The sequence below is a fragment of the Chenopodium quinoa genome, unplaced genomic scaffold (genome assembly GCF_001683475.1).
Source record: "Chenopodium quinoa cultivar QQ74 unplaced genomic scaffold, ASM168347v1, whole genome shotgun sequence".
Taxonomy (NCBI): Eukaryota; Viridiplantae; Streptophyta; class Magnoliopsida; order Caryophyllales; family Amaranthaceae; genus Chenopodium; species Chenopodium quinoa.
The window spans coordinates 4252852-4324940 of record NW_018742345.1 but is presented as its reverse complement, the minus strand read 5'-3'; positions in this window follow the sequence as shown (position 1 = coordinate 4324940).

The following is a 72089-nucleotide window of genomic DNA, read 5'->3' as shown; positions in this document are numbered from 1 at the left end:
GATTCATCAATTCAATATTGCTAAACATTCACAACCAAATTACATCTGCTCGATTCATAATCTAATTGCAAAGAATTAAAACAATTCAATAAGAAATTATCATGCAATACCAATAGTCAATAATAACAAATTATCCCTTCATATTAAATATGGATCCCCATAAACCCTAGAATGAAACTACTCACACATAATCATAACTAAACTAATAAAATAAATAAAACAAAACATAATCAAAGAAGTAAATGAAATAGCTGAAATTAAAGGAGAAGAAATTGTTACCAAAGGAAATCTGAATTAATGGAAGTAATTAAGAAAAAGAGTTTAGAGAGAAATTAAGAGAGAGAAAAATCCTAAGTAGAGAGAGAAAATCTAAAAAAATGGTGATCCCACAATTACGTATATAAATCGAACTTAAACCATAACTAAACAATTCCTAATTAGAATCTAAGTGCTCGTCTAAAAAAGCCTTCCAGAAACACGCGCCCGATCGGGCTAGAGGCCGCCCGATCGGGCACGCCTTTATGCCTTGCCCGCTGCTGGTGTGCCGCGCCCGATCGAGCTTATGCTCTCCCGATCGGGCGCGCCTTTACTTTGAGGGTCTTTATGTGCGCAGCCGCCCGATCGGGCGTATGCTTGCCCGATCGGGCCTGGTCTTCTTCTTCGAGGCTTGGATTTCGATTGGGCCAAATTCCTCGGCCCAATCTAAGTTTCCTCATCGGGTCTTGATTAAACAATCCAACAGCCTCGGTATCTCATACCGAGCCCTTAATCATCGGCTCTCACCGATCCTGGGCTTCAAAAGTGGTCGTGTCCATCTAGCTTCCGTAGTTTATCCATAAAACCGGGAAAATGCTCCAAAAGTGCAATTCCCTACAAAACTCAACAAAGACTACGAAAACACTAGAAAACACCAATTACTAATAAAAGTGGCTCGAAAGAGCCAAAAACACTACTAATTATGACCAAGGGACGGGGGTAAATTACTATATAAAATGGACATATAACTTACACCTCACTGTAGTGTGTAGACAGATGAATGTTCCTATGAGCTTGGTTGATAATGGCTCTACAATCAATGTATGCCCACTTCGCACTGCAAAGAAGTTGGGCATAAAAAATGAAGAACTGACTCCCTCTACTCAAGGGATTCGCGCTTTTGATAATACTCGTCGTCAAGCCGAGGGTACTATCACACTAAACATAACTACTGGAGTCGTTGAACGTCGCACCAAGTTTCAGGTGGTGGACATTAAGGCTTCTTTTAATCTGTTGTTAGGACGTCCTTGGCTTCATGAGCTAAAGGCGATCCCATCGTCGTTACACCAGAAAGTGAAAGCCATAGTTGGAGGGGTTCTAATTACCATTGATGCCTCCCCCATGCGCATTCAAGTTATCGATACTCCCATCATTTATGTCAAACATGACAAAGAAGATGAAGATCTCTGGGGGATTTCGCTCAATGATGTTCTCATGATTGAAGAAGAGGAGAAGTGTCATCTCGACTTCAATCCTTATTCAAATACCAACGTTAATGCCATTATGAAGAAGCAAGGGCATTTCCCTAGAATTACCGTTGGACTCAAAAAGAAAAAGGCTGAACTTTGGGGGCATCCTAGTACACTCAAGAAAGATACCTTTGGCTTGGGATTCAAGCCAACAAAAGAAGATGTGAAACAAGCCCTCTTGAAAATGAAGGCTCGCAATTACGCTCGAATCATGAAGACAAAAATGGCCATGGATCCATATCCATTCACCCTCAATGGCCAATATATCAAAGAAGGGAAAGACTTCCCATGCTATGAATTCCTTGAGCCTTTCGTCCACGATGGGAAGCGTGAACCTGGATTCGAGATGTTCCTTGATTGTGACTTCGTCGAAGAAGGCGAAGAACTCTTCACAATTGAGAAACCAGCTAGTCCAAGCTCTGATGATCTAAACATTAACCTTATTTTTGGACTAGAAAAGAATGAATCCAAGCTTGTCTGCAATGATGATTCCGAGCTCATTCAAGTTGTTATATCAAGCAAGGATTTTGACCCCTCCGAGTTAATCGTCCAGGCTGATGATATTTCAAAGGGATGGCGCAAGACAGTGAAGATCACTACGCCAAGAGGAGAAAAGTTGGAAATAACCGCTGGCGAAGGTCCTGTGTTTGATGAGTCTAAGTCGTCTAGGTCCGAGTCCGAGTTTGAGTCTAAGTCTGTAGACGAGTCTTTAGGATCTGAGGCCGACCCTCTTTCTTCTATAGAGTCCAATCCTGAGTCTCTTGTTAGGGATCTCAGTGGGGCGGGTCAAGTAGGAGACGCCCCCCATCCCTGCCCCAATGGGGCGGGGATGGGTCTCGGTTTGGCGGGTGGTGGGGCGGGGATGGGGATAAAAAAAATACCCGCCATGGGTGATGGGGCGGGGTGGATTTTAAGTTGTACCCGCCCCACCCGCCCCGCTTCGTACCTGCCCCATCCCCACCTCATACCCACATTTATATATCTTTTAAAGCAAAATAACATACTTTTATTCTATTTATAAAATAATTACATGAAATACAATATTAATTATAATACTTTGCACGACCCTTATATTATAACACAAAAATGTGTATAGAATGTTTTATTTTATAATTCGTATTAATTATGTAAGATTGTGTATTTGAGATACGGATATTAGGTGGATCTTGGGTGGAGATTAGGCGGGTCTTTGGTGGGGATTAGGTGGGGATGGATATCCAAGTTGGGGTGGGGCGAGGATGGTTTTGGAGTTGTACTCGGTGGGGCGGGGATGGGGATGAAAATTGGACCCGCCGCGGGGATGGGGATGGGGATGGGGATGGGGATGAAAATATTAGGTGGGGATGGGGATGGAAAGGCCAACATCCGCCCCGCCCCTCCCCGCCCCATTGATATCCCTATCACTTGTTGAGTCTTCTCTTCTTATCCCAAATAATTCCGGCGAGGTTGCAGCTGACCTTGCCCCGCTTGATGTATTGACCGATTGATCGTGGATAGAAAGGTCGTTAAGCTACTACCCTAACCAAATTAATCATTTATAATACCTAAACTTACACTAAACTAGTTAGTGGCAAGTAAAGGGTCGAACCCAAAATGACTAATTGTATTAATTTGTGCCAACTAGACTACTAGGAAAGGTCGTGAGATAGAGAGAGTTTGAACTAAACACGACTAAGAACAAACAAATAAAACTAGGGAAAGTGGAATCCAATCACATCAATGTATTAAACAACATCATTCAAATAGATGAAAATGACCTCGATTAGGAACATCAACACATTTAACTCACTCTCGCACAATTAAGCATGTTAATAATCCTACTAAACTAATTCACTCTCGTGCAACTAGCCTAGCAAAGGTATGGAAGAATTTAGGGCTCTCAACCAACTCACCCTCGCACAATTGATTAAAAGCACAATTAAGAGCATAAAATCGATTAGCTAGAAAGATTCTAGTCCATAAAAGCATCACCAATACACAATAATCAAGAAACAATTTCATACTAATCACAATCAATCATTCAATTCATTAGTATAACCTTCATCCGATTCCCTAAAACAAGACCTAAGCTAACATAATGAAGAAAGACATGGAAAACAAGGTAAAATAAGAATTAAAACAAGATTAAACAAAAAAACTAATTAATCTACTCAAATCAACAAACAAAAAGCAAAAACTAAGAATTGAGCAAATAAATAAAGATGAGAGAAAGTTAGAAAATGCTCATTGAATAGATGAGAAGAAGTTCCACAAAGTTTCTTCTTAAACCTCTCAAAAACTCCATGGAAATCCAAGCTTTCTCTCTCTACACTACTCCTAAACTAGAGAGAGAAAATCCTAATCTAACCCTAAGAGAGAGAAAAAATATGCTAATTTAATCTAATCTATCTAAAAATAAAATGTTGATTGAAATTTATGAGAAAATAACCCCAAAGGGGTATTTATAATACAAGTTAAATAAAAATAAAATAAAATAAATAAAACTAATTAAAACTAAATTCAAAAAACAAACTGAAATCAAATAAAATAAAAGAAAAAGAAATGGAAAAAGAAACCCCCCAAAACCCCCTAAACCCGTCAGACCCCTCCTCTTCTTCTTCGAAAATTGCTGCTTTCATTTCACTATTATCCATCAGCAAACAATCATCATCATCACCGTTCATCAACATTATCATCATCTAGCATCACTAAATCTCGGCCTTTGGATTAATTGAAGGAATCGTGGCCGTCCGATTTCATTAAAATCACGTGAAAAGCTCGTGATTGACCCACATTTGCGCGCCCGCACAAAAAACGCGCACAGGTCGCGCAAAGCTACTGCCTCAACTCGATTTTGGACTCAAATTTGTGCGCTTTTTGACAAGGTTGCGCGGTCGCAAATTGGCTGCTCTGTGAGTTTGGGTGTTTGGAGAATTGCGGCTGCAATTGTTGTTGTTGTTTTGGTGGCTGATGGTGGTCTTAATTGGTGGCTGCCGGAGGTAGATGGGAGGTGAGTTCGGGTGGTTGTTGATGGTGGTTTGCTGCTGTGAGTTGAGGGGTTTAATTGGTGAGTGGTTTGGTGGTGATTTGGGTGGTTGTTGTTGTTGCGTGAAGTGAGGGAACAAGGGAATTGGTTGTTGCGGTGGTGTTGGTGGTTCAGGTGGTTTGGGTGGTTGTTGTTGTTGCGTGAAGTGAGGGAGCAGGGGAATTGGTTGTTGCGGTGGTGTTGGTGGTTCAGGTGGTTTGGGTAGTTGTTGTTGTTGCGTGAAGTGAGGGAGTAGGGGAATTGGTTGTTGCGGTGGTGTTGGTGGTTCAGGTGGTTTGGGTGGCTGCGTGGTGGTTGATTTGAGTTGCGAGTCAGTGAGAAGAGGAGAGGGAAATCAGGGGAGTGTGGTGGTTATTGCTGCGGTTTTGTGTGTGGAAGTGGTGGAGCAAGGGAGAATTGATGTGAAGAGGTTCAGTTGATGGTTGCTGTTTTGTGTGGTGAAGGGGGCAACAGTGGTGGAGCTCGTGGTTGTTGTTTTGTGCGGTGAAGGGGGCAGTAGGGGAGCTTAGATGTGGCTGTGATAGGTGGGTGCTGGTGGTGGTGCGGCTGTTGATGTTGGTGTTGGTGTTGTTGGGGGAAAGAAGGGAGCAGGGGATTGGTGTGTGATATTGGTGGGTGGTATCTTGGAGCATGTTGTTTGAGTTAATTCTCGGACCTTGAACCCGATCGACCAAGGACCTGAAAGCACCTACAACCAAAAACAACACGAGGGGATTTTTAAAAGATAAAATAAAATAAAATAAAATAAAATAAGATAAATAAAGTAAAATAAAATAGGATAAATAAAGTAAAATAAAATGCTAAAACTAAATAAATAATAAAATTAAATGAAATAACATAAAATAAGGAAAACAAACTAGAAACTAAAAGAAAAATAAATAAAAAGAGAGAAACTAGGAATTAATAAAACTAAGTTAATCTAAATTAAACTAAAAACTACAAAATACTCAAATAAAAAGATAAAAGACGAGAATAAGCAAATAATAGAAAAAAAGGATAAAATGAGCTTAATTATTGAAATATAAGCCGGAAAATGACTCAATAAACACCCTAAAAGTGACATAAAAGTCCCTTATAACACTCCCCCAAGCTAACCTTTTGCTCGTCCTCGAGCAAATTAACATGAAACACGAGAGAAGGAGAGTGAATTATTCATGCAAAGCTAAGACACTAAAGGAGACAAGAATGTACACTAACTCACTTTCGTAGGAATCACGGTCAATTTTAGCAATTAATGACAAGCCCTTTAAACCCCTAGATCGCCCTAGAGGACAAGTGTGCTCTCGTGAGGGTGTCCTAAGAGTTTAACCCACAACTCTAAACAAAAACCAAGGCAAGGAAATAAAAAGAAAAGAAAAAGAAACATAAAAAGAGAAAGAAAACACAAAGTTCATATTTGGATGAGAGATAGGAACAAGCACCAAAGAATGCAAACCTTTCTAAATAGACAAATGTATGCACGTTCCAAGATGTCAATGGTTGATTGAAACATAACATATGCTAAGCATAGAGAACTAATGGGGACACAATCCACCCTAGCCCCAACCAATCGGGCCGCGTTTTCTCCACTAGCTTCAAATCAACCCTTAAGCTAGTTTCTCATGATTCCACGAAGTAATCGGAAAAAAGATAAAGAAATGAAAAACTTTGAGAAGGTAATCCCGACATCTAAACTATGCATACTCTTTCCATAGGTTTGAAGTCTATCTCCCTCCACCGTTATTTGACCTAACCCCACTAAAGTCTAAGGGTCTTTTATTGGGTTGTAACATAAGGCTAAGGGTTAAGGCGGGGTAAAAATTTGAAAATTTTGGTGATATTTCTTAAGTGAAGCAAAAGAGTGGTCTACTCTCAAAAACAAACTCAAGAAGTCACAAAATATCAAACAAAAATATTAATAATGCCATCTCCCCCAAGCTTATTCAACACTAACAATATATACCAAAAACGAAGTAACGCTCCCCTCCCCCCCCAAGCTTGAACGAAGCATTGTCCTCAATGCTTAAACTAGGGAAGAAAACGAAACCAAACTAATATATTTTTGTGTTTTTTTTTGTTTCTTTTCAAATTTTTTATTTTTTTTTTAATTTTTTTTAGCTCTTATTTTTTATTTTTATTTTTATTTATTTATTTTTTTTTTAACTATGGACGACTTTTTCTTGAAACTTCATTTGATATTCTTGAATTGCATCTTTCTTCTCAAACCTTTTTTTTTTTTTGCATTTTCTTTTCAAGCTCAACTTTCAATATCGTACTTAAACCAATTCACAAAATGTCTTGTTCAATTTCAACACTCTCAAAACTCAAACCTCACATGCCAATTCTTCACTAACTAAAAGGGTTGGTAAACATAGGCCATTAGGTTTGTAACGCGGTTTAAACAAGAGCGGGAAACATTAGGCTCAAATTGGTTAATAAGTAGGTCGATGCAAAATAGAAAACCAAATTTGTAACTGTAGACACCCATTTGTGTCTCCCCAAAACCAAACCCGGTGATGAGTACCTTTCACGTCCAATCATAATCGAATGAAACGAAAGTGTGGAAAGGTCTGGTGTTGCGGAAAGTTTTTATTCTTTTCTCTTCTCTCTGTTTTTGAAAACTTTATTTTAATAAAACAGCCAATCCAGTTTGGTTGGTCCATGATATGGGTCCAATAGTGGTGTAGTTGGATGGGGCTTGCAAAGACCTTTCCAACGATATAAGCCCAATTCCGATGAATATTGAGGAATTTATGGCCAATTTACTAAACTGGGCCCGGTTTGAGCTTTAAGTACGGCCCAATGATCAAGGGGAGGGCCTAATATGATTTATCATTCCTAATGTAAATAGGAATGGTTTTAGTCTTCTAGAAAATTCTTTTCATTCATCTCTATTCATTCAACTTTCATCAACATTCATTCATGCATTCTTAATATTTTACTTTTTATATACAAAATTCCGCATTCACAAGATCTAGAAACACCTAGCCATATTCGAAGTTGCCTTCGCCCTAGACGTGAAAGGTTTTAATTTCTGAGGGTTTGGTCCCAAATCTCTATTTTAATTATTTAATTTAATTGTTTTGATTATTATTTTCCTTGAAGTTACTAACGTGTGTATTTTGTTATTAGAAATAGGTACGAGGCATCCAAGTAAGTACTTTAATTGATTAATTGATATGTAGAAATCATGTTTATATTGTTATTATGTTATTCCTAGTATCATGTCTAGGGTATTTTTAATATTAAATATGATTGTTATGATGCTTCCTATGTTCTTCCTAATATTAATTCATGTTAGTATCATGTTAGGGATAAAGATTTGATTTTTATTGCTTAGTGACATGCTAGGGTTTGTTATTAATCTTGCTAGTATCATGCCTAGGATCTTGCTATGTTTATTATGCTTTAACATGATTATGATTATGATTATGATTATTATTGATATTATTATTATTAATGATGTTGCTTGATTATTATTTTATTGCTTGATCACGCCTTTTATGCATGCTTAAAGGGAAATTGGTACTTGTAACCACGCTTAATAAGATAATTAATAATCTTGTTAGGTTAATTGTGATTATAATTCAAGTGATCGCCAATAATAGATTTATTTGTGCATTAATATTCAACCAACATAGATTAAACAGGTTTAGGTTAATCCTATTGATTGTATGTTAATCAGAAAGCGCACATGAATACGAGCAGAATAAAGTAGAGGCCTATTATTAGGGCAGGTTCAATCTCTTTTAGGTTGGATTTGTACCATCATCCCCGGACCCTTATTTGGTTCATGACCTTATGGAGTTGACGATCTCTTGGATCGTTAAGGTGTGTAACCTTCATCCTCGTGAACGGTTTACAAGTTCCTTAAAAACTTGTTGGCAACTCTTTTGCTCTATCTTCTTCCCTTTTGGACGCCACCGTACTTTAGTGTATGATCACAGTGGGGTTCAAGCTAGTGGGATTTTTAAAGGCTTGAAACTATTCCCTATAGTTTCTGGCGACTCCACTGGGGAGGATTTCTATTTTAATTCGTGAATTTGTTTCGGCAATGATTTAGAATGAGTGGATGAGACTCGAAAAGTTCTAAGTATTTCATGTGCGTAATTTTGATTAACATTATTGTCATATGCACAAAAAGGTTCTCATTGGAAAGACCATCCGTAATGAGTCAAAAACATAGGATTTTTACACGTAGGAAATTTGAGAAACGACTTTCACAACTAGGACTGAAATAACACCGCGCGAAACTGGATGATTTTATTGAGCATAGAAAGCTGATGAGGCATGTGGGAAGTAGCGTCAGGGGCCAGAGCTTGGCGCCAAACAATTTAACCGTAGCGCCAGACGCCAATATTGGCGCCAGGCGCTACAGTTAAAAGTTGGCGCCAGTCTCTGTTTGCTGGCGCCAATTTCCCCCAATACCGAGCCAGAAATTTGCGTTCTAATTTCGACCGGTTTTTCGTATTGTTTGCTCGATCCTACTTCCTGATTGAATTTTTCTCATTTTTCTGAAACCCATATGTGTTCTACATATGGACATAACCCTCTAGGAATTCATGCTCTATCTAGCCGATTGAACGCTCCTGGCAACAAAGGGTACATCTGAGAGGTTGAATTCACCAAACCATGGAAGCAAGTTTTTTTCTAAAAAACTCACGGTGTTCTATCCACACGCGTTAACCCTTCACGGTTAGGCTTCTACGCGGTGCATCTAGACAATAAACCATGGACCCTATTTGACTAAACCATATCCCGAACTTTAGAGAACTAGAGCCATGGTTAGGTTGCGAACTCATTGCATCATATTCTGCCTACTTGACTAATTGTGCACTATTTGTTGTGCATATATATTCCATGTTTCTCTTAACCGTTTGTTGATTTGTGTTGAGATTATAATTAATGACTTAAAGAACTTTGCCTAATTAATTAATTAATTAATTTGAGTCAATAAATTTTCTTTTTAATCGGAATTGACCTAGTACGACTTTAGGCATACCCCAGTTGACTAATAATACCGAAAACAGTCCCGGACTGAAGCTCCAATATTGGTGCCAAAATCTGAGCTGTAGCGCCACTGTATGGTGTGTAGCGCCAGATATTTACTAAAAAGTCTGGCGCCAATCACCATATTGTGACGCCAGTCCTGTCGCTTGGCCGACAGTTCGAATTATTTGTCGAGTCGTCACCTAATGTCTAATTAACCAGTTTTCTAATTAATTCGGTTATTCCCGCTGTCAATAACACCTTGTCAGTCATTAATCGAGTCTTAGTCACATAGTCTAGCCACACGGTCATGACAAGAGTCTTAACATGTCACCTACACTCACTAGTCTTAGCACACACTTTGAGTACACATCACCATGGCCATGTCTTAGGTTCATGCATAAGTCGTTCTTTTCCGTCATTTGAGTTGGGGTACATTCTACTCCTAATCCTTCATATCCCTCCATCTAAATCTTTCTTCACATTCTTCCATCTTTCTTCACCTCCTCCATCCATTGCATGTTGAATAAAGTTTGAGTCAAATAATTAACAATAAGTATCCCCAAATTCCTTTTCCACAGTACTTGGTCGAGGAGAGAAGGGCGATTAATCAAGGACAACCGCTTTATTCAAGTCTCGCTTTTTGATAAACTGAATCGTCAAAAGAGGAAGGCTAAAAAGATAATGGCAACTCAAGACGAAGTCAATGAGCTTAGGAACCAATTGGTTACCATGACTGAAACACTGAAGCTCCTCACACTTAAGGTCGATGATCCCGTGAAGCAACAACGGATGGATCTCATGCAAGAGAGTCTAAGCAAGCTATCTAGTGACTATAAATTTCAAGGCATGAGTTCGCAAGGGGTCTCGCTGGACAAAGAACTTCTTCCGCATAAGTTCAACGCCACTGACATCCCTAAATTTAAGGCAACAGATAACCCTTACTTCCATCTAAGAGCTTTTGAAACTATAATGACCATTAAGGGTATCGATAAGAAGGTTTTCCCCTCTATGTTCCCACTATCTCTTTAAACCGTTTTCCAACAATGGTTCTTCTCCCTTGACAAGGAGAAAACCTCTACCTGGGAATCAATAGCAAACGCTTTCGTTGATAGGTACAAGTGCAATATCCAAGTTGAAACCGATCATAGACAACTTGAGATGCTAAGACAAAATGAACATGAAGGCTTTACTTCTTTCTTTAATAAATGGAGGGAAACTTCCGCCAAGATGATTGAGGTCCCCACCGAAAAGGAATCTGTGAGGATGTTTATCAAGAATCTCCAAGAAAAGTATTCGAAGCACCTAAAATATCAACACAATTTGAATACTTTCAAGGCCGTTTATGACATCGGAATCGAGATCAAAGATGACCTCGCAAAGCAAAAAGCTACTAACAATAGTAACCACGGTGGCTGGAAAGGAAAGAAGAGCGACAATCCTTCTTCTTCCGAAAACGCCCACTCTAGCAATAATGTTAGTACTTTTGACCATAATGACGTCTTAGCCATGGACAATCAAGGATTTAAAAGGAAACCCAGGCGAGAGTTCACACCCATTGGAATGACCTACGATGCTGCTTTCGATCGTCTTTATGATCGAGGATTAATCAAACCTATTGGCCCTACCGAGGATCCAACACCAGAAAATCGATCTTCGAGATGGAATCCAAATTCCTATTGCAAGTACCATCGAGGAAACGGTCATACCACTGATGAATGCTACAGGTTTCAAAATCTCATTCAAGACCTCATAGAAGCAAACAAGGTCCCATTGCCTCTAGCTAGCGAGAAGACAGGGTGATGATGAAGCGAATGACACAAGACTAGAGGCGAGCTGCAACGACAAGATTTCATGGCCTCTTTTTCTATTTCTTTTTCATATTTTCTTTCCCCAATAAGTCTAGCATAGGCACCTTTTCTTTTCCTTTAGATTACTTTTTGTAGTTTTTCTTTTCTTTTCCCTTTTTAATAAAATAAGCATTTATTTCCTTATATATGATCATTTCATTATATTGCATCAAATATAAAAAAAAAAAACCATGTCAAATTAAGCACAAGGTATACTAAGGATTTGAGGCACCCCTTGTAGCCACATCATATCTCCTTTCGCCCTTAAATTATACAATCCTTTCTTCATAAACCACTTTGAGCCTCGTCTAACGATAGACCCTTCTTTTTTCAACCTACATCTACCTAACCTTGGGATGGGATGGTGTGCAACTTATGCAATTCTAAAGAAAGCTTGAGCAAATTCAAAAGAAAGCAATAGCAAAAAAATAAGCAATAATAAAAAAAAACAAAACAAGTGTACAAAAGGGTAAGTGTTCCAATGTCTTTGATATGAAAATATCTTCGATAAGAACACGTCTCTGATTGCGTCTCTTATCGAGTGCTCAGTACCGTTCCTGAGAAACATGAATTCCAAGTGAGTGATAGACCGCATGATCGGGATATAAAAATAAAATAAATGCTAAAGCAAAAAGAGCTAAAAAGAGTAGAAACTCAAGCATAAATACAAAGATTCAAAAGCGAGGTTGCACACCTTGGGGGCTTATCTAGGGTCTTGAGCCTTTATCCCCTTCTTCTTCAGCCTTTAGCCTAACCATGTTACAACCCTTAAAAGACCTTTTTGAGGTATACACACACTTGTGCGAGGTTCGGCTAGAGCTACGTTCGGCCTGATTCCTAACGGATACGTAGGCAACTTCACATCGAGGTGCGGCCGTAATAAACATGCATTCATAATCACATTCACACACTTGCACCATGATCATATCAAGGAATCTCCAATGCTCATCCCTATTCATTTAGAGCTAGACTTGGGGGCTTGATCCCTACATCATTAGCTTACCTAGCCTAAGAGTCACCATTATTTGGCTCTTTTAACAATATATTTTTCCACACACTTAGCTCTTGCGGCCTTACTTTAGTGTCACTATCACACACTGCACACATACATGACCAAATATATTTCCCTTAGGAACCCTTTGTCATGATATCTTAACGCTGAAGCATGCTTCGTCAAAACTACTCATCACTCATAATTCATCATTGCATCACAAAGTATGAAGTGCTTAGCCTCCGTGCCTAAGTCACGCAAATACTTTCATCATTGAGTCAACCATTGAAATAGCCTAGGATGGATTAATCCTTGAACCTTGAGAGATAGTATCGAATGAAATTTGACTAAGCTCATTCAACATGCATCTTCAAACTTTTGATTTTCTTTTTCACGTCTTTCTTTTTCAGGAGAAAGTCGGTACCCTCCACAAAAATGACGGGAATTTTTTGTTTTTTTGCATTTTTCGAGTCGCATGATCACATTACAACCCACACACGGGTCATGAGTCACACGTGTCTTTTCACTTTGAGTCGAGTCAACCTCGAGTCAGTCAATCACAGCGAGTCAAGCTTATATCTTGAGTCGTGTCAAGTCAATGAGTCAAGCAACGTTAAGCCTTAGGTCAACCCTAAGATGATTAAAGGGATTGGCAAAGTTCTATAGTCAAAATAAATACAGGTGCAGCAGAACAGGGAAGACCCTATCGCAGCGTTCGCGACGAACAGAGCAAGAAATAAAACGGAAAATTGAATTTAAAGAAGAATCTGTGCTGGCGCCAGTCCTTAGGAATTGGCGTCATTTTCTGTGCTTGGCGCCAGACGCCAATGCCAGCGCATGGTGCTAATGCCAAGAGGCTGGCGCTGATTGATTTTCAGCGACGCCAAAGTAGCCAGCCACCTGTTGGGGTTGTGCTAGCCTTCTACAATATATTTTTTGGGTTCCTTGGTACGCCAGTTAGCCCCTCTAAGCAATTTGACATGATTAAGTAATCGGCTTGATTACGTAAAGTGATCGACCTGATGAAAGATCGTCTCACTTAGCTTAAAGCGCCTAGGTGTTGGCTCAAAAGCAGAAAAGGCACCGACGTATAGGTTCAAAGCAATGAAAGCGCCGACGTACAGGCATAGTGGAAGCAAAGTTCGAGCATGCTTTAAAGATCGACAAGTGTTTGTCTTCGGTAATTTTCTTTGGAATATTATTGCAACAATTGAGGATGATTTCAAGTAAAGTTATTTTCGACGGCATTTGCTAAGATTGTGGAGGTTGTCACCAAAGATTTGAGAAGATAGCACGAGATGGGCGATCTTCGACGGCATTCGCTAAGATTGTGAAGGTTGTCACCCAAGATTTGAGAAGATAGCACGAGATGGGCGGTCTTCGACGGCATTCGCTAAGATTGTGGAGGTTGTCACCCAAGATTTGAGAAGATAGCACGAGATGGGCAGTCTTCGACGACTTTTGCTATGATTGGAAAGGTTGTCACTATGATTCAAGAAAAGGCTCAAGATGTAGCAACATTGATCGACGACGTTCCCTAGATTGCGGAAGATCGTCAAAACAAACAACAAGGTGGCGTTCCCTAGATTGCGGAAGATCGTCAAAACAAACAACAAGTCTTCATCAACTATCTTCATCATTCACCAATTAGCATTCATCTACAATCAAATAATCCTTTTCATTCATCTCTATTCATTCAACTTTCATCAACATTCATTCATGCATTCTTAATATTTTACTTTTTATATACAAAATTCCGCATTCACAAGATCTAGAAACACCTAGCCATATTCGAAGTTGCCTTCGCCCTAGACGTGAAAGGTTTTAATTTCTGAGGGTTTGGTCCCAAATCTCTATTTTAATTATTTAATTTAATTGTTTTGATTATTATTTTCCTTGAAGTTACTAACGTGTGTATTTTGTTATTAGAAATAGGTACGAGGCATCCAAGTAAGTACTTTAATTGATTAATTGATATGTAGAAATCATGTTTATATTGTTATTATGTTATTCCTAGTATCATGTCTAGGGTATTTTTAATATTAAATATGATTGTTATGATGCTTCATATGTTCTTCCTAATATTAATTCATGTTAGTATCATGTTAGGGATAAAGATTTGATTTTTATTGCTTAGTGAAATGCTAGGGTTTGTTATTAATCTTGCTAGTATCATGCCTAGGATCTTGCTATGTTTATTATGCTTTAACATGATTATGATTATGATTATGATTATTATTGATATTATTATTATTAATGATGTTGCTTGATTATTATTTTATTGCTTGATCACGCCTTTTATGCATGCTTAAAGGGAAATTGGTACTTGTAACCACGCTTAATAAGATAATTAATAATCTTGTTAGGTTAATTGTGATTATAATTCAAGTGATCGCCAATAATAGATTTATTTGTGCATTAATATTCAACCAACATAGATTAAACAGGTTTAGGTTAATCCTATTGATTGTATGTTAATCAGAAAGCGCACATGAATACGAGCAGAATAAAGTAGAGGCCTATTATTAGGGCAGGTTCAATCTCTTTTAGGTTGGATTTGTACCATCATCCCCGGACCCTTATTTGGTTCATGACCTTATGGAGTTGACGATCTCTTGGATCGTTAAGGGGTGTAACCTTCATCCTCGTGAACGGTTTACAAGTTCTTTAAAAACTTGTTGGCGACTCTTTTGCTCTATCTTCTTCCCTTTTGGACGCCACCGTACTTTAGTGTATGATCACAGTGGGGTTCAAGCTAGTGGGATTTTTAAAGGCTTCATACTATTCCCTACAGTAACAAAATAAAAAGAAGATAAAGAAAAATGAGAAAATGTGCCCTTTTCCTCCCCTAGAGTGGCTCGGTCACGATCTTGGGAGCTAGAGGTCAAAACAAGGATTAAAGACATGCATAGTCAAGGATCTTAAATAGCCGCTCAACAAGGTGATGAAGGCTAGAACAAATGAAGCTCACAAGGGATTATAACCAAACAAATATTAACCAAGGATTTCAAATCCACTATAGAGAGCAACTCCATCTTACCACATTCCAGTGAACTAAGGCTTCAAGGACCCCTAAAAGTTCTTTACCCGACTACCTTAGCATATAGTATCCTAGAGTCAACCAATGACACTCTCAAACCGTGCATACATTTACCACTTAGGGAGAAAAACATTCAAGGATTCTAGTCCCAAAACAAAATGTCCAAAATAAGAACAAACAAAACACATTTTGCCAAAATTACCTTGAAAGTACAAAAAAATCTTTTTGGATTTTTCAAAATAAAAGAAAAGACATGGAAATGCATATACTCAAGTGCATGGCATAAATGAATCAACATCCCACCAAACATGATAGAATACCCTCCCCCAAGCTTGAGTGAGCCAATATACTCAAATATAAACAAACTAATCCATGGGAGGGGAAAAGAAAGAAATCAATCCAACAAACCAACACAATTCCAACGAGTCACCAACCATTAGAGAAAGAGCTAGGAAAGACATTACCGGATATTGGTGGGTGTAAACACTCGCAAATGAACCAATTTAACCTTTCAAAGCCGATTTTCTCTTAAATTGAGTCTCGATTTCCATATGCTAGCAAAAATAGGCGTCAAACTTCCTTGATTCTTGATCCAAACCAATGCATAAGTGTATATCAAGTTATGTACCTAGCAAGGGGCACACAAACATTTCCATGAGAGAAAATCTAATCTAAAAAGAAAAGAAAATGAAAGCTTTAAAAACCTCGGGTTACTTCCCGAGAAAGGCTTGCTTAACGTCCAAGTGAGACTGCTCTAGTAAATAATATTGCAACAAACGCAAGAGCTTATCAAATGCACTACTACACATTTCATATGATAACAAGTAGGCAAATGACGGGAGGAGGACGTGCAACAAGATTATTGCACGTAAGTGAGGAGGAAGATGCCAAAAGAAAGAAGAAAAATCAAAAGAAAAATCAAGAAAATAAGAAGATAAAGAAGAAGAAAAATAAGGAAAAGAATAAAAAGGCAAAACCTCCTCAAAATATTTTTGGGTGGCACAATCACCCATTTCCTCAATAATAGGAGGTTGAAAAGGAAGAGTCTCATCAAACAAGAGAAGGTCCTCAATAGGCTCTTTGACAAAAGAAGGGATGAACATGGGGTAGTAGGAGATGTGGTCAAATTTCCTTGAGAAAGGGACATGAGGAAGGGGAGGAGAAACAATGGTCTCACAAAGCCTCATATCATCAATGAGGGCATGAAAATCAATCATAGAATCCTCAAAAGAAACTCGTGACTCACATCTCCCTCAATCAAAAACTCTCCAATAGAAACAACCTCATCTTCCTCTTTATCACAACGATGAAAAACAACTCCCTCAAGATCCTCAAAGCCTAGAGTCTCTAAACCATGCATGAAAGGATAAGGTTTCTCTCAAACTCATCCCCTTCCCATGAAGCATTGCCAATGAACTCTCTCAAAAGGCTATTATATTTTGTTACACCTTCAATGAACATACTAGCCATAACCTCAAATGAGTCCAAAGACTCATGGATAGAAGGGTCACAAACATGCAAGGTAGACTCATCAAGATGGGGAAGGGGGTTGGAATCCTAAAAATCGACATTTTCTTCATTCACAACTCTTCCACCATCACTCAAGGGACTCTCAATCTCTCTTGATTTCTCAAACTCACCATTATCATCCTCATGAACTCCCTCATTCAAACATGAAGATAGCTCACTCACATCCTCACCAAGGGAAGCTCCCAAAGGGGGTGAATAAGGGGAAGGATGTCATTCAAGCTCAAATGGGGAAGGAAAAGGATCAAAATCCTCAAAAATCCTCTCATCACAAGAAAATCTCCCCTCACCTTCACACCCTTTCCCTACATCATCCTCAACAACACTCTCACACTCCAAGTGAGGTGCCTCAAGTCCATCTAAATCAAACATAGCACTCATCACTTGGGCAAGCCTCACTTCTCTCAATTTTTGTTCCTCTTGAAGCTCTTGGAGTTGTTGGGTGACATATTGCATTTGAGAGAGAATTTGGGCATCAATGTTATTGGGTTGAGGTTCATGATCAAAGTCAAATTGCACGTCATCAAAATTAGCACAAACCTCATCAAAAGGAGCATAAGGGAGAAAGGTGTCAATTTGCATACTTGGATCATCACAAGGCACATAAGAAGCATCAGAGAATTCATGCAAAAATTAAAAGAATCTTGGCATTGAGAATCAAAACAAGAAACATGAGATTCTCTCTCTAAAGAATCCCTAGCAAGCCATGTGAAGAAATCCCAAGCATCATGCATAGACAAATGACAAAATCTACCATTATTCATGTCCTCAACCATTCCCCTAGTATACTCATTCATGCCCCAATAAGCTATACCACAAGCATCACTAAGAGAACACCCATGGTAACTAAGGAAACCATCTAGTCTTTCAAAGTAAGAATAGAAGGGTTCACCATCAAATTGAGGAAAAGATAAGCATGACATTTTTATACAAAGAACAAAGAAAAGCAAACAAAAATCAACTAATGTAAAAGAACCTAGCTAATCTAATCAACACAAATTAATGAAGCCTTAGTCCCCGGCAACGGCGCCAAAATTTGATAGCGGATAGATAGGTCGTTAAGCTACTACCCTAACCAAATTAATCATTTATAATAGGCCAAATTGGCCTCAACACTCTAAACTTTGGCTTGGACGCACTTAGCACCCTAAACTAAGAAAAATAGCCAAAACACCCTGAAGTATTAGCATGGGTGCACTTAGCACCATACAAGAAAATTTCCGGCCAAAAGTGGCAGGATTCCAGCGACTTTTTTTTTAATAAAAAAATGTTTTTTTCTTCTTCTTCTTCTTCTTCTTCTTCTTCTTCTTCTTCTTATTATTATTATTATTATTATTATTATTATTATTATTATTATTATTATTATTATTCGGGTAATTGTTATTATTGTTATTTTTTGTGACGGAAATTGTTCGGGTAAGGTTTCGGGGGTCATTTTTACCCTTAATGGATCCAAATTAAGCTCGGAATTCGCAAAAAATAATGGAAATACCTCGTTTTGCGTGTCGAGGAATATCTCGATTTGTGTATTGTTATTTTTTGTGACGGAAATTGTTCGGGTAAGGTTTCGGGGGTCATTTTCAGCCTTAATGGAACCAAATTAAGCTCGGAATTCGCAAAAAAGTAATGGAAATATCTCATTTTTGCGTGTCGAGGAATGTCTCGATTTGCATATTGTTATTTCTTGTGACGAAAATTGTTTTGGTAAGGTTTCTGGGTCATTTTTACCCTTAATGGGTCCAAATTAAGCTCGAAATTCGCAAAAAAGTAATGAAATATCTCGTTTTGCGTGTCGAGGAATATCTCGATTTGCGTATTGTTATTTCTTGTGACGAAAATTGTTTTGGTAAGGTTTCAGGGTCATTTTTACTCTTAATGGGTCCAAATTAAGCTCGGAATTCGCAAAAAAATAATGGAAATACCTCGTTTTGTGTGTCGAGGAATATCTCGATTTGCGGATTGGTTTCGGGGTCATTTTTACTCTTATTGGGTCCGAATTCAGCTCGTGAGTTGCAAAGAAAATACCCCGTTTTACGTGTCAAGAAATATCTCGATTTGTGTGACTTAGCTACTTAGATATTTCTCGACACGTAAAACGAGGTATTTCCGTTTTTTTTGCAAAACCTGAGCTAAATTTGGATCCATTAAGGGTAAAAATGACCCCCAAAACCTTACCTGAACAATTTTCGTCAAAAAATAACAACACGCAAATCGAGGTATTTTCGTAATAATAATAATAATAATAATAATAATAATAATAATAATAATAATAATAATAATAATAATAATAATAATAATAATAATAATAATAATAATAATAATAATAATAATAATAATAATAATAAAAAATAAAAAAAAAAAAAGTCGCCGGAATCCGACCACTTTTGGCCGGAAATTTTCTTGTATGGTGCTAAGTGCACCCATGCTAATACTTCAGGGTGTTTTGGCTATTTTTCTTAGTTCAGGGTGCTGAGTGCACCCAAGCCAAAGTTCAGAGTGTTGAGGCCAATTTTTCTTTTATAATACTTAAACTTACATTAAACTAGTTAGTGGCAAGTAAAGGGTCGAACCCAAAAGGACTAAGTGTATTAATTTGTGCCAACTAGACTACTAGGAAAGGTCGTGAGATAGAGAGAGTTTGAACTAAACACGACTAAGAACAAACAACTAAAACTAGGGAAACTGGAATCTAATCACATCAATGTATTAAACAACATCATACAAATAGATGAAAATGACCTCGATTAGGAACATCAACACATTTAACTCACTCTCGCACAATTAAGCATGTTAATAATCCTACTAAGCTAATTCACTCTCGTGCAACTAGCCTAGCAAAGGTATGGAAGAATTAAGGGCTCTCAACCAACTCTCTCTCTCTCAATTGATTGAAAGCACAATTAAGAGCATAAAATCGATTAGCTAGAAAGATTCTAGTCCATTAAAGCATCACCCATACACAATAATCAAGAAACAATTTCATACTAATCACAATCAATCATTCAATTCATTAATATAACCTTCATCCAATTCCCTAGAACAAGACCTAAGCTAACATAATGAAGAAAGACATGGAAAACAAGGTAAAATAAGAATTAAAACAAGATTAAACAAACAAACTAATTAATCTACTCAAATCAACAAACAAAAAGCCAAAACTAACAATTAAGCAAAGAAATAAAGATGAGATAAAGTTATAAAATGCTCATTGAATAGATGAGAAGAAGTTCCACAAAGTTGCTTCTTCAACCTCTCAAAAACTCCACGGAAATCCAAGCTTTCTCTCTCTACACTACACCTAAACTAGAGAGAGAAAATCCTAATCTAACCCTAAGAGAGAGAAAAAATATGCTAAAACTAATCTAATCTATCTAAAAATAAAATGTTGATTGAAAGTTATGAGAAAATAACCTCAAAGGGGTATTTATAATACAAGTTAAATAAAAATAAAATAAAATAAATAAAACTAATTAAAACTAAATTCGAAAAACAAAACTAAAATCAAATAAAATAAAAGAAAAAGAAATGGAAAAAGAAACCCCCCAAAACCCCTAAACCCGTCAGACCCCTCCTCTTCTTCTTCGAAAATTGCTGCTTTTATTTCACCATTATCCATCAGCAAACAATCATCATAATCACCGTTCATCAACATTATCATCATCTAGCATCACCAAATCTCGGCCTTTGGATTAATTGAAGGAATCGTGGCCGTCCGATTTCATTAAAATCACGTGAAAAGCTCGTGATTGACCCACATTTGCGCGCCCGCACAAAAAACGCGCACAGGTCGCGCAAAGCTACTGCCTCAACTCGATTTTGGACTCCAATTTGTGCGCTTTTTGACAGGGCTGCGAGGTCGCAAATTGGCTGCTCTGTGAGTTTGGGTATTGGGCGAATTGCGGCTGCAATTGTTGTTGTTGTTTTGGTGGCTTACGGTGGTCTTAATTGGTGGCTGACGGAGGTAGATGGGAGGTGAGTTCGGGTGGTTATTGATGGTGGTTTGTTGCTGTGAGTTGAGGTTTAATTGGTGAGTGGTTTGGTGGTGATTTGGGTGGTTGTTGTTGCGTGAAGTGAGGGAACAAGGGACTCGGTTGTTGCGGTGGTGTTGGTGGTTCAGGTGGTTTGGGTGGTTGTTGTTGTTGTGTGAAGTGAGGGAGCAGGGGAATTGGTTGTTGCAGTGGTGTTGGTGGTTCAGGTGGTTTGGGTGGCTGCGTGGTGGTTGATTGGAGTCGCGGGTCAGTGAGAAGAGGAGAGGGAAATCAGGGGAGTGTGGTGGTTATTGCTGCGGTTTTGTGTGTGGAAGTGGTGGAGTAGGGGAGAATTGATGTGAAGAGGTGGAGTTGGTGGTTGCTGTTTTGTGTGGTGAAGGGGGCAGCAGTGGTGGAGCTCGTGGTTGTTGTTTTGTGCGGTGAAGGGGGCAGCAGGGGAGCTTAGTTGTGGTTGTGATAGGTGGGTGCTGGTGGTGGTGCGGCTGTTGTTGGTGTTGGTGTTGTTGGGGGAAAGCAGGGAGCAGGGGATTGGTGTGTGATATTGGTGGGTGGTAGCTTGGACCACGTTGTTTGACTCAATTCTCGGACCTTGAACCCGATCGACCAAGGACCCGAAAAACACCTACAACCAAAAACAACACGAGGGGATTTTTAAAAGATAAAATAAAATAAAATAAAGTAAAATAAAATAAGATAAATAAAGTAAAATAAAATAAGTAAAATAAAATAAGATAAATAAAGTAAAATAAAATGATAAAACTAAATAAATAATAAAATTAAATTAAATAACATAAAATAAAGAAAACAAACTAGAAACTAAAAGAAAAATAAATAAAAAGAGAGAACTAGGAATTAATAAAACTAAGTTAATCTAAATTAAACTAAAAACTACAAAATACTCAAATAAAAAAATAAAAGACGAGAATAAGCAAATAATAGAAATAAAGGATAAAATGAGCTTAATTATTGAAATATAAGCCGGTAAATGACTCAATAAACACCCTAGAAGTGACATAAAAGTCACTTATCACCGATGAATTCAATAAAATGAATACCTTTGCTTATGATGTGTGTCATTCCCCTAACCCTGATCAATATTGCTTTGCTAATGATAAAAATGACAAAGAAATAATAAAAGCAATGGAAGAACACGAAAATAAAATAGCAGTTATTGAAGATACAAAACCAATTAATATTTCTAATGATACGACTATCAAAGAAGTAAAAATTGGATTAACACTAAGTCAGATGAACGTAAATAGCTAATTAACTTGCTTAGTGAATTTGTTGATGTATTTGCTTGGTCATACTTTGATATGCCAGGAATTGACAGGGATATAGCTCAGCATACGATACCACTCATTCTAGGTATGAAGTCGGTCAAACAAAAGCTGCGCCGTATGAAACTGGATGTAGCCCTCAAAATCAAAGAAGAAATCAGAAAGCAATTGGCTACAGGTTTCATCAAAGTATTCAAATATCCAGAGTGGATAGGAAATGTAGTTCCAGTTCCGAAGAAGGAAGAAAGGGTTAGAATGTCTGTTGATTATAGGTACCTCAATAAGGCAAGCCCAAAAGATGGGTTCCCTCTACCTCACATTGACATTCTGGTCGATAACACAGCAAACCATGCACTCCTATCGTTCATGGACGTCTACGCCGGATGTAATAAAGTATTAATGGCCGAAGAAGATATGGAGAAAACCACATTCATCACACAATGGGGTACGTATTACTATACGGTAATGCCATTCGGGTTGAAAAACGCGGGTGCCACCTACCAAAGAACAGCCACGACATTGTTACATGATATGATGCACAAAGAGGTGGAGGTCTATGTTGACGATATGATCGTCAAGTCAAAAGATCGCCCAGGCCACATCATTGCACTTCGCAAGTTCTTTGAAAGACTCTGCAAGTACAACATGAGATTAAATCCGACAAAGTGCGCATTTGGGGTCACGTCAGGAAAATAACTTGGTTATGTGATCAGCTCTCGAGGGATTAAAATTGATCCCACAAAAGTCAAAGCGATCATGGCCATGCCGCCACCCAAGAATGAGAAAGAAATTCGAGGATTCATTGGAAGGCTGCAATATATAAGTAGGTTCATATCAAAACTCACGGCGATATGTGAACCTATATTCAAGAAGCTTAAGAAAAATGTCCCAGTCACATGGGATGATGATTTCCAAAAAGCTTTCGACAAAATCAAAGAATACCTGGCAAACCCACCCGTGCTAGCGCCAGCAATACCTGACTTTCCTCTTCGACTCTACCTTACGGTCACAAGAGAAACGATAAGGGCAATGCTAGCACTAGAGATCAAAAGCAAGGAGAATGCAATTTACTATTTGATCAAGAAGCTTCAAGGATATGAGACACGATACACACCGCTTGAAAAGTTGTGTCTCGCACTTATGTGGGCTGCAAAGAAACTAAGACATTACATGCTCACTCATACAGTGCATGTCGTGTCCAAGATGGATCCTCTCAAATACTTGTTCGAAAAGGCAACACTCAATGGCAGATTATCAAGTTGGATAGTCAACCTTACTCGGTTAGACTTGAAATTTGTACCACAAAAAGGCATCAAAGGTTCTGCGGTGTCTGACTTCTTAGCAGAATTTTCGCTAGAAGAAGTTGAGAAGGAAGAAGATGAATACGATTTCTCTAAAGATCTACTCATGACCGAGGATGATAGGTTGACGCTCTACTTTGACGGAGCTTTAAACCAAAAAGGTTGTGGTGTAGGAGTCTTGCTCGTGTCACCCAATAAAGAACATATCCCAATTTCCATAAAGCTCGACTTTGACGTCACCAACAATGCCGCAGAGTACGAGGCATGCATTTCGGGATTAGAAATAGTTGTGGCCTTGGGAATTAAGAAGCACAGAATCTACGGTGATTCATCACTAATTATTAACCAAATCTCCAAGAGATGGAAGGTGAGAAGTGAAAGTCTTGCTACGTATCAAGCTCATCTGGAAACTCTCACGGAGCAACTATATGAAGTGGAATACACGTACTTGCCTAGAGAAGAAAACCAGTTTGCCGACGCACTGGCTAAATTATCATCAATGGTGCGAATACCAACAGATACAATCAGAATGCCATTGACCATAGAAAGAAGATATGAGCCGGCTTATGTTCACCCACTTGATGATGAACAAGAATCACAAGAAGAAGATGAAGATCCATGGTATACAGATATCCTTAATTACGTGACAAAAGGAGAATACCCTCCTAACACTGATAAAAGGGCACGCCGTGCTTTGAGGCTCCTGGCCTCACATTATGTGGTCATCAAGGAAGAACTCCACAAAAGGACTGCACTAGGGAGAAATCTCTTATGCATAGCAAAGAAAGAAGCACACAAAACCATGGAAAATCTTCTTCCCGGCATATGTGGAATGCATATGAATGCTAAGATGTTAGTACAGAAGATTCAACGACAAGGTTATTGTTGGACTACCATGGAGAGGGATTGTCACGAATACGTCAAGAAATGTATGATATGTCAAGTTTATGCAAATTTACAGCACATTCCACCTTCGCTTCTCTACACATATACTTCTCCATGGCCTTTCTCCACTTGGGGTATTGACATCATTGGAAAGATAACGCCACCAGGACAAGGGAGGCATGAATTTATCCTTGTAGCAATCAACTATTTCACCAAATGGGTCAAAGCTGCCTCATATGCTAAGTTAACGGCAAAACACGTAGCTCAATTCATTGAGAAACATATCTTATGCCGATATGGGGTACCTTATGAGATGATCAGTGATAATGGAAGCCATTTCCAAGCCGAATGCGTGGAATTATTATAGAAATAACATATCAAGCATCACAAATCATCACCCTACATGCCACAAACAAATGGTGCGTCGAATCGACCAACAAAAATGTGAAACTATCATCGAAAAGATGACGGAAAATAACAAGATTAGCTAAATAAGCTACATTTCGCCCTTTGGGGTTATCGAACCTCTGTTCGTACATCCACGGGGGCTACCCCTTTCTCTTTGGTCTATAGAGTTGAAGCTGTACAACCAATAGAGCTCAGAATCCCTTCTCTCCGAATCGCGTTGGAAAGCCAATTAGATGAAGTCGACTGGATTAGAGCAAGATATGATGAACTAGTCTTACTTGACGAAAAACGCTTGGCAGCATTGCATCATGTCCAAACCTACCAACAACGTATGGCACGACATTTCAATAAAAAAGTCAAGACAAGGAACATCAAAGAAGGTGACTTGGTGCTTAAGCCACTTCGCAAAAATGTGTTGGATCCAAGAGGAAAATTCAGACCAAATTGGTCAGGTCCATACATTGTTAAATCCATCATGTCTGGTGGAGCAGCACAATTGGTAGACATGTGTAATTCCCCGTATTTTTATACGTATTTTATTTAATATATATACATTTTTTACGTATTTTTTTAATATATATATTTTATAAGGGTATTTAAATAACTCTAGCATTTTAATTATGATGTTTTAATTATTTATCCCATGTAAATTGGGAATATTTTACAAAAGGAAAAGTCGTTTAATTAATTAATTAATAGAAGTTGGGGTTTTATTTTAAGAAATTATGATTTTTAACAAGTTTTAGTAGGGAAGGGATTAGGAAAAACTAAAGGAGGAAAGTTTAGGGTAAAAGGGGAGATAGAGAAGGGGTATAAATATCCCTCTTATGAGGCAATTCAACATTGCCCAGAGTGGAGAAAACCTAAGGTAAACCTAAGGCTGAGCAAGTATAATGCTGAGATTAGTTGTAGATCACAGAAAGTGAAGATGGTCACAAGTGGAAATGAATCAGTGACTTACTGGATGAATGGTAAAACCAAGTGCCCAAGGGTAATATCAGTGCTAAAATTAGCAAAGTACATGAAGAAGGGACATCCAGTATATTTCTGCTGTGTTAGCGATATGAACCATGAACAAGTGACAAATCCAGAAAACATAGAAGTGGTCAACGAATTTCTGGATGTGTTTCCGAAGGAGATCCCTGGAATGCCACCTAAGAGGGCAATCGATTTTACCATAGATTTAGTTCCCGGAACAGCCCCAATATCCAAGGCACCATATCAAATGGCAGCTGCAGAAATGAGTGAATTAAAAGAGCAGTTACAAGATCTGTTGGACAAAGGGTACATTAGACAAAGTGCTTCTCCTTTGGGAGCACCTGTTCTGTTTGTGAAAAAGAAGGATGGAAGTATGAGGTTGTGCATTGACTACAGGGAACTAAATAAAGTAACCATAAAGAATAAGTATCCCTTACCAAGAATAGATGATCTGTTTTACCAGCTGAAGGGTGCCACAGTATTTTCAAAGATCGACTTGAGATCTGGATATCACCAATTAAGGATTGCCGACGAAGACATTCCAAAAACCGCATTTAGGACAAGATATGGGCATTATGAATTTACAGTCATGCCTTTTGGATTGACCAATGCTTCAGCAATCTTTATGGATTTGACGAATAGAGTATTTCATCAATTTATGGATAAGTTTGTAGTTGTGTTCATAGATGACATAGTGGTGTACTCGAAGAGTAAGGAAGAGCACGCAGAACAACTAAAAGCAATTCTGCAAACACTAAGAGAAAACCACCTCTACGCAAAATTCTCTAAGTGTGAGTTTTGGTAGGAAAAAGTAGCCTTCTTGGGACATTACGTGTCCAAGGACGGAGTAGAGGTAGATCCAACCAAAATAGAAGCAGTTAAGGGTTGGCCGACACCCAAGACAGTATCTGACGTGAGAAGTTTCTTAGGTTTAGCAGGGTATTATAGACGTTTTGTTAAAGATTTTTCCAAAATTGCTAAACCCATGACCACCTTGATGAAGAAGGACAAAAAGTTTGAGTGGGACGATAAATGTGAAGAAGCGTTCCAACTCTTGAAACAGAAACTAATCACAGCACCAGTACTTACACTCCCGGATGATAGTGGACTATATGATGTGTACAATGACGCATCGAAGAATGGCTTAGGATGCGTGCTTATGCAAAATGGGAAGGTGATTGCATATGCATCGAGACAGTTTAAGAAGCATGAAGTAAACTATCCCACCCATGATCTGGAATTAGCTGCAATCATTTTTGCGCTAAAAATTTGGCGCAATTATTTGTTTGGGGTGAAATGTAGAATTTACACGGATCACAAAAGCTTAAAATACATTTTTCACCCAAAAGGACTTAAACTCCCGTCAGCAAAGATGGTTAGAGTATACGACAGATTATGATTTGGACATACAATACCACGAAGGGAAAGCGAATGTGGTTGCGGACGCTCTAAGTCGTAAGACTAGTCACGGAATCAACTCATTGGTAGTGGCTAATGAACTATGTAGAGAAATGATGAAGTTGAATCTGGAGGTCGTAGAATGGGGAGTACCAGCGGGTATTCTTGCAAATCTAAGCATCCAACCAACTATCTTTGACGAGATTCGAGTCAACCAAGAGGGGGATGTAAAGTTGGATAGGATTCGCGAGAAAATTAAGCAGGGAAAGACTACAGATTTCAAGATCCACGAAGATGGGAGTTTGAGGTACAAAAATAGATGGTGCGTACCACAGAAATGTGAGGAGGTGAAGAGGAAGTTGATGGAAGAAGGCCACAATACACCTTACTCTATACACCTGGGAGGAGACAAACTATATAAGGATTTGAAGAAGATGTTTTGGTGGCCAAGAATGAAAAATGAGGTTGCTGAGTTTGTGGCGAAGTGTTTAACATGTCAAAAGGTGAAGATAGAGCACAGAAGGCCTCAGGGAACGGTGCAGTCACTAGAAATTCCAGGATGGAAGTGGGATTGCATTTCAATGGATTTCGTGACTTGCTTACCTAAGTCAAGCAGTGGAAATGATACCATTTGGGTAGTGGTGGACAGACTTACGAAATTAGCAGTGTTTATACCAATGAAAGAAACTTGGAAGATGGAGCAACTTGCGAAAGCTTACATCAAACATGTGGTGAGGTTACATGTATTTCCAAAAGATATTATATCTAACAGGGATTCCAGATTTCTCTCAAAATTCTGGAAGAGTGTACAAGAAAATTTTGGTACAATACTTAAGATGAGTACGGCGTTTCACCCTGCCACAGATAGGCAAACTGAAAGAACTATTCAAACCCTGGAGGACATGTTGAGAGCTTGTGTAATAGACTTCCAGGGAGGTTGGGAAGACAGTTTGGATTTAATTGAATTTTCCTATAATAATAGTTACCACGCAAGCACAGGAATGACACCATTTGAGGCTTTGTATGGGAGGAAATGTAGGAGTCCAATCTGTTGGAATGACATTAGTGAGACCATGATCCTAGGGCCTCAAATGATTGAAGACACAGTTAGACAAGTAAGGGAAATTCAAGCTAAAATTCAAGCAGCTCAAGATCGCCAAAAGAGCTATGCAGACTCAAAGCGTAAGGAAGAAGAGTTCAAAATTGGTAATAAGGTGTTGTTAAAGGTGTCACCAATGAAGGGGGTGATGAGATTTGGAAAGAAAGGAAAGCTCAGTCCAAAATACATTGGTCCATATGAAATACTACAAAGAATAGGCAAGGTAGCTTATAGGTTAGCATTACCTATGGAGCTTAGTAAAGTACATGATGTATTTCATGTGTCCCAACTAAGAAGGTACATCCCTGATAAATCCCATGTGCTACAACCCAAAACCATTGAGTTAGATCAAAGCTTTACTTATGAAGAGAGACCTGTCAAGATTCTCAACAGTAAAGTGCGTAGTACACTCAATAAGAACGTGAACATTGTAAAGATACTTTGGTCTAACCAAGAATATGAGGAAGCCACTTGGGAGGCAGAAGATGAAATGAAAAAGAAATACCCAGAACTGTTTCAGGTATGTTGAGTTACAGAGGCGTAACTCGCTTTCTTTAAGGGGGGTGGAATGCGATAGAATTTCGCGCTTTTTCCCTATGTTTTACATACTTCTGGTGCATTTTGCACAAATTCTATCAAGTGTTTTAGGTATTAGTGCTCTCAGAGAGACACAAAGGAGTGATAAATTACAAAAAGTACAGCAATAATATACACAAAAAGGAAAAGTTTTGAGATTCGTTTCCCCAAGTTTCGGGACGAAACTTGTTTTAAGGGGGATAGACTATAATACCCCGTATTTTTATACGTATTTTATTTAATATATATATATTTTATACGTATTTTATTTAATAAATATATTTTATAAGGGTATTTAAATAACTCTAGCATTTTAATTATGATGTTTTAATTATTTATCCCATGTAAATTGGGAATATTTTACAAAAGGAAAATTCGTTTAATTAATTAATTAATAGAAGTTGGAATTTATTTTAAGATATTATGATTTTTAACAAGTTTTAGTAGGGAAGGGATTAGGAAAAACTAAATGAGGAAAGTTTAGGGTAAAAGGGGAGATAGAGAAGGGGTATAAATATCCCTCTTATGAGGCAATTCAACGTTGCCCAGAGTGGAGAAAATCCAAGGTAAACTTCTCTCCCTTTTCTCTTTATTTTTCTCTTTCTCTCTCCTTCCCTTCCCCTCTTGCCGTGCACACCACCACCGACAGCCACCACCACCACCGGTGGGCCGCCGGCCACCAGCACCAGCTGGCAGCAGCGGCGACCACCGGTAGTGGCGCCGGCCCCACTGCTGTCGGCAGCCCCTTTTCGAAAAAAAAAAGGTTTTTCTTGTTTAAAAATCAAATCTTTATTACCTAAAACTAATCTATGATATAGTCTAATTATAAATTATGAGTTTGGAGATTTAATTTTGATGTTTGGTTATTGTAATTGTGTGAATTAATTTTCAGATTTGGTTTTTAATTAAAAAGCCCCAATTTTTGAAACCCTAGGTTCTTGTTTCATGATTTATTGAAAGATTATGATGTATAATAGGGTAGGCCTTTGTTTTAAGTGTTTTAAAACCAAATTAGAGCAAGTTTTAAGTATAATAAAGTGTTGGAATTTTATGTAGAACACTTGATATTAGGTTTCTTGAAGAAATTTTAATTACCCATTAATTGGGACTTAATTTATGGTGTTTTAAATATAATTTCAGCTTATTCTAATTAAATTATGAAGGGTTTTAAAATAGTATATATTGCTGGAAATTTGTTTAGAGTGGATATTAATACTCTATTATGAATTTAATGTGTAGGAGACTTTGAAGTAAGCGATTTCTACTAGTCGTGGCAGTTTTAATAACGTACTCAAGGTACGTACGAGTACTTAGCATATTTTGGTGATGTATAATCATGCTAGGATTATTTGTAATTGATTATAAGTAGAATCATGCTAATGTTTATGTATGGAATTGTGAATTTATGGTGTTTGTAATTGAATTGTGAAGCATGAATTATTTGTGATGGTTTTAGATTGGAAGATTATATTTTGGGCATGTTACGTTTGAACCACAATTTTATTTATGGCATGTTAGAAGGCATGATTAATTAAACTACGTGTTTAATTATGTTTGGAATATTAAAAAAGAATTTTATTATGGTTCAAATAATTTTTATTGATGCTTTAAGCATGAGGAAGGAGCTATATATGTGTCTATGTACACAAGGAATAAATTGTATGTTGGTGCCTTTGTGCACTTAAGGTGTTTTTAACACCTAGGGATAGGATTTTTGGCGCATTATGCGTTTAAGGTGTCTTTGACACTGAGGTAGAATTAAAAAGGGTTCAACAATAAATAAGATGTGGTCACTAGTTATTCAAGAATTAAATTGGTATATTTGCTTGATTGAATAATTATTGTTGATTGACTTATTATGCTTTGAGAGTCATCACCAAGTGTAATAATGTGTAAATAACATAAAGTGAAAGAGATTACGCACCAAAACTCTTGGAACGTATATACCTTGAGTATGAACAATGGGGGGGGGGGTTATGGGGTTTTATAATTAACCATAACTTCCAATGGAGTACAGGACGCTGTATATTCCTTTTTATTATTTATTATGCGCAGGAATTCCGCCACCTTTGTGTGGTTTTGTCGCTGGCACGGTTAGCTCCCGTTCCAGTTAACCTCAAATTTATTTGGGGGAGGTTAATAGGTGGAAACCCGTTCGATGCGTAATCAATGCAAAATGAATTAATTAGGGTCTAGTCCTTGTATTGTGTTGATTGGTGTGTTTGTGAACAGGTGCAATGAGATAAATGTGTGTTGATAGGTGAAAGCATGTTAGTGTGGCTATTTTACGCTTATGTACTCAGCTTTGCTGATTGTGTGTGTTTGTGTTTTGGCCATGTCTTTACATTGGCCTTATGATGACCCATTTTTAATGGAGAGTAGTGGAAACAAGTAAAGATAAACTTTTCAGGTATTGAAGCATGATCATGATGGGGCATGAGTGAAGAGTGAATCCTATTAGTTTTCATTAGATTACAATGTGTTTTATGCTTTATTTATTTATGAAATATATTATGTGTGGACTAACATAAAGGTTCGATTTGGGAACGGTTTTTCGAATAAGGGCCTTGAATGGTTCCAAGTTGTAGTTTGGTTTTATTTGACTTGTTCGTTTGGTTTTAAACTTTATTTTCGTTTGGTTGACTTTGGGTGGACTTGTTTAATCGGTTTTTAATTTTGAGTCTTCCGCTGTGTATCTTTGATAATTGCCTTAGCCGTTTTCACGGTGGCGGTAATGTCTTAGTTATTCCTAAATCGTATTTTTAAAAAAAAATAGAATGGGTATTTAAAGGAAAGGAATTTCTAGGGTGTTACAACATGGGCGATAACGATTTCCACAATTTAACTAACTTGGATCAACTCATGAAATTCTATGCCTAGATGCATAGGTTCATGACCCAATAGAGCTACGTTTGGCCTGATTCCTTTTTAAGGATACGTAGGCAACCCCTCACGGGGGCCCGACCACTTTAAAAAAATAAAATCCTTCCTCCGTCGATCAAGGATCGCGCCAATTCAACATTGCGTCACGACAAAATGGAGCTAAAGTAAAAAAAATTGCTCGATCAGCATACAGAGTCCACCGTGGCACGGGAATTTTCACTGTGTCACGGAAGCTACCACCGTGACACGATGGAACAACATCAAAAAAAAAAAAAAATGCCGCGCCACGGGAACCTCCACCGTGTCACGACAGTTTTCAACATGGCACGGTGGAACTGCAGCAAAAAAAAAAAAAAAAAAATTGTTTGCCGCGACACGAGAATTTCAACCGTGTCACAGTAGTATGCTCTGTGGCACGGTGGAATCTCATATTTTCCGATTTTTTTTAGCGACGCAGTCTTTGCGAATTCAGTTGTTTGTTCGACGTTTTTTATTTTCATTCTTCCATTGCGTCCGACTTCTTGACTCGGATTGAAAAAAAAAAGTCATTGTAATTTTTATTTAAGGCGAAAATAAATATGCTATTATTATTGAAATAAAGGTGACTACAATTATTGGCATCATGCGCCTTATTTTAAAAATTATAAATAAAAATTATAAATCATATAAGCAAAGCAATACTGATCTAATCCCTCTTCACTTTAGGAACCTTCTTCTCTTTTTCAACTAGGCTGGCCTTCACCATTAATGTGTCTTTTGTAGCTCGAACCGTCACACCCCTAGTCGAACTTTCACTCCTTTCACCTTTCTTAGAATTCTTTGGTTGCTTCTCTCTATAAACCATCTTCTCTTTACCCTTCCCTTTCACATAATTCTTCCTCTTAGGCATTATAGGAGTCTTAAACTCAATCCCTTGTGTTCTCGGACCTAGATGATCTTTAGGAGGCGCTTTCTTAGTTCCAAGACGCCCCTTCACATCAAAGTTGCATGATCCGACTCGATCCCTTCTACTTATAGGATTCAACCATGCCTTGTATGAACTAGATAAGGGAGGAGGAGCTTGGTTACTTGTAGAAACGGTCCACAAAGGAATTCCAATCCAATAAGCCTCGTACTTGTGAACGTTACTTTCATGCAGCAATACTTCACGAGGACTATCGTTATAGCGTGGAACTACTTGTTCAAGTCCATACTGTCGCATCAATCGAGAAGGACAATAAAAAGTCAGCCTTGAGATACTCAGAACACGGAAATACAGAGTATCATTCATACCAACTATCCTAGTAAGCCTCCACCAAGGCACCACCCAACGAATGGAAAATTCTCTCTTTGCAAAGAAATTCTTCAAATCTTCATACGACATGTTCACAGAGTAATTCTTCTTCCTGCGGACTAGATCGTTAGGACCATATTTTTCAATATCATCGGGGGCTTCAAAAAGTTCTAAACGCTCCATCAACCAAATCTGCAAAATAAAAAAAATTATTAGTCGAAAAAAAAAATTTACAGAATCCACCGTGACACGGTAGAATGCACCGTGACACGGTTCCCTGTTTTGTGTCACGGGGGCTACTCAGAGCGCGTTTTTACCTGCACCAGTACCAGAGAGCCCTTCCTGACGGCTTTCCGGTCAGCTTTTTCTTCGTCAAGGCCGCATAAAGTTTCTCCAAGGCACGTGGGCATAGGAGATCTCCCAGATTCGTCATGTTTAAGCACAGATGCTGGACAAGCATGTCCTACCCTACCGTTTGCAAATAAAAGCTTGCTAAACATGCAAAAAATATAGGCCCTTCTACGGTATACATGATAAGACTCAGAGACAGGGCGATTGAAATATAAATTTGCAATTTTTCCAAGTCTACCTCATTACCACACACAATTCTATTTAAATCTAGATTTGTTAGATTCAGATGGCATTCAAAGTCTTGGTAATAATACTGACGAAGAGTAGGCAGGGCAGTAAGATTTCTGGCAGGAAATCCAAATATGGCACTGAATTCCTCCGGCAGGGGCTTCTACGGTATACATGATAAGACTCAGAGACAGGGCGATTGAAATATAAATTTGCAATTTTTCCAAGTCTACCTCATTACCACACACAATTCTATTTAAATCTAGATTTGTTAGATTCAGGTGGCGTTCAAAGTCTTGGTAATAATACTGACGAAGAGTAGGCATGGCAGTAAGATTTCTGGCAGGAAATCCAAATATGGCACTGAATTCCTCCGGCCGGGGACAAATTTCATCGTAATCAAATTTAAAACAATGTGTTTCTGGACTCCAATAGTCTAATGCTGCTCTAAGAAAATCATGTTCAATCGCTACATGTCTTAAGGCTAATAAACTCCTGACATAAAACAATTCCAACTCTCTTTTGTCAGCATTGGTCAAAGAATAAGACCAGACGCGCAATGTGTTATCAAAATTCTGAGACATTATTATTGAAATATGAAATTCTAATTATTTTATGTTTCGTAATTATGCATATCACGAATATATTGGTCCTATTTTATAGCAAAAAAACTCGGAAATAATCAGAATCTATCTTTTTATACTCATATACCACATCGTTGCAGAATATGTGCACCGTGACACAAAATTTTCCACCGTGTCACGGGAATTTATGCCGCGACACGACAGATTTTGCCGTGACACGGTATACAGTGCCGTGTCGCGGTGCCTACGCATTTTCATTTTTTATCCTTTTCCTATATCTATCCGGATTTTTATTGTTTTATCTTCACCATTTATTTTTTAATTCTGTTTTTCGAGAGTTTCATTCTTAATAAAATTCTCAAATTTTTTTAAAATATTTTTTTATCATTTTATTTTATTATTATTTCTATTCATCTTTATTATTTATTATTTTATTTAATTATTTACTCTTATTTCTATTATTATTAATTTATTTTTTCTTTCTTTGGGGAAGTTGTAAACCTTGTCCCATTTCCATACTTATTTATTTTTGAGGAGTTGTAAAACTTATTCATTTTCTCTTTTCTTTTTATTTCCTTTTTCTTTTGGGGAAGGTCGGTACCTCCACTTAAGTTTTTTTATTTCACGTCATACACAATCACACACATGAGTCTCAAGCACACACTAATACACACTAATAAATACATAAACTGCGAATAATATACACAATGAGTCGTAATAAATAAACAGCGTCAAGTGTCATCACAGTATATACAAATAAAGACCCTCGGTAAAAAATTTGTAGAACTAGAAGAGTAAGGATCAGTGTCATCTCCAGCCTGTGAATATGAGAGCGGTGAGCCAAAGAGTCCCGCCATCATATGGGTAAGAGGAGTAGTATCCCTACTAGTCAATGTAACTCCAGTAGTAGTCAAACTCAAAGCAGGACCCGTCCAACTGGCAAAAGGTGTAGACTGACTCCAAGAAGTAGGAAGCGTCGGTGGAGGCATTGTCCCATACACTGGAACTGAAAACAAGCCTTGAATCGATGGAGGAAGCGCCCCGGACGATGGAGCTGAGTATAGGCCCTGATCCGTGGGAGTGATAACTAGCCTGAACTCAGGCTGTGAAGACTGTGAAAACGACTGTCGCTGCCACTGACCTTGACCTTAAAAGTGCTAGAACGGTTGGGAAGACTGAGGCTGCTGCCAATGAGCCTCCTGAAACGGCTGGGAAAGCTGAGGCTCCCACTGAGACTGAGAATGCCGATGAACCTCAGGAGATCGTCTGCCACGACTAGGCTCTCCCTCGTCCGAGCCTCTATGCCTCGAGCGCGAGTAGGACCTCCTTAACTCCTGAAAGACACAAAATCAAAAGATGTCAATGGTGAAAGATAGAACAACTGATAAACATGAAAAAAGTGAACATACCTCAAGAACATAGCCAGAACCGCCTCGACAACTCGCACCACGCCGAAGCTTGATGATGCAGTACTTCAAAGCGTCAACCAGCTTCATGAAGCGCATCATCTATGGGTGAGTAGGATGAGAACAAAGCAAAGAGAAAAATCAGTAACCAGCGGTATTAAAAGGGATGAATAATGTATCAAAAGGCTTAACGGCTCAAAAACATCAGGCAAAGACTCCTACGCCTATCTGAAACCCTCTGGCGCGTCAACAATATGGTCCTCAATAATACCAATCGGCCCTGGGTAGCGGATAGATTGAGGCGGAACCTCAATCCTCCCCACACGGCGAACAATCGTCTGAAAATACGATCGAATAATCAGGTTATTCGACGGATTAAACAGAGACTGACAGGCTAAAGTCGTATCACCTAATCAAAAGTAAGTCCTAAAACCCCTAACAAGAATAGATAGGGAAGTAGGGTCGAATCCAAAAGGAAACAAGTCTTTTTATTCCTAATTAATTAAGATTATCTAGATTATAGAGTAACAAACTATTATTATCGAAGGGAAACTAAACTACTAAGAGTAAAAATGGGAAAGAGTAAAAGTAGGAGGAGAAACAATGAATAAAAGACCTAGGGCATAGGTTCACCAATAAATAATATTCCAGGGTAAAATATAATAATCAATCATCAATTAATCAGATCATAAAGGGCTTTCGCTACGTATTACAATCTCAGAGTTAATTTACTGGTATTAAATCTCATATCTCGAATCTCGACTTAACCATTTATAAATTAGTCCGCCTATTGAAACTAAGCCTAAACATCAATTCTTATCTCTCGAACCTCGAATCAATATTGCTAAACTCATACATAATAGACATGCGCAAGTCTAGTTGCATAGCATTAAATCAATCAATAGGAAATTAATCTAGCGTTGACAATTAACAATAATAAATTACCCCTTCATATTATTCATGGATCCCCACAACCCTAGAATTAAACTACTCGTGCATAATTAAAATTAAACTAATCAAAACAATTAAATTAAACATTATTAGAAGCAATAATATTAAAACTAATAACTATGAAAGAAACAAAAGCAATAATAATAAATAAATAAATAAAAGCATTAGACAAAAACTCAAAAGAACGTAGTATCTTAATTACAAGAACAAAACTTCAAAGCTAATAATCAAAACTTCAATAAGAAAGGAAGAAAAGAAAGCTGCTAAAGTGCAATAACTAAATTTAAGAAATAAAGCTGATGAAAACTAAAATTATCTCCAAGGTTAATAATAAAACAAAAGCTAATTAAATTAGACTACTGTTACCCAGCTCTCTAGAATCCCTGGCAGCGATTGACTTTGTAATATTTATACAAGTCCCAAAACTCCCAGCCGACTTAAACTCCTCACAAGACACTTACCCGAATGGGCCATTAGTCCGCCTGATAGGGCCCGCCAAAAATCACGCACAGCTTGGGCTTTCTCATGAGATTGGGTCAGCAAGTTTGGCCCAATCTATAGCTTGTTTAGTTTGTATATTGTTTGTTAAACTTGGACTCCTTCATAATCGAACTCTTATTCACCGAACCAAATTTCTTTAACTCGGTCTTGAGCTTTAAATATTCGGTCATAAAATACAATTCGACTCTAATATCTTTGTAGTGACTCAATAAGCTCGGAAATTGTTATAAATCTGCAAATTCCTACAAAATAATACCAACTCTACAAAAACACTAAAAAAACGTATATTAGTAATAAAAATAGCTCCGCAGACATCAAATAAGCATACATATGACCGTGGGACGAGGAATAAAATATATATCAAATAGACTCGTCAAACTCCCCCAAGCCAAACCTTTGCTTGCCCCTAAGCAAAACAATGAATAAATAAATCAATAATCACCCTAAAAACAATTTAAATCAATAAATATAATTCAAGGTAAATTTGAAAAACATGTATCAAAGTCAAGCAATCAAATCCATCCAACCACCAATCATCCCTAACAATTGTCAAATAGAGCAAACCACAAGAGCATATAGAATTCAAGATTAGTGCGCACACACTCGACTCTCATTTATGTGGCGTGTAAAAGATGTACTCGATCGCTCTCCATACGACCCCTTTAAATGTGAACAATGTCCTCCCAACTCACGCTCTCGTGTGTTTAAAGAGACAAGCACTCAACCTAATAGTCGACTCGAAATATATCAAATCATTCTTTGCATTGATAAAAAACTAATTTCACATTCACACAACTCTATGCACACGGTCGGAAGGTCTTTTAAGCTTGTAATGTAAGGCTTAGGTAAAGGGTAAGAAATATTTGGGAAAATGTGATACTAAAGCCATGCTTAAGAGAGCCAAATCCTAACAAAACCAAGGTCAAAAATAAATAATGACCAAATCATCTCCAATCACAACTTAACTCCACAAAAAATTCACCAAATATAACGCCAATCATAACAATAAATCCCAATACTTACAATTTCACTCATAAAATATGATATTATAGAAGTTGAATGAATAAACAAACTTTAAACTAATTTTTTTTTCTTTCTTTTTGAGCAACCTCACATAAAATATTTAAACATCGAAATATTTTTTTCCTTTGCTCTTTTTTTTCTTTTTATCTCACATTGGAAATTTCAACTTTGAAACATAGATTAGTAACATTTTTCCAATCACAAAATCAAAGAACAAATTACTCATCTTATATTCCCACATTGTGCAAATAATATGCACACTACAATTCCCTCACCTTACTAACTAAAAGCTCCCCCAATCCAAGCTTGGGACTAGTAACCAATGGGGCTCAAATAGGCTTGTAATGTGGCTAAATAAACAATAAAAAGGCACAAGCAACAACATGGGTATCAAGAAGGGGAACAAATGTATCTAATACCTTAAGGCCGCCTAATAGAATAAACGCCTTCGTCCTTCTCAATGTGCATCATAATGAGTCGTAGAAAATTACTCATAGTCGCAAATTAATACTCAAATTCATTGACATACCAGGAACTAACACACATTCCTAACCAAATCAACTAGTCAAGCACTATATTCACATGTAGTTGGACAAAATTGGCTCATGTTAAGATTTCAAAGCAATCAAATATCAAATCATGATCAACTTATCCTCAATTTTTATCATCAATAACCAAGAAGCAAAATAATTTCGAACAATTTTCATCAAGGGGCACAGGGAAGCATGATTTAATATTCATTGGAACGTATTTTTGTATTTTTTTTTTCAATTTTTTTTTTCATTTTTTTTAGCAATAAATATAACCTAAGAATTCTATCAAATCTATACTATAAAAGCAATAAAACTAAACTTTGAAAGCAAAGAAACTAAACTAAACACACCACACCAAAGAAAATAAAAAGAAAAGGGAAAGAAAAGTACCTATATATACAAGAAATCCCCACAAGCTAAATTAGACAATGTCCTCATTGGCTTAAAGGAAAGCTAGTAATCCAAGTGACCACCCCTCATCATCGAACTCGTATCCACCACCGTCCCAAACCTTGCAATGCATCACATTGGTACAATTTTGGACAAAAAAGAAACAAAGTGTTAGAAAGAGTAGAGGCAAAAACGAGTCATGTTCACTATTTTGCTCATAAATTTTTATATACAAATGATAATGCAGTGATTATAATTGCATTGAAAAATAAACTTGAAGATATTTCCAATGATAGGTCACACGAAAAATTTCGTTAAGAAACGCAAAAGTTATAGCATTTTGAAGTTGGCTAGTGTTGTCGCGATCTCGCGCCCGATCGGGCGAGCGTGGCCTGATCGGGCCCGACACCAAGGTACGATCAGGTGGCTTTTCACCACTTGATGCATGAGATTTCTCCCTACACTCGATTTTCTTCGTTTTTTCCCTTGATCGAGCAAATATCACTCGATCGGGTGGAACTTTTACTACGGGCTCAAACTTTACAACTTGTTTCTCAATCTCCACTTGTTCATCTTCAAATCCGAGCCCTACACAATTTAGAGCTCTTTCTATAGCATCCACTTCATCTTTCCAAGTACTAGTTTTTCTTGCAGAAGATGCAACACAAGATGCCGCCTCCAAGGGATCTCTAACGGGAGCTTGGGCTTATTAGAAAAATTATGTACATCAACCACACCAATACTACAACACTTTTCCTCTAACATGGGACTTTTAGGGATATTATTTAAATTAAAAGTGATATTATCATCCCCTACACATAATTTAAGTTTACCACTTTTGACATCTATTATTGCCCCTGCAGTATGAAGGAATGGTCTACCCAAAATAATCGTAATTTGCAAATCTTCATCCATATCAAGAACAATAAAATTAACAGGTATATAAAATTTACCTACTCTAACAGGAACATCCTCTAAAACACCTAAAGGGTATTTCACAGAACGATCGGCCAATTGCAGAGTAATATTGGTAGCTTTTAATTTACCCATATTTAATTTAGAGCTCACAGATAATGGCATAACACTTACACTAGCACCCAAATCACATAATGCTTTTTCAATCATCAGATTACCAATATGACATGGAATAAAATAACTACCAGGATCTTTTATTTTAGGTGGAGATTTATTCTGTAATATAACACTATATTCTACAGTAAAAGCAACATTCTCCACCTCACTAATAGATCTTTTTCTAGTCAAAATTTCTTTCATAAACTTAGAATATGCAGAAACTTTAGTAATTAATTCTGTGAAAGGAATTGTTACCTGCAAATTCTTCACAACCTCCAAAAACTTACCAAATTGCTTATCCAACTTACTCTTTAAATGTCTATTAGGGAATGGAAGTTTGATAGCAAGAACTTGCACATCTCCACTCTTATCCCGGGGTTTACCCTGCAAAGAATTATCAGAAAAGTTAGTTTAACCCTGTAGCCTTGCAGGGCTAGTAACAACATTGTTTGGTTTAACATAATCAAGATTAGAAATTTTTGTTGTAGCAGATTCATCATCTTTGGGCATAGGAGGCCCATCATAGTGTGAATCACTCCTCAGAGTAATTGCATTTGCGTATTCTATTGTTTGTACTGGCTGTGATGATAGGGCTACCTGTTGGCGAGTTTGCAGAGTAGAGGAAAGTTGTGCAATCTGAGTATCTATTATTTTATTATGTGCTATTAATGAGTCAATTTGCGCATCTCTACTCTGCATCTGTTTCTGCATATTGGCTAACATCGTTTTGATTTCTGATAGGCCAGAATCAAATGGAGGAGTAACAACCTGTTGTGGTCTCTGATGTGGAGGTTGGTAGTATCTCTGTTGTGGTTGGTGTACCTGTGGTGGAGGGTTAAGCACATCTATACTATTGTACGACATATTTTGGTTATTTTTCAATCCTGTATTATAGGTGTTAGAGTATGGACTAATTTTCTTATAGGTTTGAAAAGCATTAATCTTCTCAATTGAACTCCTACAGTCATGTGCCCAATGACCTACGAGACAACAATTTTCACAAAATATTGTAGAGTTAGTACCAATAGCAGAAACATTAGCAACGAAAGATGAATTAGAATTTTTAATATTGTCTAGTTTCTAGCTAATAGAAGTCAATTGTGCCTGCAAAAAGGATATAGAATCAACTTGGTGTTTTCCCTAGTTTGCAAACCCTTTGGGATTCCCATATTGGGAATTATGAATAGCCATCTCTTCGACAACATTGCTCGCTATATTCTTATCCAAATTCATAAATCTTCCATTAGCTGCAGAGTCCAAAATCATTCTTGAATTATATCCAAGCCCATTGTAGAAGGCTTGGATTATCTTCCACTGTGTTAGTTTATCATGGGGACATTCTCTCTGTAAATACTTAAATCTTTCCCAAGCTTCATATAAACTCTCATCAGCTTCTTGGACAAAATTTTGGATTTCACTCCTTAACAAAGTTGTCCTCTCTGCAGGGTAATATTTGTTATAGAAATTCAAAGCAAGAGTTTCCCAGTCAGTAATACCAAGTGCAGTTCTATTCAATCCATTATACCACAATTTAGCTTTACCACTTAAAGAAAAGGGAAAAAGAAACTCCCTGATTTGGTCTTGTGTGGCCCCAACTTGCCTAATAGTATCGCAATACTGATATAAATCTGCAATGTGAAGATTAGGGTCTTAACCTTTAGCTCCACTAAATTGCTTTCTTTCGATCATCGTGATAAACTGGGGCTTGATCTCGAATTGCACTCCATCGATATTAGGTGTTGGAGCAAGATGTGGAAAATATGTCAGGGATGGCTGCAAATAATCGCTAAGCTTGCCAACAGGAGGAGGTGGTGGTGGTGTAGTCATCTCTGATTCTTGATCTGTACTAAACAAATAAATATGAGAAATTGTCCCAAAGAACTTACGTTCTATGAGACAAAATAAATAAATAAATAAATAATAAATAATAATAATAATCTAGACTAAAAAATTAATCAAAAATAAAAATAAAACCGTTTCCCCGGCAACGGCGACAAAATTTTGACATGCTAAATTCGTATCACCTAATCAAAAGTAATTCCTAAAACCCCTAACAAGAATATATAGGCTAGTAGGGTCGAATCCATAGGGAAACACGTCTTTTTATTCTAAATTAATTAATATTATCTAGATTATATAGTAACAAACTATTATTATCGAAGGGAAACTAAACTACTAAGAGTAAAAGTGGGAAAGAATAAAAGTAGGAGGAGAAACAATGAATAAAAGACTTAGGGCATAGGTTCACCAATAAATAATATTCCAAGGTAAAAAAATAATAATCAATCATCAATTCATCAATTAATCAGATTATAAAGGGCTTTTTCGCTACGTATTACAATCACAGAATTAATTTACTGGTATTAAATCTCATCTCTCGAATCTCGACTTAACCATTTATAAATTAGTCCGCCTATTGAAACTAAGCCTAAACATCAATTCTCATATCTCGAATGTCGAATCAATATTGCTAAACTCATACATAATAGACCTGCGCAAGTCTAGTTGCATAGCATTAAATCAATCAATAGGAAATTAATCTAGCATTGACAATTAACAATAATAAATTACCCATTCATATTATTCATGGATCCCCACAACCCTGGAATTAAACTACTCGTGCATAATTAAATTTAAACTAATCAAAACAATTAAATTAAACATGATTAGAAGCAATAATATTAAAATTAATAAGTATGAAAGAAACAAAAGCAATAATAATAAATAAATAAAAGCATTCGACAAAAACTCAAAAGAACGTAGTATCTTAATTACAAGAACAAAACTTCAAAGCTAATAATCAAAACTTCAATAAGAAAGGAATAAAAGAAAGTTGCTAAAGTGCAATAACTAAATTTAAGAAATAAAGCTGATGAAAACTAAAATTATCTCCAAGGCTAATAATAAAACAAAAGCTAATTAAATTAGACTACTGCTACCCAGCTCTCTGGAATCCCTGACAGCGATTGACTTTGTAATATTTATACAAGTCCCAAAACTCCTAGTCGAGTTAAACTCCTCGCAAGAAACTCACCCGACCGGGCGATTAGTCTGCCCAATCGGGCCCGCCAAAAATCACGCACAGCTTGGGCTTTCTCATGAGATTAGGTCAGCAAGTTTTGCCCAATCCATAGCTTGTTTAGTTTGTATATTGTTTTTTAAACTTGGACTCCTTCATAATCGAACTCTTATTCACCGAATCAAATTTCTTTAACTCGGTCTTGAGCTTTAAATATTCGGCCATCAAATACGATCCGACTCTAATATCTTTGTAGTGGCTCAATAAGCTCGGAAATTGTTATAAATCTGCAAATTCCTACAAAATAATACCAACTCTACAAAAACACTAAAAAACGTATATTAGTAATAAAAATAGCTCCGCATAGCTCAAATAAGCATAAATATGACCGTGGGACGAGGAATAAAATATATATCAAATAGATTCATCAGAGACTAGCAACAAAATTTCTCAAAAGAAATCATAACTCAGGAAGATGGGGTGGAGGAGCCAAGGAGGGAAGCAAGTCCTGCGCATAATCGCCCTCCATACGCAGAAGCTCCTGCTAAGGAAAAGTGTACCGCTCTCCCCTGTTTATCAACTCCCTAAGCAAGCGCGAGTCCAGCATCGACTCCGGTGGAGACAAGGGCACCACAAAGCCATCACCAATGTGCTCACGAACAACACGCTCCCCCAGATACCAGACAAAGCGTCCAGTACCGACAAAAACGGTGCGGTACGCTAAAAGCTGCAAAGCCTCGGGAAGATTAGTCATCCCAGCCCAAGGACGATACTGGACATCAATAGCAACATTAAAACCATAAAAAGTTGCAATGAAACACCGAAAATAACGTCAAGATAGAAAATAACAGGCTACAAAAGTAATTCTTACGCCAACAGAAGAAGTGCCTCGGTGTAGCAGCCCGCGTAGCGCAGAGACAGACTCCACTCGTGACTCGCCTCATCCACGCCAGCTGGCTCTGACAGGGAAGTCATGGACCGCTCCACGACACCGTCGAGGGGCCAATCCCGGAAAATACTCATAGAACCATAGCTGCAATGAAAAGTAATCTTTGAGAACATCGGTCGAACAAATTAAAACAAAACAAGAAGAGGAAAGGATCGTCACCTCCACGACTCTCCATAAACCGTAGAAAGTGACAGAGGACTGGTCGTTCAGCTGCCTACAACCATAACGTAACGACAAGAGAAGACCGGCATATCCAAGGCCGGCCCAGCTAAAGGATCCTATCTCACTGATCCTAAGCAAAGAAGGAAGGTAGCAAACGAGCGCACGCAAACTCCTATTAGGAGAAAGAGTCATGGAAATGAGAATAAAAATGAAGATCCGCACTCGCTGCTCAGGTGATGTCTCCTCTATGTCAAAACCACGGGCCAGAACAGAAGCCAACTCTGATTGCCCGCTCTTAGGACCACCTCGACACACCGGCTGAGTCCTGATATGCTGAACGATCGAACCTTACAAATCGGCTGCCTCAGCCGCCCCCCAAGAAAGATCAGACATCTACGGTACGACTCGGTCAGTGAAGAGTAGATCACTGCTCATGCTAAAATCCAGGGGGGTCACTGTCATCTCCCCCCAAGCAAAGTTAAAAGTGTTGGTAATATCCCAAAAATACTCCAACAACGCGCGAACGACTGTCGCGCCACAATCTCGGGGGCTGCGAAACCCTACGATCGCCGAATTAAAGTCTACTAGACCAGAAGATTCCCACAAGGTGTTCGTAACAGGATCCCTCGTGATAATCCTTTGATGTCGAGGAATCAAATCTCCAGCTCCAGAACCGTGATGGCGAAGCGTGCCATTGACTATGCCGACAAGTGGACGATGAGAAACGTGGTTCTGACGACAGAAAACCAACTGGTCTGGTGTCCACGGAGGTGGATCCCACCTACCCCTATCCGTAGAGGGTCGAGGCTCAAACTCTAAGACGTCGTCATCCATACACTCGGGAATTGTGGGAGTGTCCTCCCGAAAAGCCTAACGCTGGCCATGAGTGGAAAGATCGCGATCCCGTCGTCTAGGCATGCTATTACAAAAATAAAAATCTAAATGCTTAGCATCATTTCCTAAGTTATTTATTTATTTATTCCAAACAGCTTAACGGTTATTTCAAGTTGAATTTTCTATTATACGCTAAATTTGGCCTCAAGGTTAAAAATTAGCAAAATAATGGAATTATTTCTAGTATTTAGTTTCTCAATGACGAACTAATACTATTTTCTCCTAATTGTATGATACTATGTTCTCCATGAGAATGTAGTACATACACAACACAAAACATGTTTTGAAATTGCACGGAAACAATAGATCGACGCATCATGGCATATTTTACAAGATTTACAACCAATATATCATCATTTCAAGTGCAAAAGAACAACATGAACAACAAGAACACCATTTCACACAAGTAGTACCAAAAAATGGTGATTTGCTCAATTCTTCACCAAATCACGCAATTTCTGTCTCAAATCGCTCACAAACACGCATACATACATATACAAGCCAAATCATGCCAAAAAATTCAACATAAAACCTCAAAATCAAAAATCCCCAAATTGATTTTTCAAGGGTTTTTACATGAAATTACTCACTTAAAGCAAAATTCGAGACAAATATCAAAGGAAACTTACATGAATCCTTGTGGAGAATCGAAAATGAAGAAAATAGCAAAAAATTAGAGCAAAATTGATGAGAATTTGAGCTACAAAGCTCGAAAAACCGTGAGAACAGTATTACCGGCCGCTGCGACACGGTTAATCAAAGCCGTGACACGGTGTTTAGGTCTCGTGTCACGGTGATTCCGGGAAACAGCGGAGCTTGCAGCGACGAGCTCTGAACAGCAGCAGCGGCGATCAGTAGCGAAAAAAAAATAAAAAAAAAGAAGAACACAGTAGCAAAACCGCCGTGTCACGGTGGCCAGAATCGAGACGCGGTGAAGTCAGTCGTCCGCCGTTGTAGCAAAACCGTCGCGCGGTGAAGTGAGAAACTTAAAATTAAAAAAAAATAGAGAGGAGAAGCGAGAGTAGAAGAAGAACAAGAGAATGAAAATGGCGAATGAAAAAAATGGGAAGTAGTGTCTAATATTTAAAGCCAAAAAATATGACCGTTATGCGACTCCGTCCCGTGCCATGTGTGCCATTACCGTGTAACGGTTTTCACGTGCGTGGCGTGGTGTTTTTTTCAAGGCACGTGGGCATTTTGAACAAAAACAAAATCCCGCGACACGGGAAAGTTACCGTCAGACGGGATTGGTACGCCGTGTCGCGGGAATTTTCCGCGTGGCGCAGTGCATGTTTTGCTGTTCTGCACACTACTTGAAGCTGATAGCGAATATTCCTGGCATTTTGACCAAGATTGCACGATTTTTCGCGCAAATTGGACAGTTAGTTTTTCAGTAAAATTACGCGAAAAATTCTAACTGACAATTAAAGGGTATCAAAATTACTATTTTGTCCCTAGCAAGCGTCAAAGTCAATTTGTCAACGTTTTAAACACCTAATATGGTCGGATAGTCAACTCGAAGGTGTGAATCATCTGCAACCCACGTTCGGGGATAATCGAACTATCATACACTTACAAGTTTCAGCAATTATATATCAGTTGTCGGTTTTCCTCAAGCATGGAAAACATTATCGGCGGTTTTTTCTTCAAGTATAGAAAACCGCCAAGTCGGCTTTCCTCAAGCGTGGAAAGCGTTATAGGTGGATTTTTCTTCAAGTATAGAAAACCGCCAAGTCGGCTTTCCTCAAGCATGGAAAGTGTTATCGGTGGATTTTTCTTCAAGTATAGAAAACCGCCAAGTCGGCTTTCCTCAAGCATGGAAAGTGTTATCGGTGGATTTTTCTTCAAGTATAGAAAACCTCCAAGTCGGCTTTCCTCAAGCATGGAAGGCATTATCGGTGGAATTCTTCAAGCATAGAATGACACCAAATTCACACGTCGACTTTCCTCAGGCATGGAAAGTATTATCCGGTAGGTTTCTTCAGGCTTAGAAAGCTACCAAATTCCTCAGTCGGCTTTCCTCAGGCATGGAAAGCGTTTCAACGAATGTCATCCGGTGGATTCCTTCAAGCATAGGAAGCTGCCAAACTCATTTGTCACCGATACACTGGTGCCAGATACGTATTCTATCCTTTTATTATTTTATATGTGAAATTAACATTTTTCTGCAGGTATCGGCCTGTATAGAGTGATTTAGGATCGCAGAACGTCTTAGATCATTCTCCGTCTCTATCGGCTACTTTGACTATCGTTTTCGAAACTGACATTTCTACAAACTCAATCAAAGTGGGGGCTTCTGTAGACACATAAAAATGTCTCCCCAAAACCAAACCCGATGATGAACAACCTTTTACCGTCACTATTGGTCGGGTTCGGTATTTAATCCCGAGAGTGCTTAAAAATCTTATATAAATCCAATTTTTGAATAGTCCATGGATCAGTCTTGATGTTTGGTCAAAGCATAGTTTTAATTTTATCCTAAACCCTTTTTTATTTTATTTTTTTATTATTTATTTTGGCCTAAAACTTTTATTTTATTTACTTATTTTCTTTTTTTAGCCCAAATAATAATAAATCAGAAATGGCCCGGAATTATCAATCGGAACTTAAAATGCTGAATGAAATTAGGTTTAAAAATGAATTTAGACAGAAAAGCAGACTAAAAATTCCTGCGTCACGGCAATAGTCCACCGTTACACAGGGAACCTGCTGTGACACGGGAGTTTCCGTGTCCTTTCCGCGTAAACCCTTAACGCGTATTCTCCCCCGTTCACTAAATATTTCCCGCGTCACACAACTGTACACCGTGTCACGGGAATATTTCATGTCTAACGATGGGAATTCCCGTGTCACGGTACACATTGCCGGGTCGTGGTATACTTTTTTAGGGTTTTTATCTTTGTAGGGTTCCGTGTGTTCCCTCAGCACATTTTTTCTATAAATACCTCCTCATTTCTGATGTACGGGGCATCAATTAATTCTCTATTTTTTCTCTCTTCTATGCTCTAGCCTAAACACTAGCCTACCCTTCTTCTTTCAAAATTCCTTCTTCAAGCACTCCAAGGAGTCCATACTTTACTCGTGGTTCTGTCCTTAAGCCAAGGCGTGAAAGGTAGAATTGTTTGAGGGTTTGGCCCCAAATCAATTCTATTTAATTTAATTTAATTTAATTTAATTATTATTTTATTATTATTTCCTTGAAGTTACTAACTCGTTTATTATTTTATAGTTGCAAGCAAACATAATCAAAGTAAGAATTATGTTCCTTTTATTTCTATTATTTTTCTAACGATTTTATATTGTTGGAATTATTGCTAAATTGCTTCCAATATTAATGTTGATTATATTATATTTATTATGATCACCACATTGCATGTTTAAAGGGAATATGTAATTGAAAATCACGCCTAATAAGATAATTTGGACAACCGACTTAGGTTCCTTTTTAATCTTTGTTGTTAAATCAAGTGATCACGATATTTTAGAATTATATGTTGCATTAATATTCAACCAATTTAGCTTAATAATAGTTTGGAGCGAATTAAATATTTTGTTTGCATGCCTTTGAGATCGCAGGAATCACTTTTAACTATAAGAATTGAGTAGAGGCCAATACAGGCGAATGTGACTCCATGACTCACTTCGTACCATCATCCCAGATCCTCCTTTCGTGGTTCCGAACCATATGGAGTTAGTAATCTCATGGATTACGAATGGGGTGTAAACTTCACGGGTCAATCGTTGTTGCCTATCGTTGTCCCTTTATCGTGGTTGTCTTTTATGATCTGTGAACGGTTTACAAGTTCCTTAAAAACTTGTTGGCGACTCCCTACTTTCCTTGTCCCTAATCGTATATGTCAATTCCCACTTCCTATGAGTGCCAAGCATATTCACAACATGCTTTAACATAGGCGCACTTTGAGCGACGCCTACAGTCACCGACGCCAGGCGAAAGAGCTATATTGCGGCGACAACCTCTGTTCATTGGCGCCAAGTTCTTCCAATACCAAGCCAGAAATATGAGTTCTAATTTTGACCAGTTTTAGCACTGTTTGCCCGATTCTACTTCCTGATTGAGTTTTTCTCATTTTTCTGAAACCCATATGTGTTCTACATATGGACATAACTCTCTGAGAATTCATGCTCCATCTACCTGATTGAACTCTTTGTGCAACAAAGGGTACATTCGAGAATGTTGAATTCACCAAACCATGGAAGCGTGTTTTTAACTCGCGGTGTCCCATCCACTCGCGCCAACCCTTTAAAAGGTAAGGCTTCCGCGCGGTGCATCTGGACAAGTAACCCTGGACCCTCTTTGACTAACCCATATCCCGAACTTTAGAGAACTAGAACCATGGTTAGGTTGCAAACTCATTGCATCATATTGTGCCTACTTGCCTAATTGTGCATTATTTGTTGTTCATACTCTATGTGTCTTTGCTAACCGTTTGTTTGACTTGTGTTTAAGACTAAAATAAACTGATTAATGACTAAAAGGACTTTGCTTAATTAATTAATTAATTTGAGTAATTAAAGTATAATAATTTAATCGGAATTGACTTAAAACGACTTTAGGCATGTCCGGTAGAGTTAAAATACTGAAAGCAACCCCATATTAACGCTCCATTAATGGCGCCACGATTTGGGCTGCAGAGCCACACGCTGTTGTGCAACGCTTGGCGACAACTCTGTCGTCTGGCGCTGCACTGCAGAGTGCGGCGACATGCTTGTTGCTTTGGCGTCAGTTCAGCATTTTGCTCGAGTCATCACGACAAGTCTAATTAAACAGTTTGTTAATCAATTCAATTATTTTGTTAATAACGGTACCTTTGTTAAGTCCTTATTTGAATCTAGACACTAAGTCCCACGGTCTTACACAAGAATCAAAGCATGTCACTTGCACTCACAAATTAAAGCACACACTAATATGTATATACACTTTGACCATGTCTAAGAGAGTCTTGTATGCGCGTATTTTCTGTCATTTTTTTAGGGGGGGTAAGTCGAATATTAATCCTAGCTCCAATTAAACCACTTGTTTGAACCTTATACTTTATTCCCAAAAATATACACCCTATTTTTGCTTTTTTCTTTTTCTTTATAAACCCGTAAAGTCAAAGTTAAAGTCAATTCGAGTCAAGTCATTAAAATAAAAATGATTTAATTTACAGCGCGTGGTCAAGAAAGGAAGGGTGTTTGATAAGAGACAACCTTTTCGTTCAAGTACAACTTTTTGACAAACCAATCGCTCGAAAAAGGAAAGTTAAGAAGATAATGGCAAGTCAAGAAGAAGTTAATGAGCTCAAGAAGCAAATGGCTGGTGTTACTGAACTGTTAAAGACCTTAACCCTCCAAGTTAATGATCATATGAAGCAACAACAAATGGATCTCAAGCAAGAAAGCTTGAGCAAGCTATATAGTGACTACAAGTTTTAAGGCATTAGTTCACAAGGGGTCTCGGTGGACAAGGAGCTTCTTCTGCAGAAGTTCAATGCCAACGACATCCCAAAATTCAAGGCAACTGATAACCCTTATTTTCATTTAAGAGCTTTTGAAACAATAATGAGTATTAAGGGTATCAATAAAAAAGTATTTCCTTCTCTATTTTCCTTATCTCTTGAAATCGTTTGCCAACAATGGTTCTTCTCCCTTGACAAAGAGAAAACCTCTACTTGGGAATCAATAGTAAACGCTTTCATTGATAGGTATAAGTGTAATATTCAAGTTGAAACTGATCATAGGGAACTTGAAATACTTAAACATAAAGAGAATGAAGTTTTACTTCTTTCTACAATAAATGGAGAAAAACCTCTGCTAGGATGATTGAAGTACCAAGCGAAAAAGAATCTGTGAGGTTGTTCATCAAGAACCTTCAAGAAAAGTACTCCAAGCATCTGAAATATCAAAACAATCTACACACCTTCAAGGCCGTCTACGATATTGGGATTAACATTGAAGACGACCTAGCTAAACAAAAAACTGCTAATAATAACTCCAACAGTGGCTGGAAAGGCAAGAAGAACGACAATCCTTCTTCTTCCAAAACCACCCACTCAAACAATGTTAGTACCTTTAATTTGAGTGAAGTCCTTGCTATGAACAACCAAGGACAACAGAAACCATTTAGGAGGAACTTTACTCCTATTGGTATGAGTTTTGACACCGCATTTGACCGACTGAATGAAAAATGTCTTAAACTCCTATTAGACCATTTGGAGACCCACCAGTTGAAAAGAGGACAGCTAATTGGAACCCCAATGCTCACTGCAAATATCACCAAGGTAGGGGCCATCTCATTGAAAATTGTTGGAAGCTTAAGGAAGCTATCCAAGATTTAATTGATATTAACAAACTACCATTGCCCCCTGCCAGTAAGAAGCCAAGCATCGACAATGCACCTCTCTCCCATTCCTTGGCCATCTCTGATGAGGAAAACGATGTTGATCCCTCATCTCTCATCAAACCTGTCGAAGAAATTCATGCTATCGAAGAAGAGGAAGAAATCTTTTTCGATGCCATGGATGACTTTCCAGAACCAGAAACCAAATAAGATGTGAGAATGCTTATATGGTCCATGTGGGAGGGAATAGACTTACTACGTGAGGCTATTGAATTTGCAAAGAAACAAGGAGAGGAGCTTCAGAAAAAGTACGATAAAGTTCCACCCATGAAGAAGAAAACATTCCTTCTCCAGGTAATTGACACACCCAAGAAGAGTAATAAACTTTATACTCCAATTGGGACTACTTATGTTAAGATGTTCAAAGTTCTCTCCGAGAATGGTAAGGTCAAACCTCTCGAACCGAGACCATTTGAATCTCTAAAAAGGACAGACATGTTCTACTGTCCATACCATCAATCAGGGGGACATACCATTGAAAACTATTTTAAATTCAAAGATTTAATTCAGAAGATGATTAATGATAAGAAGCTAGTTTAAATCCCACAAGAAGAAGACATAAGCATTAACGGGGTTTGGGGCAGCGATGAAGAAGACGTCTACCTAAAAGACATGGAAAAACCTCCACTTTCAGTGTCGTATTCAGTAGGTGATTTTTGGGATGAAGAAGATTCACCTATAGACGTCCTCACAAGATCTGGGAGAACCCAACCTCCCATCTCTACACAACCTATTCCTACCATGCAGCAAATTCCCATACCTATCATAGAAGACAATGATATTGTCAAGCAATTCAAAAAGACCAAGGTTGAGATGAATGTATGGAAACTTCTAGCTAAGTCTCGAGAACATAGGTTGGTAGTAATGCGTGCCTTGGATAAGATAGGGATAGATTCTAACACAACTCCTGAGGGGTTGGCTAACTTCCTTATGAGTGATCTCCCTAGTCCTATCACTAGTAGAAAATATCAAAAAGGCACCCCCTTATTGCCACCGGTTCAGTCCAAACTGGTGGCAAAAATGGGCTAAAAATTTGGCGGCCTAATGAACCAGTATATAAGGAAACGGTGGCAGAAACATAAAGCCCACCGGTTCAAGTGAACCGGCGCCATTTATTTTTTTTTAAAAAAACCCACCCCTTAAATCCCGCCAAACCCTACGCTCTCTCTCCTCACTTCCTCAGTGCGCCTCTCTTCTTTCCTTCCTTTTCTCTCTCCTCTCCTCATCTTTCCTTCTCTTTCTCTCTCCTCTCCTCCTCTTTCCTTCTCTTTCTCTATCCTCTCCTCCTCTTTCTTTCTCATCTCCTTCTTTCTACGGCTTCTACCTCTTAAAGCTCAGTGCTCACTCAAGACCACCACGAGCTACGAAGACTACGAAGACCACCACTTCCTCCTTCTCTTTCTGGGTTTCAAATTTTAATTGGTTTTTTTTTCGATTTTTTGGTTTTTTTTTTCGATTTCAGTTTTGGTTTTTTTTGTTTGATTTTGATTTTTTGGGTTTCAAATTTTAATTGGTTTTTTTTTCGATTTTTTGGTTTTTTTTTCGATTTCAGTTTTGGTTTTTTTTGTTTGATTTTGATTTTTTTTTAATTTCGAATTTGATTTTTGATTTCAATTTCTGGTTTTTTTTAAAAAAAAAATTTCTAGGTTTGAATTTCTGCTTTTTTTTTTTCTGGGTTTGTATTTTTTGCGGCCATTTCTGTTTTTTTTTTTCCGAAGCTTATTTTCATTAATTCATTTTTTTATTTTTTGTTTTAATTGGTGTAGGTACATTGATTATGCTAGAATATTGATATGTGTATGGGTTTTTTTTTAATTTACATTGTTTTTTTTTATTTACAAGTATAATGTATGAAGTAATTTTTTTATGATTTATAATGTAATTTTTTCTTATTTTTTTATATGTTGTAATTGATCTATATTGTAATTATTTTTTGTTATATATTGTAAATTTTGGATTATATTGAAACCAATTCCATTTATATTGTGATTTTGTTATTTTTTTTGTTAATTTAATTGTTAAGTGAAAGAGAAAAAAAATTTAAATTTTTGGACACTTTTGGCACTGGTTAACCAGTGCCAAAAACATTAGGAAAAAAAATTTGGACCATGTTTGGCACCGGTTTACCGGTGCTAATGACCATTTTTGCCACCGGTTTGAACCGGTGGCTTTTCAAACTAGTAATTGGCACCCCCCACATTGGCACCTTGTCAATTCGGTGGCATTAAGGGGTTTTGAACCGGTGCCAATTTCGTTTTGTCACCTAGTGTATCAACTTGATCACCTTTTTTCACAAAGATTTACCTCTAGAAGGTGACAAGAATTACAAGGCACTAAACCTCACAGTAGTCTGCAAGAGAATGAATGTCCCAATGACCCTTGTAGATAATGGATCAGCAATTAATGTATGTCCACTCAGAACTGCGAGGATTTTAGGCATAAGGGATGAAGACTTAACCCCGTCAACAGTGAAAGGAATGGTGTCCTTCGAACAAGTGTTATATTCCGCTAGTGGGTTCAGAATTATTAGAAAGCTAACATCTTCAGTAAGGTCAAGTGATCGGAATGCCTGGGTGGAGGCTGCTTCCAATTAGTAATATTAATGCATAATTAATATTACAGCTTAATCTTGACTGAACCCTTCGGGTTACACCCAAGCAACTAACGAACCGAAGTGATGAATTAATTAGGAAATAAATAGTAAGTCGACTGAGTAATTAATATTTAGACGTTGGAAATTCGAGCTTGGAGCTTCGAAACCGAGCATTGAAAGTCGAGTCGAAAATAGTAAAAGACGAGACGTGAAAAATAATAATAAGTCAACAATGACTGAAATACCCCTAGCATCGGTAAAACCGAGTGCTAGTAGGGGCGCGAAAAAAAGCTAGAAACCCGCACCAAGTGTGCGTGGGAATGCTAGCATGTGGCAGCTAGCAGCCCACGCTTTTGGGCACAAGTGAGGTGGGCCGAAGCCTCATAAACACCCCATGGTAGCCCACAAGGCAACCATGGGTGCCCAAGTGAGCTTCCATGTGGCGCAACTCAAATGGAGGAGAAGAAAGGGAGGTGGCCAGTTATGGGAGCATGTGTGGGGGGCAAGTTTGATATCCCCCTCCTCCAAGTGGTCCTCACCTACTCCTCCTTGTATGCTTGCCACTTGTTGATTTATTACTATTTTGATTATTAATTTTATTTTATATTTAAAATAAATGGGAAAATCAAATTCTCCCACATTGATGGGAAAGCTTTTCACGCTCATGCATTTCCTTATAAATACCCAATTTGGGGTATTGGGAAAAGCACTAGAGTAAGAGTTTAAAAAGGCATCACCATTGTGAAAACCTTTGAACTCATTAATTACTCGGGTTTTGGTCGGGCCTTGATAACCCTAAGGCATTGGACCGTTTTCGGTGGTCGAGTTGTGGGTGGACTATCGTTGGAGGCCTTCGTAATTTCGAGGCTTGCTTTCGAAGTAAGAGCCCCTTCCGGTCGGGGGAAGCACGCTCCAAAGGTAATCGTTTTATCTTAATCTTGTGATTAATTTAATTATGTTTATGGTTTTATTTATTGCGAGTGCGGTCTTGTTCTTGGGTTTGTTTCCACGATGAATCGGAATCACCAAACCCCAACAAACACAAGGAATAAGAGCCTACGACAATACTCATCGCCAAGCTCTTGGTAAAATTACTATGAATGTAACGGCGGGAGCAATAGAACATGCCATTGGTAGATATTAAAGCTTCATTCAAATTATTGTTGGGACGGCCTTGGCTTCATTACCTCAAGGCCGTCCCTTCATCTCTTCACCAACGGGTAAAAGCTATAGTTGGAGGAATCCCCATTAAAATCGATGCTTCACCAATGAGGATTAAAGCTGTTGAAAATCCGATCATTAACGTGGAGCATGATGAGGACGATGAAGACTTGTGGGGATTTAATGAAGAGGTCTCCTTAATCGAGGAGGATGAAAGGAACCCTCTCTGTCACGACCCCTGCTCCAATATGACAGTGAATGCTATTCTCAAGAAACAAGGGCACTTTCCTAGAATGACTTTAGGATAGAAAAAGATGATAGCAAAATAACTGGAATTACCTGGCCTCCCTAAGTTAGATACTTTCGGCCTTGGTTTCCAACCGACTCGGGAAGATTTTAAGCGAGCCCAGGAAAGGTCTAAGGCACGTAGGAACGCTCGCACCCAAAAGAAAGCAATCCCAATTGATCCGTATCCTCTTACTTTCAATGGACAGTTCATAAGAGAAGGAGAGAACTATCCATGCTATGAATTTCCCGAACCCTTTGTTGTAAATGGCATAAGGCAACCGGGGTTCAAAATCTTTCGGGATTGCTACTTTTTATATGAGATCCCAACTCCTATTCACAAGGAGAAAGCACCCCCATGCTTTGACTTTAATGTCATGGGATAACTATTTGGGCGAGAAAAAGATTAGCTGAAATATATAGAGGATAACTCCTCACTTATCCAAACGGTCCTACAGAGCGAGAACTTTGACCTTTCAAAGTTCATCACTCCTGCGGAAGGATTAGTACAAGGGTGGCGCAAGACGGTCAAGGGACTACTCCAAGTGGAAGGAAAATGTCTATAACAACAGGTCAAGGACCGATGTTGAAAAGTCGTCTGAGTCAGAGTCAGAGTCATTAGTTCTACCACTAGTGAGAAGAGTACTATTGGATGACCATGAATAGGGATTGTCATCAATATGTAAAAAGATGCCCTAAATGCTAAATTTATGCCAATTTACAACATGTTCCTCCATCTCTACTCTACACCTATACTTCACCATGACCATTCTCTACATGGGGAATTGATATAATTGGTAAAATTACCCCTCCAGGAAAAGGAGGTCACGAATACATCCTAGTAGCAATTGATCACTTCACAAAGTGGGTTGAAGCACACTCATATGCTAAAATCACTACAAATACATGTAGCACTCTTTATCGAAAGGAATATCATTTGTCGATACGGAGTCCCACATGAAATGATAAGTGACAATGGAACTCACTTTCAAGCTGAATGTGAAGAATTGTTACAAAAATATGGCATTCAACACCACCATTCTTCCCCCTATAGACCTCAAGCAAATGGAGCGGTTGAGGCAGCTAATAAAAATCTAAAGACTATTATTGAGAAAATGACAGAAAATTACAAGGATTGGCATGACAAACTCCATTTCGCACTTTGGGATTATCACACGTTAATTCGCACATCAACAAGAAATACGTCATTCTCCCTAGTTTATGGAATGGATGTCGTACAACCTGTGGAGCTAGAGATACCATCTCTGCGCATTGGATTAGAAAGTAAACTCGATGAAGTCGAATGGTCTAGAGCAAGTTATGAAGAGCTAACTCTACTTGATGAAAAGAGACTAGAAGCTCTACATCATACCAAATGCTATCAAACCCGTATGGCTAGACATTTTAATAAGAAGGTCAAGACGATAAACATCAAAGTAGGAGACTTGGTGTTAAAAGCATTAAGGAAAAATGTTTTGGATCTAAGAGGAAAATTTAGGCCTAATTGGTCCGGAACCTACATTGTCAAAACCATCCTATCAGGAGGTGCAGCAAAACTAACTAACATGGATGGCAATGAGTTCTCAAACGTGACAAACCTTGACCAACTTAAAAAGTACTACCCATAATTCCTTGAGTAGGATACTCAAGAGAGCTACGTTTGGCCTGATTCCTTAGGAAAGGATACGTAGGCAACCCTTTACAGGGTGCGGCCACTTTAATTTTCACAAACCTCGCATCCCAGAAATAAAAGAAATTCGACAGAACATCAGCGTCACATAAAGAAGTCTGTCGCCAGTCGACAGACTACAGCGCAAGGCGACAACGCCTGTCACCTGTCGACAAACAGCAAAGTCCGGCGACATCCGCAAAATGGCGGCGCCGCTCTTCCGAGAGTACTAGGAAAATTTCGGTATTTTTGGAAAATTTTCGACTTCCGTACTCGAAAAAATTTCTGGAAAATAAAATAATCTGTTTTCATTGCTTTAATAAATTAAATTTAAAGAATTTGATTTAATTAAAAGGCTGAAATTTCATTAATAAAATAAAATAAAAATTACATTATTGATGGAATTTAAATGAAAGCTTAATAAAACAAATTAACTTTAAATTTAAAACTAAGTCTAATAAATTGGAAGTTAAGCAATGCTTCAATCTTTCTTCTCTTTCTTTGCTCTTTTCCAATTTTTATCTGAATTCTCTTCATCGTCCATGACTTTAGCTAGTAGGCATCCTTTAGAGGACCTAAATTCAATTTTAGAGTAAATGGTTTCTCCCTTAGCTAGGACTCCATGTTTCTTTTCTACCCAAACTTTCTTCTCTAAAGTTTCAGCTCTTCTTTTCCCTTTATCCTTTGTAGAGTCTTTCTTTCTTTGCATCACAGGTGTTTTGAACTCAATCTTTTCACCCAAGCGTTCCTTAACAGGAATCACTTTGTCACCTAGACAATTCTTCACATTGGATTTATTTGGATTTTTCTTCATGTCCTTTGAAGGCTTCTTAAGAATCCATCTCTTCGCGTCATTGGGGAAGGAAGGAGGAACCTTTTGGGTAATTACTTCCCATAAAGGCCTAGCGCTCCAATATGCATCAAATTTCTCTACTTCTTGCGAAACAGGGAATTCATAGGGACGACGAAGATCCCCAGAAGGAATTGTTTGAAGTAGGTCATACTGTCTTTTTACCCTGCAGGGATAATAAAGTCATCTTGGTTAAGCTTGGAAGACGACAGAAAGGTTGCTTGTTGACAACAACCATCTTCTCTATTTTCCACCAAGGGATGACCCACTTGATAGCAAATTTGCAAGAGGCAAAGACTTTATTCCACTTATGGCGCGCCATCTTAGAGAAGCGTTTCTTTCGCCTCACAAAGCAATTTGGAGTATATTTTTCAATATTGTCAAGAGGACTAATTAATTCTAGTCTCTCCATTAGTTATATCTGCAAAAAAAATTCAATGCAAATAAATTAATATTACTATACAAAAATATGTTTTTGATTTCTGTGATAAAAAATATTATTTTTGTAACTGTAACAAAAATTGGAGAGCCCCAAAAAGGTGCTTTTGGATTTATCTTCAATTCATCAAGACTAAGCATAGTCTCTCCAATAATTAATGGCATTGGATTTCTTGTAGATTCAATTTGCTCCAAAAAAGTTAATATAATTGCTTGACCCTCATTAGTTCTACAACTAGTGAGAAGATATTGGTTAAGCATGCAAAAGAGGAAAGTCCTTCTTCTATAAACATGAAAAGATTCAGAATAAGGTCTATCAAAGTAATGGCGTGCAAATTCTTTTAAATTAACTACACTACCATCTACAATATTTGTTAGATCTTTTTCTCTTAAATTAAAGAAGCGCTCAAAATCTTTATACTAATATTCATTTATTGTAGGGATTACCGCAAGATCTAATGAAGGGAAGCCTAAGATAGCACCAAATTCTTCCGGTAAAGGGCAAATTTTATCACACCCTAGTCTAAAACAATGAGTATCCGTGTCCCAATATTCTAAGGCGGTATGAATAAAATCTATATCAATATCTATGACAAGGGAATAAACGCGTCGTCAATTATCTATCCCTAGATCAAATACAATTTATACAACCTAAACAAACCTAATACAAGTATAGGGGTCGAACCATAGGGAACGAATAAACACCACCAAATGTTATCGACAATTAAGCTAGTCCAGAATAGGAAATAAATAAACTAAAGTCTAAAGATGCTAAACCAAGAAATAAAACACTAAGAGAAATGGTTTAGGTATAGCATTCACTTAAACATAAACAAATGCATAGAAATTGAATTAATTATGAACTAAACATGCTCGAATATTAAAGTAAAGGATCCAATCTAGCCGCCTTCCGGGGTTAATTGTCTTCTCCTAACATAGCCTCTATGTTTCGACATTAGAACCATATACTAGGAGGTACTATTAAATAACAATCGATAATAATGAACGATAACTAAGTCAACTTATGTTCCTTGTTAGCAAAGATTCACCTTTAATCAACCAACAATGCGCACTTGCAAGAAGATTAAAGAATATCAAGCATATAAAGACTTTAATAACAAATGAATCAATTCTAAACCCTAGAACATGCTCAAGATCTAACTACACCACAACCATCCCCTTAATGGGGGAATTACTCACTAATCATGCTAATAACAAGATTAATTAACAAATAATCAAGAATAAACATGATTAATAAGCAATACCAACAACAAAAACAATAATCAAAAGAAAGCAAATAAAATAGATGAGATAGAGTTAGAGATTCTCATTTATTGAAGATGAAAGTCTACAAACAAAATGATCCATCTTCTTCTTCAAAATCCAAACTCACCAATGGTGAAACCCTCACTTTCTCCCTCTAAACTACTCTAATCCTAACCTAAACCTAGAGAAATAATCTCTCCTAAAACTAATTAGAGAATAGAATATTGGTAAATGTTCCTTCTTGTTTCTAATTACCCCAAAAATTGGGTATTTATACTAAGCTAATTAAATAAAAGAGAAATAGAAAAATAAAGAAATAAATATAGAAAATAAAATAAAATAAAGAAATAAGAAAAGGAAAGTAAAAAAAAGAAATAAAAATAAAAGAAAAAGGAAAATTAAAACCCCCAAAATCCAAAAAACATCAGACGCCCCTCCCCAAATTCATTCCCTTCTTCTTTTTCGATCTTGGCTGCTGAACTCCATTGAAGCGCATCACCATCACCACCGTACATCAACCATCAATGGTTATCCTCGCTTCGACCTTCAGTATCAACCGTTCGATCTTATTAAACATCATGTGCGAGTCTCGTGAAATGGTCTGATCGAATCGATGGTTGGTTCGACCGAACTACGGGGTTGGTTTGGTCGAACCATGGGTGTGTTCGACTACACCTCTTCAATTTAGAGAACTTCGAAAGTTTCTGACTCTTTTGACATTTTTTTTACATTTCGATTGAACTCCTTAACGGTTTGCCCGAACCATGATAATTCGTAATTTCCTCTGATTTTGCTCTATTTCTTGCGCGAATTGGAGGGTTGGGTAATTGTGGTGGATGCGGAGATTGGGTAGATGAAATTGAGTGGCTGCGGCGATGGTGCGCTGCGCGCTGCTGCTGTTCGAATTGGAACAGGGGAATTGGTTGATTGTTGCGGTGGTGATTGGTGGTTGGAATTGCAGGTCAGATGTGGTGAAGGGCTGCTGTTTTTTTGGCTGAGAGTGGTTGATTGCGGTGGTCTGGGTTGCAGCTCGTGTTGGTAAGGGGTTACCCTGGTTTTGGTAGCGTTTCTGCCCGAAGGGTTGACGGAGGAGGTTAATTGGTGTGAGTTTTGGTGGACGGTGGTGCAGGGTTAATGGTGGCGATTGAAGGCAGCAGCGGTGGCTGGTGCAGCTTCTATACTGGTGTAGCTGTTGCGGGACGGTTGGTGTGAGGGATGTTACGGGGTGTTGGTTGCGTGGGAGCTGAAGAGGAATTGGTGGGTGATGGTGGTTCAGGTGCGGTTACTGTGGTTGGTAATTAGGTTTATTGGAGGTGGTGGTAGTTGTAACGATTTGTTGGCTGCGAAGCGGTGGGAGGTGTGGTTGTATGGCGTGGAAATGGTGGTTTGAGATGTTGGGGTTTGGCAGGTTGGTGTTGTTTGGTTTGGTTGTGTGAGGGCAGGGGAAGTGAGGTGCTGGTGTTGTTGTGTTTGTTGTTGTTTCTGTTGCAGTTGGTGTTGTTGGGGGAGCAAGGGATTGAGTGGTGTAGGATATGGTGTGGTGAAGTGAAGGATAAGGGGCTAGCAAATAGAGCAGCTTGGGGCAACAACCATGATGCTTGGCTTGGACACATTTGACTCAAACCCGGAATTTCGAACTTGATTTGAACATGGAAATCGAGCGTCGACCCGAACACACCTACAACCAAAAACCAAACACGAGGGGATTATCAAAAGATAAAATAAAATAAGATAAATAAAGTAAAATAAAATAATAAAACTAAAGAAATAATAATATTAAATGAAATAACATAAAATAAAGAAAACAAACTAGAAACTAAAAGAAAATAAATAAAAAAAGAGAAACTAGGAATTATTAACTAAAAATATGAAAATAAACTAAAAATAATTAAAAACTATAAAAATACTCAAAATAAAGATAAAAGACGAGAATAAGAAATAAAATAATAGAAATAAAGGATAAAATGAGCTAAATTATTTAAAAATAAGCCAAAAAACTACTCCATACACACCCTAAAAGTGACAAAAAAGTCACTTATCAAATTCCCCCAAGCTAAACCTTTGCTCGTCCTCAAGCAAAGCTAAGGCAAAAGAGAACAAGATGGAATTATTGAAAGCAAAAGAAACAAAATAGAAACAAAGAGAAAGAATGCACACTAACTCACTTCCGTAGGAATCACGGATGCATTTAGCGTATGCATCAAGCCCTTTAAATCCCCATGTCGCCAAAGAGGATGAGTAAGTTCTCGTGAGGGTTTCCTAAGAGGTTTAACCCACAACTCATGAAAAAAACCAAGGCAAGGCAACAAAAAGAAACAAGAAAGGAGGTAAAACACAAACTCATGTATGGACAAAAGATAGGGACAAGTACTAATAAATGCAAACCTTTCTAAATGGAAAAATGTATGCACGTTCCAAGATGTCAATGGTTGATTGAAACATAACACATGCTAAGCATAGAGAAATACTTAGGACTCAATCCACCCTAGCCCCAACCAATCGGGCCACGTTCTCTCCACTAGCTTCAAATCAACCCTTAAGCTAGCTTCTCAAGATTCCACGAAGGAACCGAAAAAAGATAAGGAATGAAAAATTTTGAGAAGGTAATCCCGACGTCTCAACTATGCATACTCTTTCCCTAGGTTTGAAGTCTATCTCCCTCCACCGTTCTTTTGACCTAACCCACTAGAGTCTAAGGGTCTTTTTATTGGTAGTAACGTAAGGCTAAGGGTTAAGGCGGGGTAAAAATTTGAAATTTGGGGAAATTTTCTAAGTGAAGCAAAAAGTGCGGCCGACACTAAAAAAACAACTCAAGAAGTGACTAAATATCAAACAAAAATACCAATAATGCCACTCCGCCAAGCTTATTCAACACCAACACACAATATATACAAAATGAAGGAACAATCCCTGTGAGTGGCATTTATGCCACGATTAAGGTTCATTTTGATGGTCATTTTCCCACATTTGCGGCTTGTTTGCATACTTTTCTTTGAACTTAGTTCTTTCCTAGATTTTTCCCTTTTTCCTACTCTTTACTTTGATTTCCATGCTTATTCTTTGTAGGAACCACCGGGGTTTTCAAGAGAATGAAGCTAAGCTCAAGGAAAGCTGAAGGAAGCAAGACTCAGGAGAGGTTCGGCCGAACCTTCCGAAGGTGTGGCCGAACCAGGGTGTGGTTAAACCTGCTCAGTGGTCAGGCCGAACATCGAGGCAGAGTCAAGAAGCATTTTAGCAATTTTGCAGGAGTGGTCGAACCTCAGAAGTTCGACCAGACCAGGATTAGGGAGGTTCGGCCGAACCTACCTTGTAGTCCGGCCGAACCTTCCCAGTGTTCGGTCGGACCACTCCTGTATTTCAGCTGGCTATGTACGGACTATATAAGTCCCATATTAGAACGTTTTGATGTAATTAGATTAACTTAGTTTTAATTTTCTGCACTTTTTAGCTTAATCTAGTGACAGAAACACTATTAGTCTTCATTTGGTAGAGAGAGAAAGTGTGGATTTCTTCATTGATGAACTCTAATTAATGAGCAATCTCTTAATCTTTCTCTAAGAAGCTTGTTTAATCTTTTGTAGATCTTCAACTCTAATTAATGAGCAATCTATTAATCTTTCTCTTTACTTTTGCATTTAATTTTGCTTGTTTACTTTGATTTTCCTTCTTTGCTTATTATTCATGTTGATGCTTATTGATTTGGTGATTGATATTGTTTTCAACATGATTTGTGAGTAGTCACTTAGCCAAGGGTGTGGGGATGGTGTAGTTGCTAATTGTTCATGCTTATAATATTGGGATTAAGTTAAGTGTGATTAAAATCTTTGAATGCTTTATATTCTTTGATCTTCTTACAAGTGCACATTGTTGGTTGATTAAAGGTGAATCTTTTCTAACAAGGAACGGAAGTTGACTTAGTTAAGGTTCATTACTATCAATTGTTCTTTGATTGCACCTCCCATTATATGGTTCTAGTGTGGAAACATAGAGGCCATGTTAGGAGAAACCGATTAACCCCGGAAGGCGATTAGATTGAACCTTATTTCGATATTCATGCATGTTTAATTCACTATTGGTTTGCTTTTATGTTATTGCATGATCAAGCGGCATCTACATCTACCCATCTCCCTTGGTGTTTAGTTATATTGATTTTAACTCGTTTTCTCTTTAGTTTAATCTCTTAGTCATTCCTATCCTTTGTCCCGAGATAGCTTAAAGTCTAGTGATGAATGCGGTGTTTATGTGCTTCTCCCTGTGGTTCGACCCCTCTTCTTGCCATATACTTGTATTAGGATAAGCCGACTGTTATAAATTGTATTTGATTTAGGTGTAGTTGTCTAATGACACGATTATTCCTCTATCAAATTGGCGTCGTTGCCGTGAGACGGCTTCCATTGCTATTTCATTGCTTGTTTGAGACTATCTCACCTTTTATTTGTTAGTGTTTGCTACTTTTGTTACTTGTCAGTGCTTACGTTCTTCTTAGCTTTGTTGTATGAACAGAGGACAAACCCGCTCAAGATCTTTGATTCTCATCGATCCAGAGCTAGAGAGGTCTTTTTCCCTACTTCTTAGAGAAGCAAGGGCAAGGAGTAGACATTCTCACACCCCGACGAGAGGAGTAAGATAATTAGAAGATACTCCACTCTCTTCACCCTCATCATCGAGTCCGGAAATCAATCCTTTCTCAACCTATAAGTTCGAGAGTGAAGAAGGTCCTAAAATGGGATAGAATACACCTTTGAGTCGTCTTGGGGCTCCCGAAGCCTTTAGAGCACAAAGTGGGATTTTAACTCCTACCACTCAAGCCAACAATTTCGAAATCAAGCCTAATTTAATCGCTTTGATAGAGAGGAAACAATTCTCGGGTGGAAAGTTTGATAGTCCTCATGAGTATTTAAAAGAGTTTGAGAAATATTGTGACACAATAAAGGCCAATGGAGTGACTCAATAACATATTCGCCTAAAGATGTTTCCATTTTCTCTAATTGGGAGAGGTCTAGAATGGTTAGAGAAGGAGGTGCCCCCTAAATCTCTCACAACATGGGACCAAGTGACTACGGCTTTCTTGAGGAGGTTTTATAACCATAGGAAGACCGCCGAGGCTCGGTCTTTGATCCAAGGTTTTCACCAAAAGAGTGGTGAGTCTCTAAGTGCGGCATGGGAACGGTACAAAGAACTTCAACGTCAATGCCCACACCATGGGATACCCAAGTATCAACTCATTCATACTTTCTATGGAGGTCTCACACCTCAAGGAAGAACAAGCCTAGACGCCGCGGCCCGCAGTCCAATCATGAACAAAGGAGAGGATGAAGTGGAGTGTATTATAGAGTAGGCCGCAAAGCAATATGATGATCGGTATGAAGGAGAAAGGGATGCTACTTCTAGTAAGGGTGTTTATGCATTGGAGCAAGCCAACACAATCAACAACCTCTCTACCCAAATCTCCAAAATGACCAAGAAAATGGATGAATTGATGAAAGAAAGGTCCAATCCTCATGGTAATACCTCCCCTTCAACCAAGGGAGGCAATGGTATGGATACTTCCTCCCCCTCTTCTTATAATACAATGCCCCAAGGATGCATGTTTTGTTCTAATTGTGAAACCTATGATCATGATACCTCTCATTGTGTATATGCTTCTGAAGTTCAACCACTTCCCCATGAACATGGTGATAATATGGAAAATGTCAATGCTATAAATTTTGCTCCTAGAATAGGGAATGTAGGGAACTTGAGGCCAAACTCCAATCAAATGGGGAATCGGAATCAAGGTGGAAACCGTGGTTGGAACCAAAGTGGTGGTGGTTATGATAACCAAAACCATGGTAGGGCAGGCCCTTCCAATTTCAATGGAAGAGGCTACTCTAACCAAAGGGGGTATGGTAATCAAAACCAACAACCTAATTCCCGATACCATGACCATCAAAATAAAAATTTTGGTGATCAAGGTAACATGGGAAACAATCAACAAAGCAATGTTCCTAACCAAGGCACCAGAGGCAATAGGGGTCAATATGTTTCTAACTATGCCCAAACTAATAGGCCTCCGGGTTTCAATCAACCCCAACTTCCTCCACCTCAACAACCTCTTCAACTTGAAGCCCCTCCAAATGATCCCGTGATGGCTAAATTATATGCTCTATTGAAAATGCGTGAGGAGGATCAAAAGAAACATGAAGAGGCCCAAAAATGCACCAATGCTCACATGAAAATGCTTGAGACCCAAATTGCTCAACTTGCATCTAATTCATCCCCTTCATCTTCATCTTCTTATCACATTCCAACTCAAAGAGTACGTCAACCCAAAACCTTTGTATGCCGTGACAACTAGGAGTGGGAAGGTAGTAGAGAGTGACCCTTTAGTTGAGGAAGAACCCTAAGAGGAGGTGGAGTTAGAGAATGAGGGTGAGAGAACCAATGAGCCATTGAGTGTTGAAAAGGAAAAAGATGTTGAGGTGCGAAAGGAAAAAAAAGCCACCCCCTTGCCCCTAAATTGCCAACCAAGAGAGGAGAAGCTACCTTTTCCACAACGATTCGTGAGAGCTAAACTTGATGCCCAATTTGGGAAGTTTTTGGAAGTCATTAAGAATTTGCATGTTTTCGTTCCTTTTGTTGACGCTATGAAGCAAATGCCCCACTATTCCATCCCAAGCTTGAACAAAGCATTGTCCCCAATGCTTAAACTAGGGAAGAAAATGAAACCATAAAAAATATTTGTATTATTTTTGTTTCTTTTCCAATTTTTTTTCTTCTTTTTTTTTTATTTTTTTATTTGTTGTCTTGCCTTTTTAACTATGGACGGCCTTTTCTTGCAACATCATTTGATTTTCTTGAATTGTATCTTTCTTTTGAAACTCAACTCTAACCAAATCTCAAAGTGCTTCTTGTTCATGATCAACAACTCAAAACTTAAACCTCACATGCCAATGCTTCACTAACTAAAAGGTTGGTATGTAAACAAAGGCCATTAGGTTTGTAATGTGGTTTAAACAAGAATGGGAAACATAAGGCTCAAATTGGTTAGCAAGTAGGTGGATACAAAATAGAAAATCAAATTTGTAACAAAACAAAGAGAAAATTAAGAAAAATGAGAAAGGGTGACCTCCTCCCCTAGAGTGCTTCGGTCACGATCTTGGGAGCTATAAGTCAAAACAAGGATCAAGACATGCATAACTAAGGATCTAAATGTGTCACACAACAAAATGATGAAGGCTAGAACAATGTTACCTCACAAGGGATTATAACTAGTCAAATACCAACCAAGGGTGTCAAATCCACTATAGAGCTAGAGAAACACCATCTTACCATATACCCGTGGACTAGGGCTTCATGGATTCCTAAAAAGTTCTTAACCCGTCTACTTTAGCATGTAATATCCTAGAGTCAATTAACAACATTCTCAAATCGTGCACACATTAACCACTTAGGAAGAAAGGCATTCAAGAGTAAATAAATCCACAAGGTATATTGTCCAATCCAAGTTAAAACAAAGACACAACACTTAATTACCTCGATTAAAACGAAAATCTTTTTGGATTTTTCAAAAGCATGAAAAACATGGAAATGAATATACTCAGATGCATGGCATATATGAATCAACATCCCACAAAACATGATAGAATACCCTCCCCCAAGCTTAAATGAGACCAAGCTCTCAAATCATGAACAATGAAACCAAAGAGGGGTAAACAAGGAGAAATTAATCCAACATTACCAACACATGATCTTCAAGTCACAATGAGTAAGAGAGAGGGAAAACAAGGATGTTACCGGATATGGGGAAAATGCAAAATCACACAAAAACCTGAAATAACCTCATAAGATCCACAATCTCGACAAATAAGGCTTGAACTCCACATGATAGGTATGTTGAGGCACATTTCCTTGATTCTTGATCATCACCAATGCACAAGAGAATATCGAGTTGTGTACCTAGCAAGAAACACAAACACGTCCGTGAGAGAAAATCTAATCTAAAAAGAAAAGAAAATGAAAGCAATAAAACACGGGTTACTTCCCGAGAAAGGCTTGCTTAACGTTCAAGCATGACCAATCTAGTAAATAACTCGACAAAGAACGCAAAAGCTTGTCATATGCACCGGCAAACATATCAAGATGTAGAGCATACGCGATGCTCATATGACAAGCAAACATAAAGTACAAGGAAACTTTATGCTTGAGAGAAGGGAGAAAAGAAAAAGTAAAAGAATCATAAGAAAAATCAAGTAAATAAGAAGAAAAAGTAGAAGAAGAAAAAGAAAAATAGGGAGGCAAACCCTCCTCACAAAAAATTTTTTGGTTGGCATTATAACTCTTTTCCTCATCAACAACGAAAGAGTTGAGGGATTCGGAAGCATGGATAGGAAGAGGATCCCTAAGAGGTTCTTTGAGAAAAGAACGGAGGAACATAGGATAGTAGGAGATATGGTCAAACCTTTGGGAGAAAGGTGTATGAGAAAGGGAAAAAGGGGTAGCTAATCCCTCATCATAAGATCTCATATCACTGATGAGGAAATGAAAATCAATCATGGAATCCTTAAATAAAGAACCCTCACGTTCTACATCTCCCTCAAGCTCAAAAACTCCAAATGATTCAACCTCAACCTCCTCTTCACAACCTTGAACAACATCTCCCTTAAATTTCTCAAGGCCTACCATCTCAAAATCAAGAGTGAACGGGGGCAAATTTCTCTCAAACTCATCTCTTTATAATGAAGCCTTATCAATGAACACACTCATAAGGTTATGGGCTACCGTTTGAAACTCAAGAAATATTTGGGCCATAATCTCAAATAAGTCCAAATCATCATGGATAGACGAGTCAAAAGCTTGCTCATTGGAATCATCTAGGGGACTATGGGGAACACCTTAAGAATTCATGCAAAATCGGATGCAATATGAGAAATATTATGCATTTCATCATCATTATAATGTACCTCATTACATTGAGCTATAGAGGGAGGGGAGTTGAAATCATGCATTACATGGTCACTATGGGGGCATCAAGCACATCATGGGAATTCATATTAGACCAATCATGACAATTAGCATCAACATTAAAATCATGAGAATCCCGAACATAAGTCTCATGATTGGCCCTCTTCCACTCATAATTATCCCTAGCTAACCATGAATAGAAATCCCAAGCTTCATCCGAAGACATGTCTTGAAATCTACCATTTAACATATTGTCAACTACTCCTCTAAAATGCTCATTTAATCCCAAATTGATGATTTCACAATAATCACCCTTGGTAAAACCTTTAACACCGTCTAGGAAATCCTCAAGTCTATTGAAATACACCCAAAACGGTTCATTATGAAATTGAGGAATAGAAATATAAGCCATTTTTTCAAATAAAGCAACACAAATAAAAACCAACAATAAGAATGAAAATTATAAACAATGGACTAGTCTCAATAAGATAACACAACGGTAATGAAACTCGTTCCCCGGCAACGGCGCCAATTTGACAAGGGAATAAACACTTCGTCAACTGTCTATCCTAGATCAAATACGATTTATACAACCTAAACAAACCTAATACAAGTATATGGCAAGCATAGGGGTCGAACCACAGGGAACGAATAAAAACCACCAAATGTTATCGACAATTAAGCTAGTGCGGAATAGGAGATAAATAAACTAAATTCTAAAGATGCTAAAACAAGAAATAAAACACTAAGAGAAATGGTTTAGATATAGCATTCACTTGAACATAAACAAAGGCATAGAAATTGAATTAATTATGAACTAAACATGCTCAAATATCTAAGTAAAGGATCCAATCTAGCCGCCTTCCGGGGTTAATTGGCTTCTCCTAACATAGCCTCTATGTTTCCACATTAGAACCATATACTAGGAGGTACTATTAAATAACAATCGATAATAATGAACCCTAACTAAGTCAACTTCCGTTCCTTGTTAGCAAAGATTCACCTTTAATCAACCAACAATGTGCACTTGCAAGAAGATTAAAGAATATCAAGTATATAAAGACTTTAATCACAAATAAATCAATTCTAAACCCTAGAACATGCTCAAGATCCAACTACACCACAACCATCCCCTTAATGGGGGAATTACTCACTAATCATGCTAATAACAAGATTAATTAGCAAATAAAATAGAGGATATAGAGTTAGAGATTCTCATAGATTGAAGATGAAAGTCTACAAACAAAATGATCAATCTTCTTCTTCAAATCAAAACTCAACAATGCTGAAACCCTCACATTCTCTCTCTAAACTACTCTAATCCTAACCTAAACCTAGAAAGAGAAGCTCTCCTAAAACTAATTAGAGAATAGAATATTGGTAATTGTTCCTTCTTGTTTCTAATTATCCCAAAAATTGGGTATTTATACTAAGCTAATAAAATAAAAGAGAAATAGAAAAAAAAAGAAATAAAAAGAGAAAATAAAATAAAAGAAAGAAATAAGAAAAGGAAAGTAAAAAAAAAAGAAATAAAAATAAAAGAAAAAGGAAAATTAAAACCCCCAAAATACAAAAAAAACATCAGTCGCCCCTCCCCAAATTCATTCCCTTCTTTTTCAATCTTGGCTGCTCTGAACTCCATTGAAACGCATCACCATCACCACTGTACATCAACCATCAATGGCTACCCTCGCTTCAACCTTCAATATCAACCGTTCGATCTTATTAAACATCATGTGCGAGTCTCGTGAAATGGTTCGATCAAACCGATGGTTAGTTCGACCGAACTATGGGGTTGGTTCGGTCGAACCATGGGTGTATTCGACCACTTCTCTTCAATTTAGAGAACTTCGAAAGTTTCTGACCCTTTTGACATTATTTTGCATTTCGATCGAACTCCTCAACGGTTTTCCCGAACCATGATAATTCGTAATTTCCTTTGATTTTGCTCTATTTCTTGCGTGAATTGGAGGGTTGAGTAATTGCAGTGGATGCGGAGATTGGGTGGCAGAAATTGAGTGGCTGCAGCGGTGGTGCGGTGCGCGCTGCTGCTGTTCAAATTGGAACAAGGGAATTGGTTGATTGTTGCGGTGGTGATTGGTGGTTGGAATTGCAGGTCAGATGTGGTGAAGGGCTGCTGTTTTGGGTGGCTGAAAGTGGTTGATTGCGGTGGTCTGGGTTGTAGCTCGTGTTGGTGAGGGGTTGCTCTGGTTTTGGTGGCGTTGCTGCGCGAAGGGTGGACGGAGGAGGTTAATTGGTGTGAGTTTTGGTGGACGGTGGTGCAGGGTTATTGGTGGCGGTTAAAGGCAGCAGCGGTGGCTGGTGCAGCTGCTAGATTGGTGTAGCTGTTGCAGGATGGTTGGTGTGAGGGATGTTACGGGGTGTTGGTTGCGTGGGAGCTGGAGTGGAATTGGTGGGTGATGGTGGTTCAGGTGCGGTTGTTGTGGTTGGTAATTAGGTTAATTGGAGGTGGTGGTGGTTGTAACGATTTGTTGGCTGCTAAGCAGTGGGAGGTGTGGCTGTATGGCGTGGCAATGGTGGTTTGAGATGCTGGGGTTTGGCAGGTTGGTGTTGTTTGGTTTGGTTGTGTGAGGGCAGGGGAAGTGAGGTGCTGGTGTTGTTGTGTTTGTTGCTGTTGCAGTTGGTTTTGTTGGGGGGTGCAAGGGATTGAGTGGTGTAGGATATGGTGTGGTGAGGTGAAGGATAAGGGGCTAGCAAATTGAGCATCTTGGGGCAGCAGCAATGATGCTTGGCTTGGACACATTTGACTCAAACCCGGAATTTCGAACTTGATTTGTACATGGAAATCGAGCGTCAACCCGAACACACCTACAACCAAAATCCAAATACGAGGGGATTATCAAAAGATAAAATAAAATTAAATAAGATAAATAAAGTAAAATAAAATACTAAAACTAAAGAAATAATAAAATTAAATGAAATAACATAAAATAAAGAAAACAAACTAGAAACTAAAAGAAAATAAATAAAAAGTGAGAAACTAGGAATTATTAACGAAAAATACGAAAATAAACTAAAAACAATTAAAAACTACAAAAATACTCAAAATAAAGATAAAAGACGAGAATAAGAAAATAATAGAAATAAAGGATAAAATGAGCTAAACTATTTGAAAATAAACCGGAAAACTACTCCATAAACACCCTAAAAGTGACATAAAAGTCACTTATCAATCTACCCCCTTAACACCATGAATACCTCCCATGTAAAAAAAGTCGATTTCTTTTCTTTCTCTAGTAGTTAAAGACCGACACCATTCACAAGTGAAATTGCTAAAACTCTTAGTAACAAAAGACATGATTATTTGTTGAGAAACTAAGATTATGATTAATCTCCTGGAATTATGAAGAAATTCGGCAGATTAGGGGTCTATTAATGCACAAAATCGATGCAGTTTTACTCCGGAAAGTACTCGGAATCAG